This window comes from Hylobates moloch, unplaced genomic scaffold (assembly GCF_009828535.3).
Source record: "Hylobates moloch isolate HMO894 unplaced genomic scaffold, HMol_V3 SCAFFOLD_12, whole genome shotgun sequence".
Taxonomy (NCBI): Eukaryota; Metazoa; Chordata; class Mammalia; order Primates; family Hylobatidae; genus Hylobates; species Hylobates moloch.
This window is the reverse complement of record NW_026652287.1, coordinates 34,240,265-34,308,021: the sequence shown is the minus strand read 5'-3', so window position 1 is coordinate 34,308,021 and position 67,757 is coordinate 34,240,265. Positions and strand designations below refer to the sequence as shown.

The 67,757-nt window shown below is 50.5% G+C and overlaps 6 protein-coding genes and 1 pseudogene across 8 annotated transcripts in view; all 7 read right to left on the bottom strand.

Annotated features, from left to right (window-relative positions):
- Positions 1-817: 817 nt before the first annotated feature.
- On the bottom strand, positions 818-18,487 carry ETFB (electron transfer flavoprotein subunit beta). Its single transcript, XM_032169080.2, has 6 exons — positions 18,367-18,487; positions 8,964-9,122; positions 8,505-8,663; positions 5,698-5,760; positions 2,296-2,454; positions 818-1,030 (listed from the first exon to the last, which is right to left on the bottom strand). Exons 1-6 carry the CDS (start codon positions 18,421-18,423, stop codon positions 860-862), a joined length of 768 nt encoding a protein of 255 aa, XP_032024971.1. The 5' UTR covers positions 18,424-18,487; the 3' UTR covers positions 818-859.
- A 586-nt stretch (positions 18,488-19,073) lies between these two features.
- CLDND2 (claudin domain containing 2) lies at positions 19,074-21,110 on the bottom strand. Its single transcript, XM_032169111.2, has 4 exons — positions 20,492-21,110; positions 19,989-20,129; positions 19,561-19,680; positions 19,074-19,318 (listed from the first exon to the last, which is right to left on the bottom strand). Exons 1-4 carry the CDS (start codon positions 20,658-20,660, stop codon positions 19,245-19,247), a joined length of 504 nt encoding a protein of 167 aa, XP_032025002.1. The 5' UTR covers positions 20,661-21,110; the 3' UTR covers positions 19,074-19,244.
- Positions 21,111-23,959: 2,849 nt separating this feature from the next.
- NKG7 (natural killer cell granule protein 7) lies at positions 23,960-25,127 on the bottom strand. 2 transcript variants are annotated; one of them, XM_032169102.2, is made up of 4 exons: positions 24,719-25,127; positions 24,501-24,647; positions 24,280-24,414; positions 23,960-24,176 (listed from the first exon to the last, which is right to left on the bottom strand). In XM_032169102.2, the coding sequence occupies exons 1-4, from the start codon at positions 24,873-24,875 to the stop codon at positions 24,118-24,120; spliced, it is 498 nt and encodes a 165-aa protein (XP_032024993.1). In that variant the 5' UTR covers positions 24,876-25,127; the 3' UTR covers positions 23,960-24,117. The 2 variants fall into 2 exon arrangements, with proteins under 2 accessions (XP_032024993.1, XP_032024994.1); XM_032169103.2 differs by lacking the exon at positions 23,960-24,176 and having other exon boundaries at positions 24,184-24,542.
- A 7,006-nt stretch (positions 25,128-32,133) lies between these two features.
- LIM2 (lens intrinsic membrane protein 2) lies at positions 32,134-40,151 on the bottom strand. 2 transcript variants are annotated; one of them, XM_032169095.2, is made up of 5 exons: positions 40,096-40,151; positions 39,360-39,666; positions 34,632-34,781; positions 32,727-32,861; positions 32,134-32,484 (listed from the first exon to the last, which is right to left on the bottom strand). In XM_032169095.2, exons 2-5 carry the CDS (start codon positions 39,658-39,660, stop codon positions 32,423-32,425), a joined length of 648 nt encoding a protein of 215 aa, XP_032024986.1. In that variant the 5' UTR covers positions 39,661-39,666; positions 40,096-40,151; the 3' UTR covers positions 32,134-32,422. The 2 variants fall into 2 exon arrangements, with proteins under 2 accessions (XP_032024986.1, XP_032024987.1); XM_032169096.2 differs by having other exon boundaries at positions 39,486-39,666.
- Positions 40,152-40,448: 297 nt separating this feature from the next.
- On the bottom strand, positions 40,449-42,742 carry CUNH19orf84 (chromosome unknown C19orf84 homolog). Its single transcript, XM_032169099.1, has 2 exons — positions 42,629-42,742; positions 40,449-41,666 (listed from the first exon to the last, which is right to left on the bottom strand). The coding sequence occupies exons 1-2, from the start codon at positions 42,661-42,663 to the stop codon at positions 41,141-41,143; spliced, it is 561 nt and encodes a 186-aa protein (XP_032024990.1). The 5' UTR covers positions 42,664-42,742; the 3' UTR covers positions 40,449-41,140.
- Positions 42,743-49,033: 6,291 nt separating this feature from the next.
- On the bottom strand, positions 49,034-56,392 carry LOC116478127 (MKI67 FHA domain-interacting nucleolar phosphoprotein-like; annotated as a pseudogene).
- A 6,545-nt stretch (positions 56,393-62,937) lies between these two features.
- The window catches only part of SIGLEC10 (sialic acid binding Ig like lectin 10), a 7,401-nt gene continuing 2,581 nt past the window's right edge, over positions 62,938-67,757 (bottom strand). Inside the window, 4 exon segments of the mRNA XM_032169110.2 lie at positions 62,938-64,237; positions 66,583-66,694; positions 67,293-67,386; positions 67,695-67,757. The exon segment at positions 67,695-67,757 is cut by the window's right edge and continues 222 nt beyond it. Coding sequence (XP_032025001.1) covers positions 63,962-64,237; positions 66,583-66,694; positions 67,293-67,386; positions 67,695-67,757 — 545 coding nt within the window. The 3' untranslated portion in view covers positions 62,938-63,961.

The following is a 67,757-nucleotide window of genomic DNA, read 5'->3' as shown; positions in this document are numbered from 1 at the left end:
AATCTCAAAACAGGAAGGAACTCACTCAAGATCTAGCTGGCAAAGGTGAGAGTGAGCATATGAAATCAATATATCTGACTCTATCAGAAGGCCAGAGGAATGGAACACAACTTTTTAAATAAAAAATTTGTCCAGGCGCTGTGGCTCACGCTTGTAATCCCAGCACTTTGGGAGGCTGAGGTGGGCAGATCACTTGAGGTCAGGAGTTCAAGACCAGCCTGGGTAACACGGTGAAACCCCGTCTCTACTAAAAATACAAAAATTAGCCGGGCATGGTGGTGCAAGCCTGGGCAACAGAGCGAGACTCTGTCTCAGAAAATATAACTAAAAAAAAATTAATCTGACTCTAGACCCAGGCTGTTCATTGCCACACTAAGTTTTGATTCTCTATGGCTTGTCTGTCTCACACCAGAACCACAGCTTCTGGCCTCATTCTCTCCTGTGTCCCTGCTGAGACTGGGGACACAAGAGACAATGAGTGTCCTGCAAACATCGTGGATAAAAGCCCTTCTTCTCACCTACCTCACTGATATTTGTGTTCCAACACTCAACTTGGAAGTCATCTCCTCGGGAAATCTCTGACCCCACGGGCTGGGCCAGGCCAGGTCCCCCAGTTGGGTTCCCACGGGCCCAGTGTGCCTCCACTTCTAGCATACTTCACCCCGAATTACAGCTGCCTTTGTCCTCATTGTCCCCCGCATCAATACAGAGGCTCCTCATGGGCAGGGACTGGATCCACAGGGCCTGGCACACAAAAGACTCAAGTAAATGTTGAATGAACCAAATAATGGGTCTCTAGGAAATAAGTTAACAGAGATAGATGTTGAGAGTCAGTTTTATTGCCATCTCTGGGAGGGGCTCAAATCCGCCCGATCTCCTTCAGCTTGGCCACCAGGTCCTCAGTGGTCTCCACCTTGACGCCGGCTGTGCGCTGGGGCGGGTCCTCCACACTGATCACAGAGAGCTTGGAGGTCAGGTCCACACCCAGATCCCCAGGCTTGATCACCTCGATCTTCTTCTTCTTGGCTTTCTGCACATGGGAAGCCATTGTTCACAGGGCTGTGGAACTCCTGCCACCCTCCTGCCACCTCCTTCCCATGGGTGCCAGGCCTGCAGACCAGTCCCATGGGCTGAACCCTCTGGACCCACCCACTGGCCAGGACACACGAAACTTCTCACAGGGCCACACCTGGTGTGGACAACTCCTGCTGGCTAGGAGGCCCTGGGAGGCCCAACTACTGCAGCAGTCCTCCTTTAGGTAACCAAATCAGGAAGCCCTTCACTGGCTGCAACAGACTGGCAAACCCATCCTTTTGGTAGTAATGACTCAGTGGACTTTTGGTTGAGATGGCATGCTGAAGGCTCCCAATAGGCTGAGATGATGCACTGAACCCTCCCTATAGGCTGAGATGATGCACTGAACCCTCCCTATAGGCTGAGATGATGCACTGAACCCTCCCTATAGGCTGAGATGATGCCCTGAACCCTCCCTATAGGCTGAGATGATGCGCTGAACCCTCCCTATAGGCTGAGATGATGCACTGAACCCTCCCTATAGGCTGAGATGATGCACTGAACCCTCCCTATAGGCTGAGATGATGCCCTGAACCCTCCCTATAGGCTGAGATGATGCGCTGAACCCTCCCTATAGGCTGAGATGATGCACTGAACTCTCCCTATAGGCTGAGATGATGTAGTGAACACTCTGTAATGGCTGAAATGACTCACTGAACCCTCCCCATTAGTTTAGATGATCCAATGAACCCTCCCTGTTGGCTGAGATGAATATTCTCTATTGGCTGAGATGACCCACTAAACCGTTAATATTGGCCAAGATGACCCAGTGACCCATCCTACTGGCCATGATGATTAGTGAACTCTACCTGTTAGCCAACAGACCCCATGCACCCTTCCTAGTTAGCCAAGATGATCTACACGGTAACTTCACATTGGCAAAAATTACCAAGGGGACCCTCCCTAATGAACCAAGATGACCCAGTGAACTTGTTCCACTGGCTGGAATGACAAGGGGAACACTTTCTGCTGCCCAGCGAAGCCTTTCTACTGGCCTAGATACCAGCAAGCCCTCCCTGCTAGCCAAAGCAGCCCCCATGAACTCTCGGTATTGGCAGAGATGACCCAGCAAACTCTATCAGCCAAACTCCAGGTGACGGCTTCCTGTGCACGAGACCTCCTTTGGATCCTTCCCTCCCCATGTGCGACCACGGGGGGGCACTGGGCTGGCAACGTGCTTGCCACCCCCAGGCTCTCAGTGCCCGCTGGCCAGGGGCTCACCATGATGTTGGGCAGCGTGGCGTAGCGGGGCTCGTTGAGCCTCAGGTCAGCTGTCACCACAGCTGGCAGCTTCAGGCGCAGGGTCTCCAGGCCCCCATCGATCTCCCGCTCCACTTTCAACTTGTCCCCCTCCAGCGTCACCTGGGAGGCGAATGTGCCCTGAGGAGGGACAGTGGAGGAGGAGAGTGGGTGAGGCTAATTCAGCTCCAACCCGAGCAAGTACACTTATGCCACTACTGAGTACACGCACGGACAAGTGAATGAATGAGGGAGCGAACAATGCAGGGTCCCATGAGGTTCAGAATCGACCTTGTACACCTGGGAGAGGGTCTCTTTCCTTTCCCTGAGAGCCACGGTGTATGTCCTGATGTCCTATGTCCCGATGCTGCCAGTGAGGCCTCCCTGCCTTCCTGATAGTGAACATGTACTGCGTGCTGGGCCCTGTGCTAAGCAACTGATGTGTCAAATCATCGAATCCTCGCAGGAACTTTATGAGGTAAATGTTATTATCCCCACTTTACAGATGAGAGAAACTGAGGCAGCAAGATTCTGAGTTACATGCCACTGCCACCCACAGCTGGTAAATGCAAATGCTGACAATCTGGCTCCCAACAGTCCCCCGTGAGGCCCCTCCACTGGGCAGACAACAAAACTGTGTGTGTCCACACCAGTCCTTAAACCACCTTCTGGGACCCCATCCTCTAGCCAGCTCCCTCAGTCCTGAATCGACATTTCCTCCCCTGGTAACTGATGCCACCTACACTCCTCTTTGTCTAATGAATTTTCTCCCTGTCCACTTATTAACTGGACACATTTTTCAGGTCTTAGTGTGAACATCACATCCTTTCATTCACAACCTCCTCCTAGTGCCCTTATGAGCCTGCCCCTGGAGACACACTGTGAACATGACCAGTGAAGCACCAGCTTGGGTGGGCTCATATTCTGCCAGAGAAGACAACCAGTCACCAGGGAAAAACACACACACACAAATGAGATCATTTCCAATCAGAAGGAATAAGAAGAAAATAAGACACATGATATGAGAGCAAGAAGGGCACAGTGTTGGAGAAGCTAGTCAGACAGTGATAAATGCTTTGAAGATAAAACAGGATAATGGTTTTGAATGTGTTGTCCCATCCAGTAGCCACTGGCCGCGTGTGGCTGCCCAGCCAGTGCAGCTGAGGAATGAATTTTTAAACTTTATTTAAATTTAAATACTGATAATTTGGCCAGGTGCAGTGGCTCATGCCTGTAATCCCAGAACTTTGAGGGGCCAAGGCGGGTGGATCACTTGAGGTCAGGAGTTCGAGATCAGCCTGGCCAACATGGCGAAACCCTGTCTCTACTAAAAATACAAAAATTTTCCAGGCATGGTGATGCGTGCTTGTAATCCGATCTACTCGGGAGGCTGAGGCAGGAGAATCACTTAAATTCGGGAGGCGGAGGCTGCAGTGAGCCAAGATCATGCCACTGCACTCCAGCCTGGGGACAGAACAAGACTCTACCTCAAAAAAATAAAAATAAATAAATACTGAGAATTCAAGATACATTATCATGATTGTGGTGATGATTTCATGGATGTAACACATATCAAAACTTATCAAATTTTGGAGGGCTGAGGTGAGCAGATTGCTTGAGCCCAGAAGTTAAAGACCAGCTTGGGCAACATAGTGAGACCCCCATCTCTATCTAAATGAAAGTGTTTAAGAAAAGCAAACTTAACAAATTGTGCAACTTAGACATGTGCAGTTTATTGTAGGTAAATAACTCAATGAAGCTGTTTTAAAAAAAAAAAACACAGATACCCAATGCAGTTACTGGAAATGCAGTTACTAGAAAACTTTTAAGTTTGTTTTGAACAACTTGGGTGTGTAAATCTATTTCCACTGTCATCTTTAGGAACGTGTTTCTCATAGAAATTTAGCACCTGAATTGAGATGTGCTGTAAATATAAAATACATGCTGAATTTTGAAGATTTAGTACAAAGAAAATCCAAAAAACGTAAAATACAGATGGTTCCTGACTTATGACAGTTTGAATTAAGATTTTTCAGTTTTCCGATGGTGTGACAGTGGTAAACATTCAGTAGAAACCACACTGCCAGTGTCTGTACAACCATTCCGTTTTTTTAGTTCCAGTACAGTATTTGATAAATTACATGGGATATTTAGCACTTCATTATAAAATAGGCTTTATGTTAGATTATTTTACCCCACTGTAGGCTAACGTTAAGTGTTATGACATGTTTAAGGTAGGCTGGGCTCAGCTATGATATTTGGTAGATTTAGCATATTAAATGCATTCTTTCAGTTACAATATTTTCAGTTTATGATGGGTTTATCAGGACGTAATCCCATTGCTTGTAGAGCATATGTATCTTAATATTTTTTATGTTGATTACATGCTAAAATAATATTTTAGACATAACGGAGTGAAATAAAATATAATTTTGTCTGTTTCTTTTTACTTTTTTATGTAGCTGTGAAAATTTTTTAATTTGCCTATATGCCTTGCTTCTTTTTTTTTTTTTTTTTTTTTTTTGAGACAGGGTTTCCCTCTTTCACCCAGGCTGGAGTGCAGTGGTATGATCACAACTCACTGCAGTCTCGGCCTCCTGAGCTCAAGGGATCCTCCCACCTCAGCCTCCTGAGGCTGGGACTACAGGCATGTGCCACCACACCCAGCTAACTTTTCTTTTTTGGTAGAGATGGGGTCCAACTATGTTGCCAAGGCTGGTCTCGAACTCCTGGGCTCAAGTAATCCTCCCACCTTGGCCTCCCAAAGTGCTAGGACTATAGGTGTGAGCCACTGTGCCAAGCCTGCATTTCTTTTTTCTGAGACGGAGCCTCCCTCTGTTGCCAGGCTGGAGTGCAGTGGGGTGCGATCTTGCCTCACTGTAACCTCTGCCTCCCGAGTTCAAGCAATTCTCCTCCCTCAGCCCCCCGAGTAGCTGAGACTATAGGCGCACGCCACCACACCCAGCTAATTTTTAAATTTTTAGTAGAGATGGGCTTTCAACATGTTGACCAGGCTGGTCTCAAACTCCTCCTGACCTCAAGTGATCCGCCTGCCTCGGCCTCCCAAAGTGCTGGGATTACAGGCACGAGTCACCATCCCTGGCTCCAGTCTGCATTTCTATTGGACTGGCAGAGACGGGGATTGGGAAACCTGGAATTGAGGGGGTGGGCCTGAGTATTTCACGTAGGATGGCAAGAAAGGCCCCTTTGAAGAGGTGATACCTCAGCAGAGACCTCAAGGAGGGGAACAAGAAAGCCATGAGGCAATCTGAGGGAACAGTGTTCCAGGAGGAGAGAACAGCAAATGCAAAGGCCTTGAGGCAGAAATGAAGTTTGAAGGATGAGGGCCTGGCCCTCAGCAGGTGCTCCCCACTCCAGTCTCACCTGTGGCCAGTCGAGAAATCCAGCTGTCATCTGCCCTGTCTGGTTACAGTCATCATCGATGGCCTGAATGGGGAGAGAGAGAAGACTGTATGACAATCAGTGGAGCTCATGGACCATTCGGGCCTCTGTCTAGAACAGGGGTTGGCAAACTTTTTCTTTCTTTTTTTTCTCTTTGAGACAGAGTCTTGCTCTGTCACCCAGGCTGGAGTGCAATGGTACGATCTTGGCTCACTGCAACCTCCGCCTCTTGGGTTCAAGCAATTCTCCTGCCTCAGCCTCCTGAGTAGCTGGGATTACAGGCACCCAACACCACGCCCAGCTAATTTTTGTATTTCTAGTAGAGACAGGGTTTCAACATGTTGGCCAGGCTGGTCTTGAACTCCTGACCTCAGATGATCCCCCAAAGCTCTGGGATTACAGGCATGAGTCACCGCACCCAGTCGGGCTGGCAAACTTTTTCTATAGTGGAACAGATGTAGTAAATATTTTAGGCTTTGCAGGTCATACGGTCTCTGTCACAGTGACTCAGGTCTGCTGTTGTAGTGCACAGGCAGCCGTAAATAATATGTAAATGAATGTATGTGGTGATGTTCCAATAAAGCTTTATTTACAAATCAGAGGTCGCTGTGGGCCATAGATCACTGACTTTTGGTCTAGAACGATCCCCTCACTTGGGCCCAGAGATAAGCAGCCACTTGTCCAGGGACATGTGGGGCCATCTGGAATCCCTGTCGCCAAGTCTCTGCCCTCTGTATAAAGCCTCTCAGGAGTCCTGCCCTATGTGGCCCCTGGGCAGCTGCATGAACAGGATCTGGGCCAGCGAGGACATTCTAGCCCCAACCCAGTGATTGGTTCAGGGAGGGGCACATGACTCAAGCTGCACCAAAGAAGTGTCAGCCCTGGGAGTTTCCTGGAGCCCTTGGGAAAGAAGCTCCTTTCTTTCTGCTGGGGTCACTGGGCTGGTGGGATCTGAGCCTGGAGATGCAGACAGTGAAGCCAAGGTAGAGGGGGCCCTACAGCTCATAGGTGACCCTGGATCAAGCTGTGCCTGAAGCCCCTGATTTACGTGAGATAATAAATTCGCTTTCTGGCTTAAGCCAGTTTGAGTTGTGAATCTGCTTCCTAGAACAAACAGCATCCTGACCAGTTCATCCGGCATTTCCCCAGCTGGAGGCCCTGGCCCCAGGAACTGTCCCTGGCCCGGGACAGGTAGGACATCGGAGTCTGAGAACCACCAGCAAATGCAGGGGGCTGCAAAGGCCACGCTTCCAACACCTCGGCCTCTGCAGCCCCACCCAGGCCCTGCCTTTTTGGCCTGTTCTCCGGGTAGGCCCTTCGGCTGCAGTTGACTGTCTGTACTGTGATGCCCCTGCTGTTGGTAATCTCTTTCTGTTTTCTTCTGACTTTCTCAGGGCTGGGCAGGATACCCAGTGACCTACCTGGACCCACCAGCCTCCACTTTGTCCCAGAACTGACCTGGCCCTGGGATCCCCATCTCTCTCCGGGGGCCCCAGCTCTACCTGAGCCTGCTGTGCTCTGCTGTCTCCACACTCTGCTTAACATACCTTGCAGTCTTTGGCCTTCCTTCTCAGCCTCCATCCCTAATTCCCTGCCTCTTCTCACTCCCGTCTGCCTGTGGCTCTTCTGACATCCCTCTTCTGCCCCTTCCCTGGTTGAGGCCATGAGGTTTGTCCTCAAATGAGATGAGCTACCCCTGAGGAGAGGTGGTGCCTCAGGGTCTCCTGGGGCAGATGAGCCCCATGTACCTCTGTCTCAGTGGGGAGCACCAGTGTGGCAGGGAGGGTTCTGGTCGGGTCCTCACCCAGCCCTAACCTCCTTCCCTAACTCCTGGCCTCCAATCTCCCCTTCCAGTCCATTCTCAAAGTCCAGGGGGACTCTTTCTGCACCTAGTGCTGATCCTGCCTGTCTTCTGCTCATAGACCTCCCATAGCTCCCCAGTGCCCTCCAAAATTCTTAAGTCTCTGTTTCAAGCCCAGGCCTGTCTTCTGAACCTGCATCGATGTCTCCTGGGTTCTTCACACACCCCATGTAGGATCCTCCTCTAACCTCCTGTTCTTCCTGGGTTTCCCACCTGTGTTACCACGGCAGACCCAGGCACTGTCCTTGCCTCCTCCCTGCCCTCCCTCCCCATGCTAAGCCCAGTCTCTCCTGCCACATCATGTCTCTGCTCTGTCCTGTCACCTTTGGCCGAGGCCTCATTCTCCCCACGTGACCATCACCTCAGCCTCCCAGCCTCTAAACTCACCTAAAAGGATCTTTCTTCTTTTTTTTTCTTTTTTTTTTGAGACAGAGTCTCGCTCTGCTCCCAGGCAGGAGTGCAGTGGTGCCTGATGTGCAGTGGTGCGATCTTGTATCACTGCAACCTCCGCCTCCCAGGTTCCAGTGATTCTCCTGCCTCAGCCTCCCAAGTAGCTGGGATTACAGGCAGGTGCCACCACACCTGGCTAATTTTTGTATTTTTAGAAGAGATGGGGTTTCACCATGTTGGCCACGCTAATCTCTAACTCCCAACCTCAAGTGATCCGCCCGCCTCAGCCTCCCAAAGTGCTGAGATTACAGGCATGAGCCACTGTGCCTGGCCCAAGAGGATCTTTGTAACCCCCAGAGGGACTCTGTCCTCCCTGTTCAAACTCTCTGTCAGGAGGGTCAGCAAAGTCCCAAGCTGCTCAGCCTGGAGTGGCTGAATGCCCTGGTCCTGGCCACCTGCTGTCTCACCCCGTATCTCCACCACCCTCCTCCCAAGCAGGGATGAGCAAGGGGGCACAGGGAGGGCTGACCACAGCTACCTGTTTGCCCAGCAGCACTAGGTCCACCTTCTCCTTCTCTGCCAGCTTGGCCAGGACCCGAGCCACCTGCAGGGGACCCAAGCGTTCTGCTTCTGCTGGGGGCACCTCCACGTGGATACCTCGGTCTGCACCCATGGCCAGGGCAGTACGAATGGTCTCCTGCCAAGGACAGAGGGGCTTGACTTGGCTGCTATCCTCAGGGGGACCTAGGAGTCTGGCCCCCAGCCCCTTCTCCCTCAGACCCAAGAGTCCAGGCCCCCATCCCCTCCTCCCTCAGACCCAGGAGTCCAGGCCCCCATCCCCTCCTTCCTCAGACCCAGGAATCCAGGCTATCAGCCCATCCTTGCTCAGACCCAGGAGTCCAGGACAAGCCCCTCCTCCCTCAGACCCAGGAGTCCAGGTCCAGCCCCTCCTCCCTCAGACCCAGGAGTCCAGCCCCGTCCCCGAGACCCCGAGCACCTGGCACTGTGCAGGCCCACAGCTGACGGCGATGACCTCCTTCACCAGCTTCTTCTCCTTGAGCCGCACAGCCTCCTCCACTGCGATCTCACAGAAGGGGTTCATGGAGTGCTTCACGCCATCCGTGACCACACCGGTTCTGTCAGGCTTCACTCGGATCTACTCAGCAGGAGGGGAGGGGGCGGGGTCAAGAGGAAACAGGCAAGAAGGTGGGGGCCTCAGCGCCAACCCTCTCCCAGGCTGGATGAGGACAACAACAGCCTGGAAAGGGGCAGGGCCTTGTCCAGGGTCACACAGCTCCAGGGACAGAACTGGGTTAGAGTTTGTAGGCAGGGGCAGGTCACCCTGTCTCCTTCTCTCATCCAGCCATTCCTGGGTACCAGGGACATCTGACTTGATCATCCCTACTGTGTCACTGCTCCTCTCAGGCCTGAAAGACTGTTTCTCAAATTTACAGCATTTATGGTAACCCACAGTGAGAGGTGCATTTTACCATATCTCCAAGTGTATATAAATACATAACACACTGATACATAAATACAAATGAGGAGAAGAAAAGGAAAAATCAGTTAGGTAGACAGTTAAGGCTGGTCCTCAGAGAAGCAGCCTGCCTGAAAAATCACAGCTACAGGCAACAATAGAGCAGCCTGGGGAAAACTCAGGCTGCACCTGCACAGACAAGCAGGCAGGTCCAGCACAGAAGCCTTTTGTTCTTTGTGTGATTGACAGGCTCCCAGGAAAAGTTCCCTCCCCTTTTCAGGCAAGTATATGGTGGTCTCTGTAGGAACTTGCACAGGGAGGGGTGGAGCTTACCTAAAACAAACCCACGGTTACACAAACAAGAGAAGCGGAGCTTTGTGCTTGCCTAAAGATGTACCCACAACTACATAGATAACGGGGAGTTATGCAGATAGCTTTACAGATAAGATACTCAAACAGCTACAGAGATGAGAGGAGTTTTTTATAAAAGCTTTTGGAATCAACTGTAAAAATGGCAACCTGCGGCCGGGCGCGGTGGCTCACGCTTGTAATCCCAGCACTTTGGGAGGCCGAGGCGGGCGGATCATGAGGTCAGGAGATCGAGACTACGCTGAAACCCCGTCTCTACTAAAAATACAAAAAATTAGCCGGGCGAGGTGGCGGGCGCCTGTAGTCCCAGCTACTCGGGAGGCTGAGGCAGAAGAATGGCGTGAACCCGGGAGGCGGAGCTTGCAGCCTGGGCGGCAGAGCGAGACTCTGTCCCAAAAAAAAAAAAAAAAAAAATGGGGCAACCTGCTTGGGCTCCTCTGTCCTCTGCAGAGAGCTTTCTTCTTTTGCTTATTAAACTTTCACTCCAACCTCACCCTTTGGGTGGTCTATGCTCTTTAATTCTCTTGGTTGTGAAACAAGCTCGGATAACACCTTAGACAACATGTGACCCTGACCTGTTTCACAAATGCCACTGCAGTGTAAGGGTCAGTGACCAATACTTACCCTGGCTACACACACACCATACCCTGACATTTTCTACCCTTTTTCAGAAAAATGCCAGCCCTCTGCCTGGATGTCATGATCACACATGGTCACAACCTAATTTGGAAAACATCAGCACCAAAGACCTCTTTGCTAAACAGACAAGGGAGGTAAGGGAGGTGGGTGGCAAACCCCACCCATTTGCTTCTGCACATCGTTTTTGTCTCTCCTGGGCCCCACTGTGCGCCTGGCTCTGAGTTGGATCCTGGGGACACCATCGTGTGCCAGGGAGAGAGGTTTCCAGTGTAGACCAGGGTGTAGCGTGAACCACTAACCACTCTCCTATTAGTTTCTCTCAGCTGCCACAACAAATCACCACATACTTGGTGGCTTAGAATCTTACAGCTCTGGAGGCCAGAAGTCCAAAGTCAGTGTCACCAGGGTGAGACCAAGGGGTCTGCAGGCCCCGGGGGCAACATGTTTCTTGCCTCCTCTAGCTTCTGCTGACACTCCCTGGCTTGTGGCTCCATCGCTTTATCTTCAATGCCAGCACCCTCAGCTCTGTCTTCACGTGGCCTTCTCCTCTCTCTGTGTCTAGTCTCCCTCTGTCTCTCTCTTATAAGGACTCTTGAGATGGCATTTAGGGCCCACCTGAATAATCCAGGATAATGCCCCCATCTCAAGATGCTTAACTTAATCACATCTGCAAAGACCGTGTTTCTATATATATATATATATATATATTTTTTTTTTTTTTCTTTTTTTAGATGGGCTCTCACTCTATCGCCGAGGCTGGAGTACAGTGGTGAAATCTCAGCTCACTGCAACCTCTGCCTCCTGGGTTCAAGCAATTTGCCTGCCTCAGCCTCCCAAGTAGCTGGGATTACAGGCATGCATCACCACGCCCAGCTAATTTTTGTATTTTTAGTAGAGACAGGGTTTCACCATGTTGGCCAGGCTGGTCTCGAACTCCTGACCTCAGGTGATCTGCCCTCCTCGGCCTCCCAAAGTGCTGGGATTACAGGCGTGAGCCACCATGGCCAGCCTGCAAAGACCCTGTTTCTAAGTGATTTCCCCTTCTCAGGTGCCAGGGATTGAAACCTGGCTGTTTTGGAGGGCTATTTCTTGGCCCACCACAATCCTCTTTGTTTTCTTTCTTTTTTTTTTTTTTTTTTTGAGACGGAGTCTTGCTCTGTCGCCCAGGCTGGAGTGCAGTGGCACAGTCTCGGCTCACTGCAAGCTCCGCCTCCCGGGTTCATGCCATTCTCCTGCCTCAGCCTCTCCGAGTAGCTGGGACTACAGGCGCCCGCCACCGCGCCCGGCTAATTTTTTGTATTTTTAGTAGAGACGGGGTTTCACCATGGTCTCGATCTCCTGACCTCGTGATCCGCCCGCCTCGGCCTCCCAAAGTGCTGGGATTACAGGCGTGAGCCACCACGCCCGGCCCTTTCTTTTTTTTTTTTGAGATGGAGTCTTGCTCTGTCGTCCAGGCTGGAGAGCAGTGGCATGATCTCGGCTCACTGCAACCTCTGCCTCCCCAGTTCAAGCGATTCTCCTGCCTCAGCCTCCCGAGTAGCTGGGATTACAGGCGCCTACCATCACGCCCAGCTAATTTTTTGTATTTTTAATAGAGACAGGGTTTCACTATGTTGGCCAGGCTGGTCTCGAACTCCCGACCTCCAGTGATCCACCCACCTCGGCCTCCCAAAGGCAGGGGATTACAGGTGTGAGCCACCGCACCCAGCCCAACCTGAGTTTTTATAAGGTCATTCTGGATTCTTGGTGGAGAAAATTGGAAAAGGATGAGAGGAAGTGGGGAGACAGCTGGGTGGCTGTTTGTCACCAAAGTGAGAGGTGACAGTGGCTCAGACAGCCGTGACAGCAGAGACAGATGCAAGAGGTCTCTGGAGGTGCAACTGACAGGCCATGGTGTGCGATGGGAAGATGACACCAAAGAGTGGCTTCTAGTCAGTACATCAGCCTGAGCCGGGAAGATGGCGAGTTTGGTTTGGGGCACAAATGTTTAAAAAGCCTCCAAGGACATCCAGAGAAGGCTTGCTAGGGAGCTGCCCCATTCGGCCCGGGGCCTGCCCTCTTTCTCTTCTCCCGTGTGGCCGCCACCCAGGGCTTGGCCAGAGCAGATCTTGGGTGGCAGCTGGGCCCGGTGAGGACACTGGCACACTCTTGCTATTTCCCTGCCCCTTTTTCTCTGGGGCTGTGGGTCTAACTGTTCCTCCCACAGGCAGGACAGAATCCGAGATGAGAAGGTGGGACCCATAAGGGGCTTCCCACTCTGGCTGTGCCTCATGGAGAGGGTAACATTAAAAGATGGAGGATGGAGACAGGGCGCAGTGGCTCATGTCTGTAATCCCAGAACTTTGGGAGGCCAAGGTGGGAGGATCGCTTGTGCCCAAGAGTTCGATACTAGCCTGGGCAACAGGTTCTACAAACAACAACAAAAACAAAAACAAAAACAGCTGGGCGTGGTGGCTCATGCCTGTAATCCCAGCACTTTGCGGGGCTGAGGTGGGTGGATGGATCACTTGTGGTCAGGAGTTCGAGACCAGCCTGGCCAACACTGTAAAACCCCGTCTTTACTAAAAATACAAAAATTTGTCAAGCGTGGTAGCATGTGCCTGTAATTCCAGCTACTTGGAAGGCTGAAGCAGGAGAATCGCTTGAACCCAGGAGGTGGAGGTTGCAGTGAGCAGGATCACACCAATGCACTCCGGCCTGGGTGACAGACCAGATTCTGTCTCAAAAAAAAAAAAAAAAAAACAAAAAATTTTTAAAAAGCAGCCCTGACCCATGCAGACGAGTCAAGGGTTTTATATGCATTAACTCATTTGACCAGCCTAATAGCCTGTGAGGTTGGTTACTGCCATTACCAGTCTCATTTTACAGATGAGGCAACTGAGGCACAGAGAGGCCAAGTGCCTTGGCCAGGGTCACACAGCACAGAAGTGGCAGGACCAGGGGTCTAACCCCAAATCTGTCTTGGGAATTGTGAGACTCTGAAAGAGGCTACGTGTGCCCACGGCGTTAGGAGAGCCAGTCTTCCTATTTGTTGTCCACTGTAGGCAAGAGGGATTTTCTTCTCTTCTTGAATTCTCTTTTCTTTTCTCTCTCTCTTTCTCTCTTTTTGATATGGAGTCTTGCTCTGTCACCCAGGCTGGGGTGCAGTAGTATGATCTCGGCTCACTGCAAACTCCGCTTCTGGGTTCAAGCGATTCTCCTGCCTCAGCCTCCCCAGTAGCTGGGACTACAGGCGCCCGCCACCACGCCCAGCTAATTTTTGTATTTTTAGTAGAGACAGGGTTTGACTATGTTGGCCAGGATGGTCTTGAACTCCTGACCTCGTGATCCGCCCACCTCAGCCTCCCAAAGTGTGCGTTTACAGGCGTGAGCCACCAGGCCCAGCCTTTCTCCTGGGGTCTTGAAAGAGGCCCTGAAGGTTAAGCTTCATCAGCTTCCTGGAAAATGTAACCCTGGACAGGACAGGGTGTTACTGAGTTGCCAAATACCTATTAAAATGCTAGATACACGCACATACCCAGAAACATGCACACAGCCAGACACACATACACACTCACACACACACACACACGAATACACTCTGAGCACAGCATTTGTTATGTTTTGAATAAATGACTAACTAAACTTCCTTACTACTACTCCCAATAAAAACACTTATTGCAGCTGGTCACAGTGGCTCACACCTGTAATCCCAGCACTTTGGGAGGCTGAGGCAGGCGGATTACCTGAGGTCAGTAGGTCTAGACCAGCCTGGCCAACATAGCAAAACCTCATTTCTACTAAAAATACAAAAATTAGCCAGGCGTGGTGGCTCACACGTGTAATCCCAGCTACTCAGGAGGCTGAGGCAGAATTGCTTACACCCGGGAGGTGGAGGTTCCGGTGAGCTGAGATCCTGCCACTGCACTCCAGCGTAGGCAACAGAGATAGACTCCATCTCAAAAAATAAAACAAAACAAACCCTGTGTGCCAGGCACTGTTCCAAGGGCTTATTTGATTTTCATTACAACTCAATAAAGTAGATAGTACCATTATCCCCATTGCACAGAGGAGAAAAATGAGGCTCAGAGTGGTGAAGTAATTTCCTCAAGGTCACACAGCAGGAAGTGGACGTAGGCGCTGGGCTCGGAGTCTGAGGTCTGCACTATTCTAGTAGTGCACCCACTGTCTCAGGAAGCAGTGACCGTATCTAACTGTCTTCCCCACACCTGGAGCTCAAATTCCAGAAGGGGTGACAGACACCAGAGCAATCAATATGTAAACGACACTGTGGATTACAAAGTGTCCACACCAGCTTCCCTCTGGGGACAAGCTGGGCTCTCAGAGGGTGCCCCTGCTCCCACCTCTTTCATGGAGAATGTGAGCCACTCCCTCCACTCAGGTTGGCTCCTTGAACTTTCATCTCCAGCAAACAGACTTTCCTCTCCATTCCTAGTTGCAAAGCACAGGGGAAAACACAGCAAAACACAGGGACTCTGGGGCCTATGATTTTAAGGAGGCAAACAGGGAAGTCCTCCCAGAGAAGGTGATGTTTGAGCAACGAGGTGAAAGAGGTCACGGAGTGAGCATGTGATTCTGGGAACAGAGGTGGATCAGACATGGCCCCTCTCTGCAGGGAGCTACCAGCCTGGGGATGATGGAGTAGGGCAGTGGGGAACATGGGGTAAACAGAGGATCCCAATCCAGTCTGGCGAGGGCTGATAGAAGCAAACCTAGGGACTGCAGAAGCCCCCAGGGATATACCAAGGCAGCCTGAGGGTGTAGGGTCAGGGGCTTCCTGGAGAAGGCCATGCCAGAGAGAATCACTAAATTGTTTGCTTTTTTTTTTTTTTTTTTTTTTTGAGACTGAGTCTAGCTCTGTCACCCAGGCTGGAGTGCAGGGACACAATCCCGGCTCACTGCAACCTCTGCCTCCCAGGTTCAAGCGATTCTCCTGCTTCAGCCTCCCGAATAGCTGGGACTACAGATAATGTGCCACCATGCCTGGCTAAATTTTTTATTTTTAGTAGAGATGGGGTTTCACCATGTTGGCCTGGTCTCAACTGATCCACTCGCCTCGGCCTCGCAAAGTGCAGGGATTAGAGGTGTGAGCCACCGTGCCTGGCCAAGAATCACTAGATTTTGATATAATCCATGAGTTGGAGTTGGGCAGGACAAAGGACAGAAAGCAGAGGTAGGAGGGTGGTGCTGGAAGAAGGCATGGAACAGGTGAGCCACGGCCTGGTCTGTCAGGACAGGAGGAGCAGGTCACAGTGGCGGAAGCACAAAGGGTAAGGGAGGGTCCAAGGAGGGAAGTGGACGGCTGAAGCAGACCATGAAGAGGAGGCTGGACCACAAAGCATCCTAAATGCCAGGCAGAGGGGCTGCGACTCTGTCCTGAGGGTGCAGGGGAGCCACAGGCAGGCTGGGAGCAGGGGAGAGCAGGGTCAGCTGTGGGTGCAGAAAGGCCCCTAAGGCTGGGTACAGGTGGGCTGAGAGGGAGAGACTGGGAGTGAGGGAGGACCAGGGTGAGGGTCCAGGTGAGACAATGAGACTAAGAGACAATAGGGCAAGAAGGGCGGGGGGTGGAGAACTGACAGCTTTGGGAGAAAGGAAAGGGGGTGGGACAGTACCCAGGTCTAATCTGGTGTTGAGGAAGCTGGCAGGGTCTGAATCATTTATTTGTTCTGAAAAGGACAGACACATCCAGTAAGACAGGATGTAATGCAGCTCCCTGCGGCACTGCGGGAGGGGAAGGCAGCACCCTCTGGAAAGGACAGTAGCCGATTCAACGCAGCCTTCACACTTCCCCTCTGTTCTCTCCCTGAGCACACCAGAGACATCCACGTGCCAGGCTCTGTGCTGAGTGATGCTGGGACCAGAGCTGAGTCAAACGTGGGCCTGCACTGTGGGGGAGACGGATCCAACCCCAGACATGCCAGGCGGGGAAGGCCAGGGCTGGGATAGAGAGAGGAGGCCCAGGGAGCTGTAGGAGTCCAAAGACGTGAAGGTAATGAACAGTCAGAGCCTGGAGGAAACCAAGTGTTGGGTCCCAGGACCCCAAGAGGAATGTGTCTCAAAGGGGCTGGAGGCGACATCCCTGTCATGTGCTGCCAGAAGTGTCATTAGGACAGGGGGCATTAAGGGAGATGGGAGAGCAGAGTCTAGAGCCAGACTTGCCTGGGGTTTTGATTGTAACTCTGCCACTTACTGGCTGGGAGATCTGACAGGCCTCAGTTTCCTCATCTATCCAATGGAATTAATAATACAAAGGGTCGGCCAGGCACGGTGGCTCACGCCTGTAATCCCAGCACTTTGGGAGGCCGAGGCAGGCGGGTGGATCACCTGAAGTCTGGAGTTTGAGACCAACCTGACCAACATGGTGAAACCCCATCTCTACTAAAAATACAAAAAATTAGCCAGGCGTAGTGGCGCATGCCTGTAATCCCAGCTACCTGGGAGGCTGAGGTAGTAGAATTGCTTGAACTCAAGAGGCGGAGGTTGCAGTGAGCCAAGATTGCGCCACTGCACTCCAGCCTGGGCAAAAAGAGCAAAACTCCGTCTCAAAAAATAAAAATAAATAATAAATAGGCTGGGCCTGTAATCCCAGCACTTTGGGAGGCCGAGGCGGGTGGATCATGAGGTCAGGAGATCGAGACCATTCTGGCTAACACAGTGAAATCCCTGTCTCTACTAAAAATACAAAAAAATTAGCCGGGCGAGGTGGCGGATGCCTGTAGTCCCAGCTACTGGGGAGGCTGAGGCAGGAGAATGGCATGAACCCCGGGGGGCGGAGCCTGCAGTGAGCCGAGATCGCGCCACTGCACTCCAGCCTGGGCGACAGTGAGACTCTGTCTCAAAAAAAATAAAATAAAATAAATAATACAGAGGGTACTGAAAGGACTGAATGGGTTAATCTCTGCAAAGGACTTGGAACGATGCCTGGCACATAAGTACCCACTAAATGCTGGCTGCTATCATCACTGACACTTTCATGCTCAAGTCTGGCTCCTGTACCCTCTTCCCCAGCCCACTCCCTAAGCAGGCAGGGGCAGTATCAGTGTCAACTTTGTGACCCTGGTTTTGCCCACCCTGAGGTCTCCAGGGTGCCAGGCCCCGCACTAGGTAATGCTGGGGACACGGAGGTAAGTCCCCAGGCTGATGGGAAGGACAGACATGGACAGACAGTCACCATCTTCAGTCCAGTTCAGGCCAAGCATTGAGAGAAACGGGCCTGAGAGACCGTGTCTGATTCACCTCTGTCCACACCAGCTTCCCTCTGGGGACAACAAGCCAGGCGCTCAGAGAGGGCCCTCCCCCACCTCTTTCATGGAGAATGTGAGCTACCCCCAGCTCAGTCAGGTTGGCTCCTTGAACTTTCATCTCTAGCAAACACACTTCTCTCTCCCTAGCTAGAGCCTCCTGGCTCACCCTGTGGCTATGGAGGGTGGAAAGCAGCTTCTGGGGCCCCACGGGACCCTGTCTGACTCCCTCTATAGCACATTTCGGGTAATATAATAGAACAACGGTAAGCAATGCAGCCCAGTGGGTGAAAGCAGTCAGAGGAACCTGGATAGAACTCTCGGCTCTGCCCTCCTCTAGCTGGGCGACCTCTCTGTGCCTCAGTTTCTCCGTGCGTTAAACAGGGATCATGACTTCTTCCAGTGGGTAAGAAATGGAGAAAGCAACTCACTCTGAACAGTTATCAAGAGAGTGAATCCAGAACGAGGGAAAAGAGAACATGGCCGTGACCCCGGAGGGATCGGATGTTAGAACTTCACTCTTGGATTTTTGCCCTCAGGTGTGACTTTGACGTTTGGGGATTAAAGCGGCAGAGGTCGGGGGTTACGAGAAGACCCCCACCCAGTGTGCGCTCGTGGCCCCGGAAGCACACGGCTGCGGGACTCAGGGATGTGGGAGAGGGGAGCCCGGTCACCTTCACGGCGTAGTCGATGACCCTCTTGACAGCTACGAGCGCGCGCAGCTCCGCCATCTTCCCGCCGCAGCCACCTACAGGGTCAGCCCGCACCCTCAGCCGCTCGGTCCAGACGTCCCACCACTACTCCCCCCACGCCCCCGCGCCCCTCTCTGCGCCTGTGCGCAGCAAGGTCAGCCAGTCAACCGCTGCAGAGACCGCCTCCCCGACAGAGGACCAATCGAGAGACCGGAGGGAAGGGAGGTGGGGCAAGCAACGCAAACCAATGGGAAGTGGATCTCGGGGAGCAAGCGGGACCCGGAGAGGGAAGGAAAGGCCTGGCGGAGAGGGCAGGGCAGAGAACTAGGGGAAAGGTCGTGCACTGGAGGGAAGCGCGCCCGGAGTTTATAGATCCTCCCAGTCCTATAAACGCTTCCCGGTATCCCCGGATCTGGTCTCCCTCTCCAGATCCCCACTTCTTCCCGGCCTCTCCAAGTCGCGGTACTGGTATTCCCACGCCTCTGAATCCTCGCGCGTCGGTCTCTCCACTCTCTCCATTCCCGTGTTCCCTGTCCCTTCTATATCCGTATCCTCCCCTGTCCGTGTCTCTGCTTCACCTCCATGTCGTCCCCACAGCCTCTTCATACCCTCTCCAAAAGCCCACGTCCCCTCCTGGCCCCGCCCCTCCCACATGTCCCTGTTCCCATTCCAATCCATGGATACTTGTGTCTCCACGTCTGTGTCTCCCCGTCTCCACGTTCCCTATAGGTTCATGTCCTTATGTCCTCCCTGAGCCTCTATGCAACCCCGTGCCTGCGTCCGCACGACCCCCCAGAAAAGCACGCGGAGCCGCAGCGCTAAAAAAGCCGTTCCTTTATTCTGCCCCAGGCAGGCTGCAGTCACAGACACACGGGGAATCCACTGATGGCGTCGGTGCTCTGCATGATCATGTCTGCCAGCAGAAAGCAGAAGCCTGGGGGGACGGGGGGCGCGGGGCGGGGAGAGGAAGGTGGGCCCTGGGGCGGATGGCCGGGAGGGCCCCGGGGACTGGGGTTTGGGGCTCCAAGGGGGTCTCTGCCGGGTCTGCGGGCGTCGTTAGTGTGTTGGGGAGTCCCTGAGAGGTCCCCGGGGTTTCCTGGGAGGGCAGCTGGGGAGCCTCTAGGGTGAGGGTCTTCTGGGCAGTCTCCTCCACCCTCTTCCCGCTGTCCAGGTTACCCGCGAGAATTGAGAAGGGTAAGGCCAGCCACCCAGAAAAATAGGACCAAGACAAGAAGACGTTGTTCTTCCACGCATTCTTCACCGTGTAGCCTATCAAGGCGGTCAGCAGCAGCAGTCCTGGGCCCCGCCCAGCCGCAAGATGAGCTAGCTGGGCCTAGTCGGGCTGCACCCAGGCCACGCCCCTTCAGACCCGCCCCTTCCATCAGACCACGCCTATCGCCTCTCAGCCCGCCTCTGGCCCAGGCCCCTTCCTGCGCCTCCCGCGCTGAACTCTGTCTCGAGCCCCGCCCACCTCTCTCGGCTTCTTCCAGCCCCGCCCCTCGGATCCCGGCCAAGTACCTCAAGCCCCTCCTCTGGTGACCAGACCCCCTCCATCACCCAGGGCCCGCCCCTGCCTGCCGGCCTGGGGCGGGCTGCAGTCTCACCGCCGAGGAAGAGGAAGGCGCTCGTGGTCTGGCCCCGCAGCGACTCGCCCTCGTGGCACCGAATCCGCAGTCCCATCACCATGCCCACCACGCCGACACCCACCGCCAGCACCATGCACGCCCCAGTCACCGCCAGCGTGGCTGGGGAGAGCGGGCACCGCCCCAGTCGCTACGGGTTCGGCCGCAACCGGAAGCTCTCCTGTCTCCTGCCCCCAACCCGGTGTGTGGCCAGGAGCCGAGCTCCCCACGACCAGGACTCAGGCGTTTGGACGGAGACTTGGAGGTCACATCAGGACCTGCGGTTACTGCCGCTACCGGGACGGGGAGGGGGTCGGGGACAAGCCCACAAGTCGAGGGGCGGGGTTCGTGGCGGCCTCGGCCGACCAGGGACAGCTGCAACTGAGCCCGGAGTGGAAGGGGTGGCGTCTCGCCATGGGCCCAGCTGTGTCCCGAGCCCTGGGGGTCTGAAATGCCCTCTGACATCTAGGCGGGCGGAGCCTCACTCTGGCAGGGGATGCTGGAGCAGATGCCATGGTTGCATTCCTGCCACAGGCCACTGTGGCCCTCTTGTTGGCGGGTCCAGTAGTTGGTGGCCGTGGAGAGCACCATGAGGACGTTGGCCACGAGGCTGAGCAGAATGCCCCCACTCTGGAGCCTCCGTTTCACCCCCATGCCACTGAGGCTGCAGCCGGGGGCCACAAGGGCAGGATGGGCCCAGACCCTTCCTACCCGGAGGCCCCCAGCTTAGGAGCCCGCTTCCTCCACACTCTTCCCCTAGTACTCCTGCCTGAGGTCCTTGCTTCTGGGGACCTGAAGACCCCCCTCCCTCAACAACCCTGCCTGAGGACCCACAACCTCCTCCCTCCAGACCTCGTTTCCCTTACTGGGGACCTTGAGACTTCCCCTGAGAGGCCTCTGAGACCTTCACAGGCTTTGCTTTGAAGAACCTGTCTTCCCAGAGACCTCCCCCAACAGCGGAACACCCCTTCAGCCTGTTCAATGTCCTCCCCAGACACCCCTCCACACGCCCACCTAAGTGACTCACACCCAGCACCCCAGGGCTCCTTAGACACAGAGACCAGAGAGATGGGGGGAGGGAGGCTGGGTCTCTGTGAGGCTGGGGATTCCAGAACCCCCTCCCCCAGTGGCTGTTTAAAGGGATAATCACTCTCCCCAGCACCATACACATACACCCCCTCAGCTCTCAACTGAGTGACTGCTTAGATTCAGACCGCAGCTTTGGGGGCCATTACATGGTAGGCCAAGTCCTTCTTTTATCATTATTTTTTGAGACAGAGTCTTGCTCTGTCGCCCAGGCTGGAGTGCAGTGGTGCGATCTCGGCTCACTGCAACCTCCACCTCCTGGGTTCAAGCAATTCTTCTGCCTCAGCCTCACAAGTAGCTGGAACTGCAGGCACGCACCACCACATCTGGCTAATTTTTGTATTTTTAGTAGAGACGGGGTTTCACCATATTGACTAGGCTGGTCTCAGACTCCTGACCTCGTCATCTGCCTGCCTTAGCCTCCCAAAGTGCTGGGATTACGGGCGTGAGCCATCTCTCTCTCCCAGGCTGGAGTGCAGTGGCACCATCACAGCTCACTGCAGCCTTGAACTCCTGGGCTGAAGGAAACCTCCTGCCTCAGCCTCCCGAGTAGCTGGGACTACAGGCATGTGCCACCACACCTGGCTAGTTTTCTTAAGATTTTTTATAGAGATGGGGTCTTGCTATGTTGCCCAAGCTGATCTCAAATTCCTGGGCTCAAACGATCCTCCTACCTCCGCCTCCTAAAATGCTGACATTATGGGTGTGAGCCACCACTCCTAGCCCTTTCTTAGAAACTTCTCTTTCCCTTGGCCGGGCGCGCAGTGGCTCACACCTGTAATCCCAGCACTTTAGGAGGCCGAGACAGGCAGATCACCTGAAGTCAGGGGTTTGAGACAAGCCTGACCAACATGGCAAAACCCCGTCTCTACTAAAAATACAAAAATTAGCCAGGCTAGCCGGGGGTGATGGCGGGTGCCTATAATCCCAGCTACTTGGGATGTGAGGCAGGAGAATCACTTGAACCCGGGAGGTGGAGGTTGCAGTTAGCTGAGATCGTGCCACTGCATTCTAGCCTGGGCAACAGAGCAAGCCTCCATCTCAAAAAAAAAAAAAAAAAAGACAAAATTAGCCAGGTGCGGTGGCGCACGCCTGTAATCCCAGCTACTCGGGAGGCTGAGGGAGGAGAATTGCTTGAACCTGGGATGCGGAGGTTGCAGTGAGCCAAGATCACACCACTGCACTCCAGCCTGGGTGACAGAATCAGACTCTGCCTCGGCCAGGCACGGTGGCTCACGCCTGTAATCCCAGCACTTTGGGAGGCCAAGGCGGGTGGATCATGAGGTCAGGAGATCGAGACCATCCTGGCTAACATGGTGAAACCCCGACTCTACTAAAAATACAAAAAAGTTAGCCAGGCATGGTGGCAGGTGCCTGTAGTCCCAGCTACTTGGGAGGCTGAGGCAGGAGACTGGCGTGAAGCTGGGAGGTGGAACTTGCAGTGAGCCGAGATCACACCACTGCACTCCAGCCTGGGCAACAGAGCGAGACTCCATTTCAAAAAAATACATAAATAAACTTCTCTTCCCTTGACATTCTAGGCACCCCAGAAGCTCTCCAGGTCCCCAGCTGTCTGGCTGCAGACTTCTTCTCCTCTGCCTTCTCCCCTTCACTTGTAAATCTGGGTATCCCTTGAAGCTCCACCCTGCACTCCCTTGCCAGGCAAGCCTCCTCACTGCCAAAGTTTCAGTGCTCCTTAATGCTCCATCCAAAACTCCGTCTCCAGCCCAAGGTCTCTCCCCTGAGCCCAACTCAAGTTCTCACCTGCTCCTGGCTGCCCCTCAGGGCCTTAATAGTCAACCATATTCCAACTGAGCTTAGTGTCTTCCACCATATTAGGGATGGCCCTGCCATCCCCTCCAGTTCATCGAGCCAGACCCTTGGGTGCTGTCCTCGCCTTCTTCTTGCCCCTCACCCTGAAAAGCCTTGGGTCCCCAAGTCCTGCTCCTCCTGCCCCTGAATCTGTCTGGCTCATTCCCTCCTTTACTGGTCCCAGGTCAGGCCTCATCATGTCCCACCTGTTGCATTGCCAAGTTCCTCCCTGACCTTCTGGCCTCCCCTCCATGTCTACAGGGGGGTCTTTCTGGCACCCAGAGCTGACACTGTCCCTCCCCTGCCCACAGTTTTCTCCCAACTCCCCATCATGCTCAAGAGAAAGTCCAGCATGACATTAGAGGCCACAGCCCCCACCTGCCTCTCCCTCTTCATTTTCCATCCCCCGCCACCCACATTCTATATCCTGGCCATAAATTACCGTTCTTCATCCCCACAAGACTCCTGACTTTTCTGCACACTCATCTTTGGGCCCCTCTGCCTGGATATTACCTTTCACTGGCCCTTAAGAAGGGCTAAATGTTCTCTCTCCAGAAAAGTCATCTCCATCCCTCCACAATATGGTCAGTCTTTTTCCGGCATTCTCCCTGCACTGGGACTGCTGTCTGGCCTGTATTAACTGCTTCTGGTCTGTAAGTGCCTCCTTCCCACCACCCCACAGACTGAGCCCCTGGTGGGCAGGGCCTGGGTCTGACCTGTGCCAGTGTCCCCAGCATGGGGAAATGTGCAAAGAGAACTGACTGAGTGCAAGGAAGGGCCGAGTTCTGGCAGGGGGGACAACATCAGAGAGGGAGAGAGAAGGAAAGAGAGCCAGCTAAAGGGAGAAAGACACAGGGAGAAAGAAAAGTGCTGGAGAAGGGGAGACATAGACACGGGTTGGAGCCTGTGTCCACACGGGCCAGGCACTCGCACTGGGCAGGAGCGCCCTGCAGGCTGGTTGGCCTGGTGGGCCCTCACCTTCCCTTGGTGATCTACCATGGAGCTGGCAGATAGTTGGCTTATGCCTTGGCAGAATTAATCTCAGAATAACCAGATTCCAGCCAAATTTTGTTGAATGAATGAAGAAACAAGAGGAGGGGCTGGGGAAGGGCTGGAAGGGCGGGGCGGATGTAGGACCAGACTTTCCTGAGGCTCCAGATAAGGCCTTTGGAATACAATGCTCAAAACTCATCTTGCCACTCTTGCCTTCTGCTCACAAGGTTTCATAGCCAGGACGGGGACCGCCACAGTGAGCACCCAGGCTCAGGGCACCTGGGGGGCCAGAAAGAGTTTAAGCACTTGCCCCTGCCCTCTGTCCTCAGGGCCCCCAACTGCACCATCCCAAGCTCCCCAGGGCAGTGGGCAGGATAGTCACCTGTGCAGAGTAAGAGGATAGCTGAGACCCAGCCCAGGTAGAAGGACCAGGAGAAGAACGTCTGGGTCTGGGGGTCTGGAAGCTGGTCCCACCGCTCGCTGGTGTACACCGCCATGGCCACTGCCATGGAGAGGGCTGGGGACAAGGACAAGAGAGATGGCTCAGCCCCTCGGCAGGAATTCGCTGGCTGCCGATGCCCCAGTCCAGTCCAGAGTCCTTACCTGCAGCAAAGGCTGCGGTGGTTGAGACAAGGTGGCCGTGGCCTGGGGCGGACAGTGAGGGGATGCAGGACAGGACCAGGAAGCTCACGCACACCAGGCCCCACAGAACAGCCATAATGCTGAAGGTCTGCGTCACGTGGATGTAGCCTGATCGGGAGAAGACCACTGAGCGCCCATCCCTGCTGGCAACCCCTCTGTAGGACACCCATTCCCCTTACCTGCTATTATGTCCCCATGCTCTGTTGGCCAGAGGCCCGAGTGAGCTGAGTGGGTGGGACCCACAGCCTCAAACCAGAAATCGGTGCTCAAAGCAATCAGGCAGAACATCAGGCCCAGGAAGCCCACAAGCAGGGCCAGGGACCGGCAGGGCTCCATGGGGGTAAGCTCAGGGCTTCTGGGTCCTGGCGGAAGAAGAGGCTGCTGATCAGACCCTTGAATCTCAGAGAGAAGGAGGCTGTGCACCCAGACTCCTGGGTCCTCAGAGCTCAAGAAAGAGAGACCAGCAAGCAGTCGGGGCAGTGAGGGGTCCTGCGCTTTGTCAGATGAGGCTGGTTTGGTTTCACACAGTTCCCGGTAGCTTTTCACATACCCTCCCTTCCTGGATTGCACAGGCAACGTCCTCCCTCCCCTCCCCGGGGTCCGGCTCCCCGCTTAGTGTGTGGTGGGGGAGGGCACTGAGGGTGCCAGATCATCAGTGGTTTGGGCAGTGGTTTAGAACTTGCCTCTGTCACAGGTTCTACAGCTCCCACCCGTGGAGCCTTCAACACCAAGTCAGGGCTTCCTGGAAGAGGTGAGAGAGAGAGAGGCTTGGGGGCCCTGAGGTGGGAGGAAGCCAATCAGGCTAGAGTGTGCGTTAAGGGGGAGGGCAGATGTGGCTGGAGGGGACAGCTGGGGATGTGTCATGCTTTCCTGTGGGTTCTGCAGTCTTCCATTCTGGGAGAGGAAGGCCCCAAGTCTAGGGTCTCTACTAAAGGAGGGGGCTTGGGAGTTAGAACTCCTGGGGCTTAAGGAGGAAGGAGCTGGGGGCCTGAACTCCAGGTCCTGAGGGAGGAAGGGGCAGGCAGGAGCTCAGAATCCTGGGCCCCAGTTTGGAGCATATGCCAAGGGCAGGCAAACAGGAGAGAATCACAATTCTGAAAGGTTTGCAGAGAGTCAGACATACCCGCATCCTCATCTGATTAATGAGTTCTGTGGCATCCCTGCTTGGGTGGGGGCTCCAGCCTGGTGGCCTTTGTCACCAGGATCGGGGGGCCTAGGGGGTTTTGGGGAACATAAGGATTTTGGTCCAGGGTTCTCCAGCCCCACAAACGCTAGCCTCTTCCATCCACACCAACATCAGGTCCTGGCAACACCTCATCTATGAGCAGGTATAAGGTGAAGGTACCACAGCCCAGGTAGAAGGCCCAGGAAAACTTGACCTCCGTGAAACAGGGTGATATGGTCAGGGTTTGTGTCCCTACCCAAATCTCATCTTGAATTGTGTCCCCATAGTCCCCACGTGTCTAGGTAGAGACCAGGTGGAGGTAATTGAATCATGGGGCCGGCTTCCCCCATGCTGTTCTCGTGATAGTGAGTGAGTTTTCACAAGATATGGTGTTTTCTTAAGGGGCTCTTCCTGCCTTCGCTTGGCACTTCTTCCTGCCACCCTGTGAAGACAGTGGCTTGCTTCCCCTTCACCTTCCGCCATGATTGTAAGTTTCCTGAGGCCTCCCCAGCCATGCTGAACTGTGAATCAAATAAACCTCTTTCCTTTATAAATTACCCAGTCTCAGGCATGTGTTGTTGTTGTCTTTGCTGTTGTTTGAGACAGAGTTTCACTCTTGTCACCCAGGCTGGAGGGCAGTGGCGAAATCTCGGCTCACTGCAATCTCCACCTCCCGGGTTCAAGCAGTTCTCCTGCTTCAGCCTCCCGAGTAGCTGGGATTATAGAAGCCCACCACTACACCCAGCTAATTTTTGTATTTTTAGTAGATTTCAGGTTTAGTAGATTTTTGGGTTTTCACCATGTTAGCAGGCTGGTCTTGAACTCCTGACCTCAGGTGATCTGCCCGCCTTGGCCTCCCAAAGTGTTGGGATTACAGGCGTGAGCCACCATGCCCAGCCAGGCAGCTATTTATAGCAGTGTGAGAATAGACTAATACACAGGGAATAGTCTGGAAGAGGACCTCTGTCTTGAAGATGAACAGTCGCAGGACAGCTGGCAAATGTGAAGAATGGGAAATGACCTGGGAGACTGGTTCCTCTCCTTTATTGGAGAGACTCAGATTGGCAGCCCCCATCCTTCACTCAGATCCGCACCACTCTGAGAACACATTCATGAGCACAGGCTCCCAGAGGTGGCAGAGGCCATGAGCAGGCCAGGTCTCCGGATAATCTGCTGTGGTGTGCAGTGAGTAGCGGGTCAGAGCACACAGCCTATCTGTGACCCTGACCCCCTCCCAAACCCAAAGCCATCCTTAACCCCAAACCCAACTCCATCCCCAAACTCAATATCAAGCCCAGTTCCAACCACAAATTCAACCCATCCCTATCCCCAAAGTTAACCCCTATTCCCATTCCTGAACACAACTCCAAACCCAATCCCATCCCTATTCGTAATCTCCACCCCAGCTCCAACCCCTAATTTAAGCCCGTCCCCATCCTCAAATAGAACTCCATTCTCAGTCCCAACTACACACTCAACCCCATCCCCCAATTCGACCCCATCCCCAAACCTAACGTCATTCTAATTCCCAAACTCAACACCATCCTTATTCCCAGTTCCAACCCTTAACCCCTTCCCACCCTCAAATCTAACTCCATTATCATTCCCAAACCCCACCCCATCTCCAAACCCAACCCCTCTCCATTGTTAACCCCAGTCCCTACTCCAAGCCCAACCCCATCCTCTTCCTGAAACTTGACCCTATTCTCATTCCCATCCCAACCCTTTTTTTTTTTTTTTTTGAGATGGAGTCTCACTCTGTCGCCCAGGCTGGAGTACAGTGGCATGATCTTGGCTCACTGCAACTTCTGCCTCCTGGGTTTAAGTGATTCCTGTGCCTCAGCCTCCTGAGTAGCTGGGGTTGTGGGTTGTATGCCACCACATCAGGCTATTTTTTTTTGTATTTTTAGTAGAGATGGAGTTTTGCCATGTTGGCCAGGATGGTCTTGAACTCCTGACCTCAGGGGATCCACCTGCCTCAGCCTCCCACAGTGCTGGGATTACAGGAGTGAGCCACTGCGCCCAGCCACTGTCTTTTCATTCTTCTCTGCAACCTCTATAATTCATATCTAACTCCACCCATTTTCATCGTCCTTTCACCTCCAGGTCCAAGCCTGTAATCTTGTTTCTCATCTCCCCAAGTGGGTCCCACTACCACCACCATCACACCCATGCATGCATTCACACACACAGGTGACCTGTACCTGGCTCCAGTGAGTCTCTGCACACGTAGGTATCACAGGCTGATCACAGGCCCAGGCCCTCTGACACAGACACCACAAGCCAGTAAGAGCGGGTGAAGGTCATCTCTCTTTTTTTTTTTTTGAGACAGAGTTTCACTTTTGTTGCTCAGGCTGGAGTGCAATGGCATGATCTGGGCTCACAGCAACCTCTGCCTCCCAGGTTCAAGCGATTCTCCTGCCTCAGCCTCCTAAGTAACTAGGATTACAAGTATGTGCCACCATGCCCGGCTAATTTTGTATTTTTGGTAGAGACGGGGTTGCTCCATGTTGGTCAGGCTGGTCTCAAACTCCCGACCTCAGGTGATCCACCTGCTTCAGCCTCCCAAAGTGCTGGAATTACAGGCGTGAGCCACCGCGCCCAGCCAGCCAAGACCATCTCTTAAGAGCACAAAGGCAAGGCAGCTGGGGCCTTGAAGACAGAATTGCTCACAGGATCTCCAGCAGCTTTCTCAACCAGATGTGGTCTGTGGTTGCCAGAGGAAAACCCCAGGCCTCCTTCTGAAGCTTTTCCTGAGAGCTCTGTGAAAGGAAAATCTTGGGGCCCCAAAATTACTGAGCTAAAGGGGAAAGTCAGGCTGGGAACAGCTCAGGGCAAACCTGCCTCTAATTCTATTCAAAGTCATCCCTCTGCTCACTGAGATAGATGCATATCTGATTGCCTCCTTTGGAAAGTCTTATCAGAAACTCAAAAGAGGCCGTGCCTGTAATCCCAGCACTTTAGGAGGCCTAAGCAGGTGGATCACCTGAGGTCACGAGTTCGAGACCAGCCTGGCCAACATAGCGAAACCCTATCTCTACTAAAAATACAAAAATTAGCCGGGCGTGGTGGTGCACGCCTGTAATCCCAGACTCAGGAGACTGAGGTAGGAGAATCACTTGAACCCAGGAGGTGGAGGTTGCAGTAAGCCAAGATTGTGCCACTGTACTCTAGCCCGGGCAACAGAGTTAGACTCCATCTAGGAAAAAAGAAACTCAAAGAATGCCATGATTTGTCTCTCACCTGCCTGTAACCTGGAAGCCCCTGCCTGCTTTGAGTTGTCCCCACCTTTCTGGATGAACCAATGTACTTCTTACATATATTGATTGATGTGTCATGTCTCCCTAAAATGTATAGAACCAAGTTGTGCCCCAACCACCTTGGGCACATGTCGTCAGGACATCCTGAGGCCGTGTCACGGGCGCACATCCTCAACTTTGGCAAAATAAACTTTCTATTGTTCTTTTTTTTTTTTTTTTTTTGAGATGGAGTCTCACTCTGTCGCCCAGGCTGGAGTACAGTGGCACGATCTCGGCTCACTGCAAGCTCCACCTCCCGGGTTCACACCATTCTCCTCCCTCAGCCTCCTGAGTAGCTGGGACTACAAGGCAAAATAAACTTTCTAAATTAACTGAGACCTGTCTCAGATTTTCGGGGTTCACAGCTCATGTCGCCTGCTTGGCCACTTGGTTTTCTTAGGTCTCTGTCAGTCTTGTCTAAGCACTGTCAGTTTTTTTGAATCACCCCAGGTCTCTTCCAACTTTCTCCAGCCCCTTCCAACCTCTCCAGGGCTTGAAAGCTCCTCAGTAGCCCCCATCTGCCACAGAAGACCCCCCAAAATTAGCTGGGAGTGGTGGCGGGCACCTGTAATTCCAGCTACTCGGGAGGCTGAGGCAGGAGAATTGCTTGAACCTGGGAATCGGAGGTTGCAGTGAGCCAAGATCGCACCACTGCCCTCCAGCCTAGGTGACAGAGCGAGACTCCATCTCAAAAAATAAAATAAAATAAAATAAAAAAAGACCAATCCTCAATTAACCTACGTTCTATTAAAGAAACGAATGCTAATGGTAAACAGTTATTATGGAAGGCATCATCATTTCTATTGAGGTGCACTCTAGTCATAATATTTAATGGCTATTATAATGATAAAAAGATATTAAATCTCAGTATCATTAGAGTATATCTCAATAAATAATACTTTATGTAAGTCAATAAACAGCACCATCAATTGGCCTGAATAAAGATTTATTATTCAACAAATGTTCTTTTGAGTGATTACCATGTGCCAGGTGCTGTCTTGAGGATTTACAGGAAACCAAAAGCAGACACACGCCAGCTGGGGTGGCTCATGCCTGTGATCCCAGCACTTTGGGAGGCCGAGGTGGGAGGATCACTTGAGACCAGTAGACACAGACCAGTCTGTGCAACATAAGGAGACCCCATCTCTACAAAAAATTAAAAAATTACCCAGGCATAGTGGGTGGTGCATGCCTGTAGTCTTAGCTGCTCAGGAGGCTGAGGTGGGAGGCTCACTCCAAAAAAAAAAAGCCAACATTGAATCCCAAAGTTGTTGGCTTGAGTAGCTGGATAAAAATGGGGTTGTTGGCCGGGCGTGGTGGCTCACGCCTGTAATCCCAGCACTTTGGGAGGCTGAGGTGGGCGGATCACGAGGTCAGGAGTTCGAGACTAGCCTGGCCAACATGGTGAAACCCTGTCTCTACTAAAAATACAAAAATTAGCTGGGCATGGTGACAGATGCCTGTAATCCCAGCCACTTGGGAGGCTGAGGCAAGAGAATCACTTGAACCCCAGAAGGGAGGCAGAGGTTGCAGTGAGCCGAGATTGCACCACTGCACTCCAGCCTGGGCAACAGGGCGAGATTCCATCTCAAAAAAACAAATAAATAAAATAAAAAATGGGTTTGCCATTTCCTAAGATGGGGAAGACCATGGGAGGAACACATAGGGTGTGTGTGAGATCAGGAACTTATTTTTGGATATGTGAGGTTGGAGATGCCTCTTCTTTTCAAGTGGAAATGTTGAGTAGGTAAGTTGGAGTCCTGAGTCTGGAGTCATAATTATATCATTATTATTGCTAGAGTAAGCCCCTATAAATATGATTACTAGAATAAGTCTCGACAAATATTTCTATTTAAATAGGCCTCAATAAATTATTAGAGAAATCTTCAATTGTCATTATTATTAGAGAAAACCTGTATAAATACAGTATTTTTATTTGAGAAGGCCCCGTAAATATTATTTTAGGGAATAAGCCTCTATAAACATAACATTTATTAGCATAGCTGTAGTAAATAGTCTCATCAGAATCAGCCTTGTGAAATAGTTTTATTATTTTATGATAGACATCAGTAAATCTCATGGCAGTTAACAACCGTTTATTTTCTTTTTCTTTTTCTTTTTTATTTTGAGACAGTCTTATTCTCGCTCAGGCTGGAGTGCAGTGGTGCTGTCACAGCTCACTGCAACCTCCGTCTCCTGGGACTCCAGCGACCCTCCCACCTCAGCCTCCTGAGTAGCTGGGACAGGCACACACCAACATGCCCAGATAATTTTTTTTTTTTTTTGTAGAGATGGGTTTTCTCATGTTGCCTGGGGAACTCCTGGGCTTGAGCAATCCACCTGCCTTGGTTTTCCAAAGTGCTGGGATTACAGGTGTGAGACACCACACCCAGCCAGCCTCAATTAATAGAATGAATTACTAATGAGTGAATGAAGAGAAGATCACGGTCATGAATAGTGTGTGAAGAGCAGGTGCCAGAGGTGAAGGCTCAGGGTTCTGGTGTTTCCTTTGAAGGGACGCATCAGGGGAGGAGAGAGGAGGCTGGGGAGAGCCAACTGGAGGTGGGGTGGGCAGGGGGCTTTTTCAGAGATCTTTTCATTTGTCCCATTATCCTACACACCCATATCCAAGAAGTTGAACTGTGGTGAGCTTCTGGACAGGGACTGTTGATTTATCTCTGTTCCCCTCCCTGCAGAAACTGAGAAGGTCAGGCCTCCATAATACAGCACCCCTGGGCCGGGTGCAGTGGCTCACGCCTGTAATCCCAGCACTTTGGGAGGCAGAGGTGAGTGGATCACCTGAAGTAAGGAATTCGAAACCAGCCTGGCCAACAAGGTGAAACCCCGTCTCTATTAAAAATACAAAAATTAGCCAGGCTTGGTAGTGGGCCCCTGTAATCCCAGCTACTCGGGAAGCTGAGGCAGGAAAATCACTTGAACCCAGGAGGCAGAGGTTGCTGTGAGCTGAGATTGCGCCATTGCACTCCAGCCTGGGCAACAAGAGCAAAACTCCGTCTCAAAACAATGAGGACAACAACAAGAAAACACACAAAAAAAGCACCCCTGCCCACACCCACCACCCTTACAGCTGCTTCCCCCCATCCCAGTCCCTCAAGGATTAACACTTTAGTAGTTTCACATCAGTTTTATTAGACCCCAGAAAGTTGCTGTAATGGATATTCCATTTTTCTAACAACCTGCCAGGCAGATGGGGACTTGAGTCTTCTCAGCTCCCTCCCACAGGCCCCATTCTTCCTCCTTCCAGCCTAGGACCAGCAGTCAGCCTCCCCCCACAAACCCACAGTCCAGAACTGAGCCCCCTCATTCCCCTAGGAACCAGGATTTCAGGCCTCTAGACCCTCCTCCTCTTCAGTGGCCTCACTTTAACTTCCAGATGAAGTTGGGGGACACATTTGGGTTCAGCGGGGTGTAGACAGGCGCCGACATTCTTGCACCCGGTAGGCGCATATGTAGAAAATCCCTGCATGAGAAGAAGTTCAAATTGACCCCCCCAAACCTCCCCCAGCTCCGTTTCCACCCCAAGAGAGCCCAACACTCTACTCTCTTTCTCCCTGGGTATCCCCAACCCCAGACTTCATAGGGCTGGAGTCTTCCTCCTGACCCAGTGCTGTGGGACTCATGTGGGACACCCTGTCATCTTCCACCCTATCTGCTGCCCACTCTGCCCCAGACACTGACCTTCCCACCCCTTGCCCCCAGTACCTGCGAAGAACGTCATGAGCACTGCCACCCAGCCCAGGATGTAGGACCAGGAAAAGCGCCAGTCCCCAAAGCGGCGGCCCAGGAAGCTGACGGTGACTCCAGTGTAGATGGCCAAGGCCAACAAGACGAAAAGAGCTGGGGAGAGAGGGCGGAGGATGCAGGTGGGACTAAGAATGGGTGTGATTTTGGAGATGGGCAGACAGCTGACGATGGGGGTGGGAACTAAGATTGGGGAAAGGGGTGGAAATGGGTTGGGGGTGGGGATAAGAGTGAGGATGGGGGTTGAGTTGAAATTAGGGTTAAAGATGATTGGGGGATAGGTTTGGGATGGAGTTGGACACGCTTGTGTTTTATAATGTAACTGGCCATTGTCTCTGGTTCCTGGGAGGGAGAATCAATATTTGGAACTTCCTGAGTAATAGGAGGGTCTTTGTTATTCTTGAGCCTCTTGGGCCCAACCTGAGTTTATGGTAATGAGGTGAGATGACTCAGGGTTGGGTGTGGCTGTCAGAAAGACCAACCAGGCCAGGCACAGTGACTCATGCCTGTCATCCCAACACTTCCGGAGGCTGAGTCGGGTGGATCACTTGAGGTCAGGAGTTCAAGACCAGCCTGGCCAACATGGTGAAACCCTGTCTCTACTAAAAATACAATTAAAAAAAAAAATTAGCTGGGTGTGGTGGTGGGTGCCTGTAATCCCAGCTACTCAGGAGGCTGAGGCAGGAGAATCACTTGAACCTGGGAGGGGAGGTGGAGGTTGCAGTGAGCTGAGATCAAGCCACTACACTCCAGCCTGGGTGACAGAGTGAGACTCCATCTCAAAAAAGGAAAACAAAAAAGAAAGAAAGAAAGACCAACCATGATATTAGATGGTTGGGGCTCTGAACCACTTGATATCAGGGAAGAAAGGAAGCTGGAAACTGCATTCCATCAATGGCCAGCGATTCAATCAGTCACGCTTATTTTACAACCTCTGGACACTGAAGCTCAGTGGCGCTCCCTATTGGTGAAAACATCTGTGTGCTGGGAGGGTGATCCCTGGCTCCACAGGAAGAGGGCTTGGAAGCTCTGCATTTTGGGCTCTCCTAGACTCTGCCCTCTGTGTCTCTTCATTTGCTTGGACCTGAGTTGTGTCCTCTATAATGAAGCTATAACTGTAAGTATAGCACTTTCCTGCATTCTATGAGTTATTCCAGCAATTTTTGTTGTTGTTATTGTTGTTGTTGTTTTTGTTGAGACAGAGTCTCGCTCTGCTGCCCAGGCTGGAGTGCAGTGGCACAATCCCGGCTCACTGCAAGCTCCACCTCCCGGGTTCATGCTATTCTCCTGCCTCAGCCTCCCAAGTAGCTGGGATCACAGGTGCCTGACACCACGCCCGGCTAATTTTGTTTTGTATTTTTAGTAGAGATGGGGTTTCACCATGTTGGCCGGGCTAGTCTCAAACTCCTGACCTAGTGATCCACCCACCTCGGCCTCCCAAAGTGCTGGGATTACAGGCATGAGCCATCGTGCCCAGCCTCCAGCAAATTTTTGAATCTGAGTGGGTCTTGGGAACCTCCTAGTTTGTAGCCAATGGATCCAAAGCATGGGTGGCCCAGGCACCCTGCTTGCAGCTTGTAGCTGAGGTGGACGCAGTCTTGCTAGGGACTGTGGTCTTAACCTGTGGAGTCAAACACAAATTTTAGGTGATTCGTGCCAGAACTGAATTGTAGTACACCAGCTAGTGTCAGAATAGACTGGAACTAGAAATAGTCATGAGGTTGGTTTTGGGTGTGGGGATGGGATTAGGGTGGGGTGGGGTTGAGTGTGAGGAGTAAGGGGTGAGAATGGTGTTGAGGGGTGGGGACAGATTGGGGTTTGAGTTGAGAGCGAGGAGAGGGGTAGGGAGAGGGTGGGCTTACTCACTTGAGGAAAAAAACATGATGCCAGCAGAGAAGGGCCGGGAGATGCGGGAGAAGGTAGGCTGATGAGCGAAGGCCATGATGCCCATGATGATGCCGGAGGTGGCGCATAGGGCAGACAGGATCATGAAGGCCCGGGTGGCATTCCAGTATGCTGTGGGAGCACCCCATGGTCATTCCCACACCTCCCCTGCTCTAAGTGAGAGATGCTGCTACCTCTGAGATGAAAATGCCTTGCCCCTTTCCATATCCCTGACGCAGCTCATCCTTCCTTCTTTGCAAATGCCCTCTTCTTCACCTGGCAAACTCCTACTCATCCTCCAAAGCCAAGCTCCTCTGACCCATCCTCTAGGAAGCATCTCCCCACCCCTCAGTCATCATCTTCACCCACGGCTAAGGGTTGTGACTCTCTTTGTCTGTCTCCCCCTCCAGCCTGATTGCTCCTTGAAGACAGGCAGTGGGTTGGTTCTGTATCATAAACACCCCCACCACACATTTGGTTTGCATTCTGGCTTCGGGAAATGTTTGTTGAATGAATGAATGAATGAATGAATGAATGAATGATGATTCCCTATATTTTCCTGCTAATTACTATTCTCTCTCACATTTCTTTTTTTTTCTTTTTTTTTTTGAGACCGAGTCTTCCTCTGTCACCCAGGCTGAAGTGCTGTGGCACAATCTCAGCTCACTGCAGCCTCCGCCTCTGGGGTTCAAACGATTCTCCTCCCTCAGGGTCCTGAGTGGCTGGGACTACAGGTGCGCACCACCACGCCCGGATAATTTTTGTATTTTTAGTAGAGATGGCATTTTGCCATGTTGGCCAGGCTGGTCTCAAACTCCTGGCCCCAAGTGATCCACCTGCCTTGGCCTCCCAAAGTGCTGAGATTATAGTTGCAAGCCACTGCGCCCAACTTACTCTTTCATTTATTTTATACCACTTGCTTATATCTGAAAATGTCCTATTTACTTGTTTTTAACTTATTTATAATGTCTGTCTCTCCTCAGTAAATCCTTAGCTCTGCAAGGGCAAGAGCCTTGCTGTCTCATTCACCACTGTGTCCCCAGCACCTAGCACCTGGTACATAATAGGTGCCCAATAAATGCGTGAAATGAATTCATGTTGAGCACTGGGGCCATTCTTCTCTTGTGCTTTGCCCAGGGATGGCCTCTCAGGAAAGATAATAATAATCTCTTCCTCCTTTAGCAATGGCTAACTATATGCCATGCTCACTACCCAGGTGAGACGTTATTCATTCCTCCAGAGCCCTATTCTGTAAGTACCATTTTTATGCTTATTTTTCAAGTGAAGAAATGGAGGCCCAGAGAGGTAAAGTGACTTGCCCGAGGTCTCATAATTAGAAACAGGGCTGGAGTTGGAATCCAAGCTCCAAGGCCCACGCTCCTAACTGCTTGGCTATTCTGTCTGCTGGAGCCCCCCGGGAAATGGTACCCCTCAGACCTTGCATCTTGCCATTGCAAAGTAAAAAGTCTAGGATCTTTGGAAAACCCAGTCTTTTGCCTTGTAGAAGCCTCGGTGAGAGAAATTCCTGGCTGTTTCTCCATGGATATTTTTATGGGTTGAGTTATGTCTTTCTGTCCCCCGCCCCAAATTTTTATGTTGAAATTGTAACTAGTGCCTTAGAATGGTAACTTATTTGGCAATAGAGTCTTTGCAAATATAATTAGTTAAGACAAGATCACGCTAGAGTAGGGTGGAGCTCTCATCCAAAAACTGGGCTGGGTGTGGTGGCTCCTGCCCAGTGTAATCCCAGCATTTTGGGAGGCCAAGGCAGGTGGATCACCTGAGGTCAGGAGTTTGAGACCAGCCTAGCCAAAATGGAGAAACCCTCTCTACTAAAAATACAAAAATTAGCCAGGCTTGGTGGCAGGCACCTGTAATCCCAGCTACTCAGGAGGCTGAGGCAGGAGAATCACTTGAACCTGGGAGGCAGAGGTTGCAGTGAGCCGAGATTGTGCCACTGCACTCCAGCCTGGGCAACAGAGCAAGACTCCATCTCAAAAACAAAACAAAACATAAAACAAAGACTGCCATTCTTATAAAAAGAGGAATCTGGACACAAACACGCTTTTAGGAAAAATACCATGTGTGAGGAAGGCAGAAATTGGGGTGATGCATCTCCAAACCAAGGAAACACCAAAGATTCCCAGAAAATCACCAGAAGCCAGGGAGGGAGGGACATGGAACAGATTCTCCCTCACAGCCCTCAGAAGGAACTGATTTTGCCCACATCTTCATCTTGGCCTCCAGAACTGTGAGACAACACGTTTCTGTTGTTCAAGCCACCCGGTTTGTGGGGCTTTGTTACGGCACCCCTAGCACACTAATTCAGGCTGGTCACAGCAGCTCAGGCCTGGAATCCCAACACTTTGGGAGGCTGAGGCAGGAGGATTGCTTGAGGCCAGGAGGGTTTAAGTATTTATTTTATCTTATTATTATTTTTTGAGACAGGGTCTTGCTCTGTCACCCGGGCTGGAGTGCAGTGGCTCTATCTTAGCTCACTGTAGCCTTAAACTTCTCGGCTCAAGTGAGCCTCCCACTTCAGCCTTCTGAGCAGCTGGGGCCACGGGAGCACGCCACCATGCCCAGCTAATTTTTTATTTTTTGTTGAGATGGGGTCTCCTTACGTTGCACAGTCTGGTCTCAAACACCTAGGCTCAAGTGATCCTCCTACCTCAGCCTCCAAAGGTGCTGGGATTACAGGCTGAGCCACCATGTCTATCTGAAGCCGGGGGTTTGAAACAAGCCTGGGCAATACAGTGAGAAGCTGTCTCTACAAAAATCAAATCAAATAAAATAATGAGGCCAAGTTCGGTGGCTCACGCCTATAATCCCAGCACTTTGGGAGGCCGAGGCGGGTGGATCAACTGAGGTCAGGAGTTCGAGACCAGCCTGGCCAACATGGTCAAATCCTGTCTCTACTAAAAATACAAAAATTAGCCAGGCATGGTTGTGGGCGCCTGTAATCCCAGCTACTCAGGAGGCTGAGGCAAGGAGAATTGCTTGAACTCAGGAGGCAGAGGTTACAGTGAGCCGAGATAGCACCACTGCACTCTAGCAGGGGTGACAGAGTGAGACTCTGTCTCAAACAAAACAAAACAAAACAAAAACAAACAAAAAAAGAAAGACCTTCACCAAGCCTCCCTGTCTCCTGCATCCCTGGCAGAGATAAGACAGAGAGGTGGCTCAGGGCTGTCCCTTGGGGAATTCCTAGCCTGCAGCAGGAGAAATGTAGAAGTGTCACAAATGAGACAGCCAGAAATGAGAAGGATGTGTGGAGTCAGGCAGACTGGACTCTGAAGCTGGTGGCCCAAGGCAAGTCTTTTCACTTCTCCCTGCCTCAGTCTACCCCTCCAGCAAACAGGCATCGTCCTGCCTCTCTCTCAGGGCTGGCTCGGGGAGAGATGAGTGGGTGAAGTCTCCCATGCCTGTCACATCCGGCACTCAGTGAGGCTTAGCTCTTCTTCTCAACTACTCAAGAGGATGTTTGAATTTTGAGGTCAAAGCTCATGTCTCACTCTTACATACAATTGAACTGCCCTTAGTGGTGTTAGGGGTGGAAGCGAGTTTATCCATGTAAAGCACTTAGAATAGCACATAGGGCATAGTAAGCACTCAATCAATGCCAGTTATTATTATTACTATTACTAGTAATAATACACAATATATTATATATTATTAATTAATTTTTATTTATTTTTTAGACAGCGTCTTCGTCTGTTGTCCAGGCTGGAGTGCAGTGGTGCCATCTGGGCCCACTGCAGTCTCCACCTCCCGAGTTCAAGTGATTCTCTTGCCTCAGCCTCCTGAGTAGCTGGGATTACAGGTGCACACCACCATGCCTGGCTAATTTTTGTATTTTTAGTAGAGACCGAGTTTCACCTTTTTTGCCAGGCTAATCTCGAACTCCTGACCTCAAGTGATCCGCCCACCTCGGCCTCCCAAAGTGCTGGGATTACAGACGTGAGCCACCACGCCTGGCCAAATTTATTAATACGTTATATAATAAGTGTGCAATATAATATACTCTACATTATATATTAATTTATTATATAATATTTTGTATAATATATATTATTAATTTACTATATAATATGTGGCATGATATATACTATTTATTAGATAATGTGTAATATAATGGATTCTACATCATATATATGTGCATTACTTATATATGTAGCATATTATATACAATATATTATGTATTAGTAATTTATTATGTAATAGAGGTGCATGTATAATACACTATACTGTATATTAATTTATTAATGTATATATGTAGTTCCATATATTATACATCATAAATTATATGTAATAATATAAATTGCATATATTACACATAATGTAGTATACATTAACTTATTATAGATGCTATGCAGCAAGCAATATACTATATATTTCTATGTATCTCTCTATCTATGGCCTGGCACATTATAAGTAAGCAAAAATACTCTGTGCTACTTTATACAGTATTTAGCAAATTCAGGGCCCGTATTTCTTCTGTATCCCCCAGTACCTAACATAGTTCTTGGTCCATAGAAGATATTTAGAAAATGCTGTTTCGTGACACTAGCCCCAATTGCTGTGCATGACACCTTTGAGGCGTCAGGAAATGCCACCTCTCCCAACTTAACCCGCAAACCAGCACCCCGTGAAACTGCAGCTAGAAAACAACCCTGTAGTCCCAGTTCTGCCCCCTCCATGCTGAGTGACCTTGGGTTGCTCCCTTTCCCTCTTTGAGCCGCAGAGTTCTCCATCTGGAATACAGGTGTCCTTGGGCCCTGAGGTCCGCCCTGCTCTTTCCCCAGGCGCGGCCCGGACTCTGGCCGGGGGGCTCACCGATGCTGTCTGTCTGCAGGTAGCACTTGTTGCCCAGGCAGTACCGCCACAGGCCCTGGTGGGCGAAGGACCCTGACAGCCGGTACTGCATCCAGTGGTCTGTTGCCGTGGCCACCACCAAGAGGATGGTCCCCACCCAGGCACAGAACAGGCCACCACCCATGAAGCTGTACATGGTGATCTGTAGGGAAGGGGAGAGATGGGGTTGGGAGCTGGATTCCTGGGACTTGATGGAGGAAGGAACTGGGGGAAGAGAGGGCTCGGGAGTGGGATGCCAAGTGCTTGAGAGAAGGAGATGGAGACCTAGAAGCCTGGGTCCTGGGGGAGGAGGGGACTGGAGCCCGGACTCCTGGGTCTGAGGGAGGAGGATGGTAGGGATCCTGGAAAGACGACAGGGAGCGGGGGGTTGGGTTCTTGGAGTCTTGCGTTCTGGGGAAGAGAAGTCCGGGGGCGAGAAGGGGCCCAGGAGCCTGGATTCCTGGGTGGTGGGTAAGGAAGGGGCTAAGGGCTAGGTGGTGGGACATCAGGTCCTGGGAGAAGAAGGAGCTGGGACCCTAGACTCCTGGGACTTGGGGAAGAGGGGGCTACAGGTCCCATGCCTGGTGCCTACCTGAGTGGCAGAGCCTGCCCGAGCCCTCCTTCTGCCACGGCCCCTCTGTGCAGACTGAGCTGAGCCTGGTCACTGGCCTCTTTGCCCCCTTAGGTTCCCCAAATCCCTTAAGCCTCCCTACACAATGATCCCACGAACCAGCAGCTTCCAGCAGGCAGAAATGCAGCGGTGGCAGAGGCCTCAAATGGAATTTGCTGAAGCAGGCATCCAGGGGGCTCCCCCGACCCAGCCCCTGCTCTCTGACCTCTGTGACCCTCCCCAGAACCCAATACCTCGTCGCCAGCCTTGCTCACAGCAACCCTGGCTTTGTCCGAGCTGTGTAAGCACGCACACACGCACACACACACGCAAGATTCAGGGAGAGTCACGCGTTTATTGTTCAACCAGGGCTTCCTACCTGAAGAGCAGGCAGTGGGGTGGGGAGTCGCAGGTGTCTGGATACGTGGGGCCAATGTGGTTCTTTGTGGGGATGGACACAGGGCTGTGGCTGAGGTTGAGGATGGGGCTCTTTGGGGCTGTAGATTCAGAGAACATTAAAGATGGACTGAGGTACATAGGGAAGGAGGAGAAAGGGGTTGGTAAAGAGGGTGGGTTAGGGTTGAGGCACAGAAGTGGAGCTGGGACTGGTGACAGGGATGGGAATGAATGGGTTTGGGAATAGGGTATTAGTGGGGAAGAGAGAGGCAGGTAGGAGTGGCTTTGGGATTAGAGAGAGGGTAGGGAATGGGGTTGGAGGAGCCCTGGGGGTTGGGAATGAGGTAAGGATTGTGGTTGTGGCTGGGGATGGCGCTGGGAATGGGGTTGAGGCCATCAAGGAGACAGGCCTGGGTATGGGGTTTAGGGTTTTCTTCTCATTTGGGACTCAGGTGACTTAGGTCAGGTTCACCAAGTGCCGCACAGGAGCTACTCCTGGGACCGTGGTTTTGGAGAGAGGGGAGGATGGAAGATGTTTCTTGAGGTTCTTCTGACAGGGCTGAGATCACTCTGGGCCCCAGGAAAACCCTCCTGGGTGACTGCAATCTCAGGTGCTGGACCCTCCAAGGTCCTAATACTCTGTCTCCCAGTCCTCAGCAGCTGGTGGTGTTTCCAGGGGTGGCTGTGGGCCTCGAGCTTCCTTCTTCCCATCCTGGGCAGGCAGTGTTGGTGGTGATGGCAGCGTCATTGGTGGGGTCCTGGGGCCAGCCCCAGGGCCCCCCGCCCGGCCCCTCTCTGGCTGCTCAGCTCTCCCGAGGCCCCGTCTATGCGGGCCCCGGCCCCAGCCTGGCCTGTGCCTGACTTCCCAGCCTCCGCGTCCCCTGGGAGGCCTCCTGACTGCGCCCGGCTGGGAGTGGCCTGCCTGGGGGCAGCAGGGGCAAGAGGGCAAGGCCTGTTGGAAGGTGTAGGTCCCCAGCAGGGCGCTGTGCAGGAGGCAGGAGAGGGTGTCCAGGCGTATGGGCACGGTGACAGAGGCCACGCTCTCCGGGAGCCCCAGGTGGGCGGGGTCTGTGGAGCTCAGAAGCCAGGGTGGAGGGGCTGGGAGAGGCGCAGGGGTCCATGGCTCAGTCCCAGATGACGGCAGGGACAGGTTGTTCCTAGAACAACAAAAAGACAGGTCAGTGGGGCTCAGCATCTCCGTATTTCCTTGTTTCTCGCTGCCAGGCTGTCTCTGCACCTCTGAGGAAGGCAGCCATCTCTCCATCCTCAGTGCCCACCTGTGACTTCCTCCCCCTCTTCTCTCTCTTTGTTTCTATCCCGGGTCTCTCTAAAGAAACAGACAGCTCTGCCATGAACTTCGGCATCAGACAGAACTCAGCTCCAATTCCTGGCCGCCTCCCTTTTGGTGGTGTATCTTTGGACAAATCATTTTCCTATTTCGAACCTTAATTTGTTTATAGTCACAGATGGCTTTGGATGGTATCACAGGTGAGTATGACAGGGCTGGGTCTGGTAAGTGCTAAAACAGTGGACAGCTACGATTTCTCCAGCCTTCTGGGGATCCCTGGAGTCTTCACAATTTTTGGTTTATTCTTGGAAATTTCTGTTCGATGAGTATCTGTTTCTAGTTCTTTTTTATTTTTTGAGACTGGGTTTCACTCTTGTTGCCCAGACTGGAGTGCAATGGCGCTATCTTGGCTCACTGCAACCTCTGCCTCTCGGGTTCAAGCGATTCTCCTGCCTCAGCCTCCCGAGTACCTGGGATTACAGGCACGCACCACCACGCCCATCTAATTTTGTATTTTTAAGAGAGACAGATTTCTCCATGTTGGTCAGGCTGGCCTCGAACTCCCGACCTCATGTGATCCACCCGCCTCGGCCTCCCAAAGTGCTGGGATTACAGGCATGAGCCACTGCACCCGGCCTCCGCCTGTTTCTAAGTATCTCGCTCAACTCTCACCAAGATCTTCTAAGATTCTGTACCTATGTGATACCTGAGCCTTTTTTGTTTTTCCTGATTCTCTATGCAGGTCTGTTCAGCGCACCCTTTCTCTCTCGTTTTCTCTGTCCCCTCCTCTCTCTGGGTCTCTGTCCCCCTCTCAGGAGGTCTTTGTCTCACCCTTCAGGCCCAGCCCCGTCCTTTTGTTGTTCCATCTCCACTGGGGCCCTCTTAAGTATCTTCTAGCAACTTCGCCTCCGAGATCCTTCGAGGGCCCAGGAAGGTTGGGGAGGGGCCGAGGCCGAGAGAGGCGGGGCTTGGCCAGGTCAGAAATGGGGCGTGGCTCGCGGAGTGATCCGCGCTCCCAAAAGAAAGAGCGCAGGCCCGGACCTGGATCTAGTTCCTCAAGACCGCTTACCTAAGGCTTCCAGCACCCCCTAGCACCTCCTCCTTCAGACCCAGGAGTCCAGATCCCCAGCCCCTCCTCCCTCAGACCCAGGAGTCCAGATCCCCAGCTCCTCCCTAAGACCCAAGAGTCTAGATCCCCAGCCCCCTCCTCCCTCAGACCCGGAGGTCTAGGGCCCCAGCCCCCTCCTCCCTCAGACCCGGAGGTCTAGGGCCCCAGCCCCTCCTCCCTCAGACCCGGGAGTCCAGATCCCCAGCTCTTCCTCCCTCAGACCTGGGAGTTCAGATCCCCAGTTCCTCCTCCCTAAGACCTAGGAGTCCAGATCCCCAGCCCCCTCCTCCCTCAGGCCCGGAAGTCTAGGGCCCCAGCCCCTCCTCCCTCAGACCCGGGAGTCCAGGCCCCAGCCCCTCCTCCCTCAGACCCGGGAGTCCAGGCCCCAGCCCCTCCTCCCTCAGACCCGGGAGTCCAGGCCCCAGCCCCTCCTTCTTCAGACCCCGGACTCTGGGTGGCCAGCCCCCTTCCTCTCTCAGATCCAATAGTCCGGGGACCCCTGCCCCCATCTCTCTCTCTCTTTCTTTATTCCTGCCATATCCTCAGGACAGATTCTTTAGGACTCAAGGGACGTTTTAGGTAGAGAAATCTGGACATGTGGACACTCCCCAGGGCAGAGGGCGTGGTAGATGGTCTGGGGGTCTTAGCCGTTCTAGGCACTGGGTTCTACTAGGTGCCGTGTCTCTAACTTGCTTTGTAACTCGGTCCTTCTAGTCTCTATGCCCTAGTTTCTCCATCTGAGAAATGGGGCTAATATTACCGTCCAGGTTCCTGTGATATTACTTGTGTATTAGTAAACACAGAATCTGGACCACAATTAGGCTGAACAAATGAGATTTACTTATTGTTATTGCTGGTAGTTGTGACAGTGTTTTGCTGAGAAGCAATCGTCATTATTACATGCATTCATTTAAGAAATATTCAATGCCTGCTATGCTTTGGGCTCCAGGCTGCACACAGGACAGAGTAGACGTGGCCCCTACTCTCAGGAAACTTGCATGCTTGTAAGGGAGACAGACGAGACATACATACATATATTCTGTAAGAATAAGTACATGAAGATGTCAAATCAGGGCAAGGGGATATAGAGGCACCGAGGTAGGGAGATACAGTAGATAACGTGGTTAGGGGCCTGGCCTGGTGGCTCACGCCTGTAATCCCAGCATTTTGGGAGGCCAAGGTGGACAGATCACTTGAGGTCAGGAGTTTGAGACCAGCCTGGCCAAGATGGTGAAACCCCATCTGTATTAAAAATATAAAAAGTAGCTGGGCGTGGTGGCAAGCACCTGTAATCCCAGCTATTTGGGAGGCTGAGGCAGGAGAATCGCTTGAACCTGGGAGGCAGAGGTTACAGTGAGCTGAGATCGTGCCACTGCACTCCAGCCTGGGCAACAGAGTGAGACCCTGTCTCAAAAATAAATAAATAAATAAATAAATAAATAAATAAATAAATAAATAAATAAAATAAAAATACAAAAATTAGCCAGGCATGGTGGGGCATGCCCGTAGTCCCAGCTACTTGGGAGGCTGAGGCAGGAGAATCACTTGAGCCTGGGAGGCGGAGGTTGCAGTGAGCTGAGATGGCACCATTGCACTCTAGTCTGGGCTACAGAGTGAAACTTCATCTCAAAAAAAAAAAAAAAGAATAAAAAATTAAGTAGATAAGATGGTTAGAAAAGGCTGCTATGGGAAGGTAACATACTGGAAGACTGGAAGTTGAATATTCCTAGGGAGGGAACAGCTTCTGAAAGTAAAACAAATATAGTGATTCAGGGACTGGAAAATAATCAGCTAAGAGGAGTGGCATAGGTCTTTATATTTTTAAATAAATGCTTTATTTTGCAATACTTTCTTGTGTGTTTTTTTTTTTGAGACAGGGTCCCCCTCTGTCACCCAGGCTGGAGTGCAGTGGTGTGATCATGGCTCACTGCAGCCTCAACCTCCTGGGCCCAAACCATCCTCCTACCTCAGCCTCCCAAGTAGCTAGGACCACAGGCACACACCACCACACAGGGTGCCTTATTTTGTAGAGACAGGATCTCAGCATGTTGTCCAGGCTGGTCTCAAACTCCTGGGTTCAAGAGATCCTCCTGCTTTGGCCTCCCAAAGTACCAAGGGATTACAGTCATGAGCCACCATGCTTGTCCTGGAATACTTCTATACTTACAGAAAAGTTACAAAGATAATACAGAGAGTTCTCATTTACTCCAGATTGGAGTTCCCCTAATGTTGCCATCTTACATTGTCATGTAATGTACATGGTACGTTAGTCACAACTAAGAAACTGACAGGACTATTAGGTAAACTGCAGGCTTTATTTGGATTTTACCAGTTTTTACACTGATGTCCTTTGTTTCTGGTCCTGGATCCAATCTGGACTACCACATTGGATTTAGTCATCCTCTCTCCTTAGTCTCCTTTAATCTGCAGCCATCTCTAAGTCTTTCCTTGTTTTTCACAACCTTAAGAGTTGGGGGAGTACTAAATTATTTCGTAAAATGAGGGTCTTTTTACTTTTTTTTGAGACAGGGTCTCCCTCTGTCACCTAGGCTGGAGTGCAGTGGTGCTATCTCAGCGAACTGCAACCTCCACCTCCCGGGTTCAAGCGATTCTCCTGCCTCAGCCCTCTGAGTAGCTGGGATTACAGGCGCCCGCCACCACGCCCCGCTAATTTTTGTATTTTTAGTAAAGACGTGGCTTCACTATGTTGGCCAGACTGGAGATATATTTTAGTGAATAATATGAACTCATTTAATCCACATTTAAAAAAATTATGTAATTGTTTTAATAGAGGAGAGGTCTATGTTGGCCAGGTTGGTGTTAAACTCCTGACCTCAAGCAATCTTCCCACCTCGGCCTTCCAGAGTGCTAGGATTACAGGGTATTTTAAAATTTTTATTTATTTATTTATTTATTTATTTATTTAAGACAGTCTTGTTCTGTCGCCCAGGCTGGAGTGCAATGGTGCGATCTCAGCTCACTGCAACCTCTGCCTCCCGGGTTCAAACGATTCTCCTGCCTCAGCCTCCCAAGTAGCTGGGATTACAGGCATGTGCCACCATGTCCATGTCCAGCTAATTTTTGTATTTTTAGTAGAGATGGGGGTTTCCCCATGTTGGCTAGGCTGGTCTCGAACACCTGGCCCCATGTAATCCTCCCACCTTCAGTGCTGGGATTACTGGGGTAGGCCCCCGTGCCTGGCCCACAACATTGCATTTTAAGGAGGAGAAGTCCCAGGCAACAGGATCGCCCTATGCTGTACGAGGTTAGTGGCACTGACTGGCCGGAATAGGATTTTTGCCAAGAGATCTGGCTTGCTTTTCTTTCCTGGAGACTGATGAGAACTTGGATCTTCAGATTTCAAGTCTGGGTCTATCCATTCGGTTACTTTAAATCCCAGAGGAAGATGGCGCTCACTGCTCAAGTCTAGCGTCATAGGATTGTTCTAGCTTGTTCTTTTATTGCTTCTCCGATTACTAAGATCAGGATCTGACGCCATTTGGAAACCAGGGTCTGTCCGCTTACCACGTACCTCGCCCTTTAAGGCTTTTTCTGCCCCGCCCCCCGTGCCCCCGCGGCGCTAGGAGACTGGAGGCGGGACCTTGTGTCGCTAAGGAAATGCCCTTTACTCAGCTTCCAAAATTGACAGGCTAGTTCTGAAAACCGGCCAACCAACTTCTGCTTAAGGGGAAGCGAGACTTCCGATTTGCAGGGGAACGCAGCGGCGATTGGTTAGAGTTCCGCCCACTTGTTAGGCGACGCGAGCCACTATTCTCAGCTCTGATTGGCCAGAGAACTCGCGCCGCTTTTGAATCCCCACCCTGCGGACCCCGCCCGCCGCCTCGCCTTCTCCCTCTGGTTGGCGAGCGCCTTTCTGCGGCTTCAGGCATTTTTGTTGAGGCTTTTGTCTGCGCTTCTGCGGGTAGGTTCCGGTAGCGTCCGGGAGACCCGACCCAGGCCTGGAGATGCGGAGCGGAGCTTGGAGGGAGAAAGGGGACTGAGTTGTTAAGGGGAGAATCTCTCTCGGCATCTCCTTGGCCCATGGGGAGCCCCATTGCCCCATCCACCGCTTAGAACCAGACCCTTCCTTTTACTCTCCACTCCCTATCCCTACTGGCTTTAGACCTTCAGAGTTCTGAGATTCGACCTTTGGGGTTTCCCCATTTCGTAGGGGCTTACAGATTTCCTAAAATCCCCCTCCTCCCCCAACCCCCTTCCGTCCCTGGAGATCCTGGGGTCCCTGCTCTTTCCCATGCATTCCACCCCATCTACTTGGGACCCTTACAAGGGCAAGGTGGGCACCTCTCAGTGCCTCTCCTACCCTCATGTCCTCTCTCTTCTTTTAGGTCCAGGAGGTCATCTTTGCTTCCCTTCCTTGAAATCTCCCCAGATTTAGAGGCCCTCACCCAGCTTCTCCCCTCTCAGCCCTGTCGAGGTGTCAAGGTTCGGGGGTCACCTTTGTTGTTGTTGTTGTCGGGGCGTCAAGGTTCGGGTGTCACCTTTGTTGTTGTGTGTGTGTGTTTTTTTTTTTTTTTGAGACTGAGTCTCGCTCTGTCACCCAGGCTGGAGTGCAGTGATGCCATCTTGGCTCACTGCAACCTCCGCCTCCCAAGTTCAAGCGAGTCTCCTGCCTCAGCCTCCCGAGTAGCTGGGATTACAGGTGCCTGCCACCAGGACTGGCTAATTATTGTATTTTTAGTAGAGATGGGGTTTCACCATGTTGACCAGGCTGGTCTCAAACTCCTGACCTCAAGTGATCCACCCGCCTTGGCCTCCCAAAGTGCTGGGATTACAGGCGTGAGCCACAGCGCCTGGCCTAAGCCCTAGTTCTTCATTGCCACAATGAGAGGAAGTACAGGAAAGTGTTGAGATCATGAGCGTGGAGTCCAACTGACATGCTTGACTGGTGTCACATACTGGCTCTGCCCCTGAAAATCTGAGTCACCTTGGGTAACTTGCTTAGCCTCTCTGAGCTTCAGTTTCACTTGGGAGCTGGCCAAGAACACTTGTCTCAGAGTTGCTATGACATTCAAACATGCTGGTGTATGTAAAGGGCTCAGCATGGAGCTTGTTCTCATTAAGCCCCATGGCACGTGGGCATCTATGCTTTTTTTTTTTTTTTGTAGAAAAAAGTTTATTTGCTGGTTATTGTTTGAACCTTGAAATACAATTCCTCACTGGTGATACTAGTATAAAATGGTGGTTATGAATCCATGCTAGCCCAACGAAAACTAATTTAACAAATTGGTAAAAAAAAAAAAAAAAAAAAAGTCGATTTTGAATCTATTAAAATTTGAACTAATGCATAAGCAAATCTGTGCTAAAACTGGAACTGCTGGGCCGGGCGCGGTGGCTCACGCCTGTAATCCCAGCACTTTGGGAGGCCAAGGCGGGCGGATCATGAGGTCAGGAGTTCGAGACCAGCCTCACCAACATGGTGAAACCCTGTCTCTACTAAAAATACAAAAATGAGCCGGGTGTGGTGGTGCATGCGCCTGTAATCCCAGCCTCTGGGGAGGCTGAGGCAGGATAATCACTTGAACCCAAGAGGTGGAGGTTGCAGTGAGCCGAGATCGCACCATTGCACTCCACCCGGGGCGACAGAGCAAGACTCCATCTCAAAACAAAACAAAACAAAAAACTGGAACTGCCTTCTCACACTACATATAATTTACCTTCCAGCTTCAACCATCTGATGTTGAAATCTAAAGCACTCTCATGAGTTAAATGTCCCTGACAAACCATGTAGATGGACAAACCAGATTGGTGGTCTTTAACTACTGGTGATAAGAGAAAGGCTGCAGTTTAGTACTTAAACCTGCAGTTAGTGGTCAACTTTCTATCTAGGTAGAGTAATTAAGGAAAGCTATGACATACCAAAAGAAAACTGGAGGCCAGGACAAAGAGACAATGTCAGTCAAGCCACTGCAAGCTGGTATGCACCCCTGTATTTCAGCCAAGGGCAGGCAATCCAAAATTACAGATTGCTTTCCTTAACTTGACCAAACTGTATTTTACCTCTGAAAATCTTGTCAAGGGTTGCATTTCATTGTACCTAGTAAAACACAAAGTCCGCTCTCATGAAAATATTGTATTTTTCAGAAGAAATATATGTAATACATTGAAAATCACTGATTGCTTTTGCTTCGTCTTTTTTTCCGTGAATATGTAGGTGTTTGAGTCTCTGGTGTTTCTTATTTTACATAGGATATGAGCTGTTTAAAAACTGTTTCATTAGCTTCATCATGATCATTGATTTCAGCCACTTCAGATTTTCGTCTCTCCAAAAATGGTGGTGTACAAACTGGTGTGAGGCCCTGGATATCCACAGTCTTCTCAGGAGTGTCAAGAGTGCCTAAAACCTTTTTCTTCTTCTTATGTAAAACATGGCCTTTTGTAGACGTCTGACAATTAGTTTTTGAAATACTTTCTGTTTTCTGGAAAATCAAAGAAGGAAGAAGGAAAATCATAATTCCTTTTTTAGCTAATTCCTTTTTTTTTTTTTTTTTTTTTGAGATTGAGTCTCGATCTATCGCCCAGGCTGGAGTGCAGTGGCCCAATCTCGGCTTACTGCAACCTCTGCCTCCCAGGTTCAAGCAGTTATCCTGCCTTAGTCTCCCAAGTAGCTGGGATTACAGGTGCCTGCCACCATGCCTGGCTAATTTTTGTATTTTTAGTAGAGATGGGGTTTCACCACGTTGGCCAGGCTGGTCTCGAACTCCTGACTGTTGGGGTGATCAGACGCAACACTAGACTGTGGGGGCTATGAAGTCCGGCGGAATCAAAGGAATGAGAAAAGACAAGAGTGCATAAGGTGGGTCCAGGGGGCCAATGCTAGTATGGAGGCTGAGAAGGCCCCAAGCTCTAGAAGCCTGCACTATTTATTGCTGATCAAACAAAGAAGCAGGTAGTGAGGATGTGGGGGTTGAAAGAAAGTGGTGCATGAAGCACATGATTTACAGCTGTGACAGTTTAGCATTTTCTTTGAAGCATATGGAACATGTTCTGCTACTTGAGATAATGGGAAACATGTTCTTCTAGTTTAAGATACAATTGATCTATGAGCCTGGGAATGCTAGAAGCAAGGAGCCAGCAAGTCTAGACACATTCCAGAGGCCACGAGGGGTTTCATGCTCTGAGCCCTGGATTCCATCCAAGCCACGAGGGGTTTTATGTCCTAGGCTTAGATTATGGTGCAGCAGGGCAGCCTTCCACCCTTTAGCACAGAGCTTGGTGTTCCAAAGGTCTAAAACAAGGGGTTTTAAACCCTGGACCCAGACATGTTCCAAGACTCTTTTTATATTATGTCAGACTAGCAAGCCCTGCCTCAGCTTTTTTCCCAACACTCAGCTTTTCTCCAACATGCCCCCCTTTTCTTTTTTGTAAAACCACCACAGCTATCATTGCTTGTTCTCAATGGTGGCTTTCTCTCCAGAGGTGGCTTCCACATCTGCAGACTAAAAGGAGACAGCACAAGCACATAATTATTAGAACAGAATTTCCAAGTGTAGAGTTTTCAATGGCCTTAATCCATTTAAGAGGATTGACTGCAGACAACCCATTGGCTGTCTTGTTCAAAATATCAGTTCTAGGGAGCAAGGCTAAGTGAGTCTGAGAGGCTTCAAAATCCCACTCTTAGTTTTACAATATCAAGGGTGAGATTTTCCTCTCTACCCTCTAGATGGCATTTAACCTCCTTCCATCAGTGTTCTGCCTCATTGTAACTATGAGGAGTAATACAAAAGTCAGGTGTATTCCAGTCACATTGCATTTGAATTCTACTTTCTAAATTCATAATACGATCTCCCATCCAAATCACTGTCTGACAGCGATCATTAATTTGGTTAACTATTTTTTGATCTGTTTGAGCTTGGGAGTTCCATAATTTTATGGAATTCTTTTGTCACTTATTGACAAATTCAGCAGTTTGCACAGATGAATGTACAGCCACACCAGCTACTGCAGTGGTAGTAGTAACAGCAATGAGGCCAATTACAGCAAATGTAAGAGCAACTATAAATCTTTGGGATAATAGTTTTTTAAGGATTTAGTTACAATATCAATGGATGATGATGCCTCCCGTGGTCTATTTAGAGACACATAGGGATCCAAACTCCTTCTCTGGCTTTAATTATCAGGATAGTCTGATTTTTTTTTTTTTTTTTTTGAGACGGAGTCTTGCTCTATCGCCCAGGCTGGAGTGCAGTGGCGCAATCTCGGCTCACTGCAAGCTCCGCCTCCCGGGTTCACGCCATTCTCCTGCCTCAGCCTCTCCGAGTAGCTGGGACTACAGGCGCCTGCCACCACGCCCGGCTAATTTTTTGTATTTTTAGTAGAGACGGGGTTTCACCGTGGTCTCGATCTTTTGACCTCGTGATCCGCCCGCTTCGGCCTCCCAAAGTGCTGGGATTACAAGCGTGAGCCACCGCGCCCGGCATAGTCTGATTTTTGTAACATTTCCTGTTGCTAGCATAAAAGGTGGCCGAACACAACTTTGAATCCAAAAGGTCCTGTTGGAAAGAAAAGAGAGAGCATATTTATTTTTACCTCCTTCCCCTCTATACCTTTTATATGTACCCTCCCAAATTTTGATTGAACTTTGAGCCATAGCTAATTTCCATAATTCAGAATATTCCTGTCTTATGGCAGGAGATATCATTTTTGGACTAGGGGCAACAATGCCAGCAGGACTCCATATGATAGGGGCATTAGCTTCCGTCCGAACATACTGTGTATGATTCTTTTGCCAGCAATTCCTCTGGTTTACTACATTTGTTCTACAAGAAGGCCTTCCAGTGCAATTTTCTTTAAAGATCCCCTTAGGGGACTAATCAATGATGATTCCAAAGGAATTATTTTGTAGCACCTCAGCCTTACTTGCTATACAATCTTCCCAAGTTCAAGCATCCACACCTTCAAACCAAACTTTGTTTCACTCACATTCGAGCTTATTCGGACAGAACTTCAGAGTTTTAGGATTGGAATAGTTATGTTTTAAACTATGCCCCCAAATCATATGCAAAGCAGCCTGTGATTTATTTTTTCCGGGGACTACTGCCAACCAGGCTTGTGTGTCAATCTGTAAGCATCCAACAACAGGTCCCAGGCATATGGGGGATATTTATATCCTATAGATATATTCATTTTTTCATCCCTTCCTCATTAGGATGCGTTGGCCCTTATTCAAAATGGAGTCGTTCTGGTTTGAATGCTTCTTACATATTTCCCCTTTCCCTTTTACAAGAGGACGCTTAATCCTAAGGGTTGCAGAAGGATGAAGGTCCGTCTTCTGCAACTTCTTCATGCTGAATAGGGGCGATGATATTCCTGCCTAACTATTAGGGTCTCTTGTATTCAGGTAGAGAGGAGCTCAGTCAGAAAGCATTGGTCCGTTAAGCATCTATTGTACCTCTGAATCCCAGCAAAAGGTAACACCCTGGTGTTCCAGCAGTTTCTCAGCTTCCTGTGTGGTTTTCTTGATCTGTCCCCATGTTACGGGGGTTGATGTCAGCATGACTCCGGTTGGTCCTCGTTCCATCTTGGCATTCAGACTCAACTGGCTCATGGCTTGTACTGTGGGAACCAGGTCCACGGTTGGGATCCATGGGTCCCTCCACTCTCCCATTCCATGGTTGTACACATCTTGAGGGCATCTGCACGGTTTGTTCATCTCCTGCAAAAACACAAGCATACCCTCAAACCCACATTAGTAAATCTAGCAAAACAGAAGCAAAAACTTTTGTGGCTGTAGCCGGGAGGCATGCCATTGCTGAAGCATTTGTTCTACAAGCTGTAACTCAGCTTCTGCCTCTTTGTTTAATTACCATGGGGTAAACGTTCCACTGATAATGAGAAACAGGCCCCTTCTAACAGAAGGCACAGAAAAAGCAAATGGAGCCTTATCCTTCTTGTGCAACAGTGTAGCAAAAAAGCAATCCTTAAGCCTTCAATTTGCACTGTACAGGTGGGTCCACTAGATGCTGTAACTCATGATAGATCTTCGGATGTTTGGTGGGCACCACACAGGCACCTGATTGTCACCTGGAGAGACACAAGCAAATCCTCTTCCCCTTTCTCAGCTCTTTGTATGTGCATCTCTCCACCATATATCTGGTCCAGACTTTTTATTTTCCTTTTCTACATTCCTTTTTTGTGTGTCCAAATTGCCCACAATTAAAGCAAGAACTGAGAAATGGGGCGCATTCCTTCTTACTTTCAATCCAGCCATACGCTGAGCTAAAAGAGTAGCCCTATGCAAGTTACCTCCAATGCCATCGCAAGCCCCAGTATATTCAGCCAAATGAGCCTTCCCTCTCATAGGTCTGATAGCAGTTTGACACTCTGCATCAGCATTTTCTTTCTTTTTTTTTTTTTTTTTTGAGACGAAATCTCGCTCTGTCACCCAGGCTGGAGTGCAGTGGCGCGATCTCGGCTCACTGCAAGCTCCGCCTCCCGGGTTCACGCCATTCTCCTGCCTCAGCCTCTCCGAGTAGCTGGGACTACAGGCGCCCGCCACCACGCCCGGCTAATTTTTTGTATTTTTTAGTAGAGACGGGGTTTCACCGTGGTCTCGATCTCCTGACCTCGTGATCTGCCCGCCTCAGCCTCCCAAAGTGCTGGGATTACAAGCGCGAGCCACCGTGCCCGGCCTGCATCAGCATTTTCATATGCAGGAAGCTGTATTACAACATCCTGAGCTGTTTTATCAGTTATGGCTTTATACACAGCCTCTTGGAGCCAAGCGATAAAATCAATATATGGTTCTTTAGGTCCTTGTCGGGCGAGCTGAAAGAAGGATATTTTTCCCCTGTAACATTTATCCTTTCCCATGCCCGTAAGCATACAGAGCGCAGCTGAACAATGGCAACATCCTCCATTACTGCTTGATTTTCTAATCTACCCCAATTAGGGCCAACTCCCATTAACTGTTCAAAGGAAACAGGCACAGGTGGCTGTGCCTGTGTTTTCCCTTGCCTGAGTTTGAGCTTCATCAGCCCACCAAGTTTTAAACTGTAAATACTGAGACGGAGTGAGAACAGATTTTGTTAAAGTATCCCAATTATACGATATTAACCTATTATCAAGAGCCACATTTTTTAACAAAGTTTGCACAAAAGGAGAGTTCGGTCTGTATTGACTAATGGCTTACTTAAATTCCTTTAATAACTTAAAAGGAAAAGTGGCCCAATTAGTTATATTCTGTCCTCCTTGCTGGATTATAGTAACTGGAAATTGCCATGCTTCAAGGTCTCCCTCAGTTCTAGCTTTTTTTTTTTTTTGACGGAGTCTCACTCTGTTGCTCAGGCTAGAGTGCAGTGGTGCGATCTCGGCTCATTGCAACCTCTGCCTCCCAGGTTCAAGCAGTTCTGCCTCAGCCTCCCGAGTAGCTGGGACTACAGGCGCACGCCGCCACGCCTGGCTAATTTTTTTGTATCTTTAGTAGAGACGGGGGTTTCACCATGTTAGCCAGGATGGTCTCGATCTCCTGACCTTGTGATCCGCCCGCCTCGGCCTCCCAAAGTGCTGGGATTACAGGCGTGAGCCACCGTCCCCTGCTTGCTCTAGCTTTTTGAATAGAATTTTGCATAGCACCACCAATTGCTCCAGGTTTTAATGTTTAAGTTTCTCGCCCATTAAGGGGAAAGGGAGGAGGTGGCCATTCACTTAATTCAGCAGATGGAGCCAATGGGCTAGTAAAATATACCTTTTTCAGTTTCCCCTTCTTTAACCTCTTCTCTTTTTTGCTCCTTGCATTCAGAATCTGAAGTTAGTTTTTTACACTCGTCCTCGTCTCCCTCAGCTGAATCTGCCTCATCATCTGTTTGAAATGGCTCAAGAGCTGCCTTTATTAGTGCCCACATTGACCAAACGGAAACTGGAATTTTTGCTCCCTCTTTATATGCCTTTTTAAAATCTCTGCCAGTTCTCTCCCATTCATCCAACTCCATAGTCCCTTGTTCTGGAAACCATGGGCAAAACTGCTTTACTGTACTAAAGAGTGATAACAAATTTTGAGTACTAACTTTCACTGCCCCTTTTCGTAATAAATGCCTTAAGAAATTCAAATAAGCAGAATGTTTGCTTTCACCTTGTCCAATTGTTACCCTGGTTCTTCTGAGCACTCAGCTTTCCTACCGAGCTTCTTTCAGTCGTCCTTGGGTGTCCTCTGATGATACTTTCTCCACTTTCACGTGCTCTAGCGTTCCTTCACTGGGGTCTTCATTGTCCCACGTTGGGTGCCAGGAATGCTGGGGTGATCAGACCCAGCACCAGGCCATGGGGGCTACAAAGTCCGGCAGAGTCAAAGGAAAGAGAAAAGACAAGATAAAAGTGCATAAGGTGGGTCCAGGGGGCCAATGCTAGTATGGAGGCTGTGAAGTCCCCGAGCTCTGGAAGCCTGCACTGTTTATTGGTGATCAAACAAAGAGGCAGGTGGTGAGGATGTGGGGGTTGAAAGAAAGTGGTGCTTCAAGCGCATGATTTACAGCTGTGACAGTTTAGCATTTTCTTTGAAGCATATAGAACATGTTCTGCTACTTGAGATAATGGGAAACATGTTCTTCTAGTTTAAGATACAATTGATCTATGAGCCTGGGAATGCTAGAAGCAAGGAGCCGGCAAGTCTAGACACATTCCAGAGGCCGTGGGGGGTTTTGTGCTCTGAGCCCTGGATTCCATCCAAGCCACGAGGGGTTTTATGCCCTGGGCTTAGATTATGGTGCAGCAGGGCAACCTTCCACCCTTTAGCACAGAGCTTGGTGTTCCAAAGGCCACGAGAGGTTTTAGACCCTGGACCCCAGACACGTTCCAAGACTCTTTTACATTATGTCAGACATGCAAGCCCTGCCTCAGCCTTTTTCCCAACACTCAGCTTTTTCCCCAACACCTGACCTCAGGTGATCCACCCGCCTTGGCCTCCCAAAGTGTTGGGATTACAGGCGTGAGCCACCATGCCCAGCCAGCTAATTTCTTCCTGAGTAATCTTTCTTTCTTTTTAAATTGCTCCTCGTCCGTAGCTTTTGTGTTAGTGTCCGATTCTGATTATACCATTTTGCTGACGGATTTGATGGCTGCTTAAATGGAATATTCCAGTCTTTAAAGAGTTCTTTATGTATTTTCCAGGAGGCATAAAATGACACTCCAAGAGTCTTTCACCAAACAGGTAGTTGTTCATTGTTTCAGCATCTATCTTGGCAACATCCTCAGACTCAAACTCCACAAATGCATAGCCTTCGCTATTTCCAGTTGTTTTACTTCTGGACAGTCTGAACTGTGTCACAGTGCCAAACTGGGAGAAATATGAAAAGATCTGGGTTTCGTTAAGTAGTTTAGGTAGGTGGCACATGTAGACTACTCCAGGAGTAAGTTGTTCTTGTTTTTTTTTGCTGGGTTATGTGCTTGTGAACCTGCACCACCTCCTTTTGAAACTGGACATCTTCCTGTGGGTTAAGCAATGAGATCCCAGTCAGGCCAGAAAAAGCCGCCATGCGAAAAGCAGCTGAAACTAAGTCCATGCAGTGCTCCCGGAAACGTCAGGCTCCCAGCTCCCCTGAGGCAGAAAACGGGCATCTATTCTTTTAACATACGTATGTATACACAGTCCAAGTGATAGAACATCAGGATCAGTGGCAGCTGGGAGGGTGGAGGAGGCAGCACCACCTGATATTTAGGAGGGAGAATGGCTGGGAGTTGCCGATACGTGGAATGAGGGACAAGTCAGAGTTGTTCCTAAGATTTTGAGTTTGGGCAATGGTGGCATGGTAAGCTAAGATCAAGGATATAAGGGGAAGAAGGGCTTTCAGGCTGGGAGCATTTAGGAGAGCATGGGAGGATAATGCATGGTTTTGGACATGAGGTGCTTGCAGGGTGTCCACATACAGATGTCTGGGAAACAATAGATGTAGGCTGGGTGTGGTGGCTCATGCCTGTCATCCTAGTCGCCTGGATAGCTGAGGCAGGAGGACTGCTTGAGGCCAGGAATTTGAGATCGGCATGGGCAACAATGCAAGACCCCATATCTACCGAAAAAATTTAAGGTCGGGCATGGTGGCTCATGCCTGTAGTCCCAGCACTTTGGGAGGCTGAGGTGGATGGATCACGAGGTCAGGAGTTTGAGACCACCCTGGCCAACATGGTGAAACCCTGTCTCTACTAAGAAAAAATACAAAAATTAGTCAGGCGTGGTGGTGCATGCCTGTAATCCTAGCTACCTGGGAGGCTGAGGCAGGAGAATCTCTTGAACCTGGGAGGCAGAGGTTGCAGTGAGCTGAGATCGTGCCGGTGCACTCCAGCCTGGAAAACTGAGGGAGATTCCATCTCAAAAAAAAGAAAAAATCAAGAAGAAATAAGCGTGGTGCTCTCTGGAGCTGGAGGCTGTTGATGTAGGTGTGGGAATTACCACTTGGGAGAGTTCATCTCTGCCTGTTTCAAAATCCATCGTGAGCATTGCCAGTGCTTTCTTGAAGAGCTCTCCTGAGTGTGGGGCAGGAGTGGTGCCATCTTCATATTACAGGCTGTCTTAGTTCATTTGTGTGGCTATAACAGAATACCACAAACTGGGTAATATTTAAATAATAAAAAAGTATTTCTCATGGCTCTGGAGGCTGTGAAGTCCAAGATCAAGGCACCAGCAGGTTCAGTATCTGGTGAGGGCCTGATCTCTGCTTCCAAGATGTGCCTCTCTTATGGAAGGTGGAAGGGCAAAAAAGGGCCAACACTGTGTGAAGCCTCTTTTATAGTCTTTAATCCCATTCATGAGAGAGGAGCCCTCGTGACATAATTACCTCCTAAAGGCCCTGTCTCTTCATATTATTGCATTGGTGATTAAATTTCAACATGAATTTTGGAGGGACACAAACATTCAATCCATGGCAGAAACTCTTTGCAGAGCCATTTTGCTGCAAAAACTTGAGGGTGGGGGTATGACTTATTTAATAAAGATGACATTTTCTGTATAAATGATACCTAAGTCCTCCTCATTAGCAGATGTTGAATAGGACATTTTCTTTTTTTTTATTATTAAACTTTAAGTTCTAGGGTACATGTGCACAACGTGCAGGTTTGTTACATATGTATACATGTGCCATGTTGGTTTGCTGCATCCATTAACTCATCATTTACGTTAGGTATTTCTCCTAATGCTATCCCTCCCCCATCCCCCAACCCCACAACAGGCCCCGGTGTGTGATGTTCCCCACCCTGTGTCCAAGTGTTCTCATTGTTCAGTTGCCACCTATGAGTGAGAACATGTGGTGTTTGGTTTTCTGTCCTGGCGATAGTTTGCTCAGAATGATGGTTTCCAGGAATAGGACATTTTCTTTCTTTTCTTTTCTTTTTTTTTTTTTTTTGAGTTGCAGTCTCGCTCTGTTGCCCAGGCTGGAGTGCAGTGGTGTGATCTTGGCTCACTGCAACACCCACCTGCCAGGTTTAAGCGATTCTCCTGCCTCAGCCTCCCAAGTAGCTGGGATTACAGGCACCCGCCACAACATCTGGCTAATTTTTGTATTTTTAGTAGAGACAGGGTTTTGCCATGTTAGCCAGGCTGGTCTCGAACTCCTGACCTCAAGCGATCCACCCGCCTTGGCCTCCCAAAGTCCTGGGATTACAGCCGTGAGCCAATGTGCCCCGCCCTGAATAGGACTTTTTCTGTTGCCTCTTAAATGGTTTAAAGAGGGCAGCCAATAATGGGGTCAGAAAGCTTCTCTCTGCCTAGCTTCCCAAAAAAATAAAGCTGCCAGCTGGCTGTTGGACAGGTGAGAAGTCTCTGGTGAGATGCTTCATCATCCTCTCTTTCCTGAACTCTTCACGTATACCAGGGCTCTGGGTAGGAGGGGGTGCTCCAAGAAAATGTTTAGGAAAGACTAGGGTTTCCTGATAGAATGGGAGGAATCAACACACTATCTCCCCATTGGGTGTCTGTGTGGGCAACCAACTTCTTGCTGTGCCCTGCATCTCCCTGTGCAGGGGAGAGGAGCATTAGAGAGGAAAAGCTGGGGGCAATGAGGGGCTTGGGGCAGTGTAGCCTGTACTCCACAGTCCAGCATGGTTAGGATGTGTGGGCTTCTGAGTCCTTTCTGGCTACTATAACAAAAGTAGGCTGGGTGGGTTGTAAACAATGAAAATTTATTTCTTATAGTTCTAGAGGCTGGGAAGTCCAAGATCAAGATGTCAGCAGATTCAGTGTCTGATGTGGACTCACTTCCTGGCTTACAGATGGTGCCTTCTGGTTGTGTCCTCACGTGGTAGGTGGGACAGCTCTCTGGGGTCTCTTATTAAGGGCACTAATCCCATTTATGAGGGCTCCACCCTCATGATGTAATCACCTTCCAAAGGTCTTGACTTCAAATATCATTACATTGGGGGTTAGGAATTGAACCTAGACTTTGGAAGGACACATACATTTTGTCTATAGCAGGGGGTGGATGGACACGAAGGAGGGTAGCTGGGCTTCTGCAATCTAGGTGATATGTCACCCAAGAAAGCAGTAAGAGGCTGCATGGTGTCTGCCAATGGTGGAATTGGAGAAGGTATGGGAGAAGCAGGGGACCCAACTCTGATATCAAGAAACAGAGGAGGCTGGGCACGGTGACTCACATCTGTAATCCCAGCACTTTGGGAGGCTGAGGCGAGCAAAGCAGTTGCAGTCAGGAGTTGGAGACCAGCCTGGTGAACATAGCGAAACCCCGTCTCTAGTAGTAAAAATATAAAAATTAGCTGGGTGTGGTGGTGCGCACACCTGTAGTCCCAGCTACTCGGAAGGCTGAGGCATAAGAATCGCTTGAACCCAGGAGGCAGAGTTTGCAGGGAGCCGAGCTTGCAGCATTGCACTCCAGCCTGGGCAACAGAGCAAGACTCTTGTCTCAAAAACGAAAAACAAACAAACAAAAAAATTGATTGAATCAGTGATCAGAAAAAATAGAACTATTTTATATTCATACTTCCTGGAGTTAATGTCCCAGTTGACTGGTTAAAAAGAATATTTGGGGGCCGGGCGCGGTGGCTCATGCCTGTAATCCCAGCACTTTGGGAGGCTGAGGCAGGCTGATAACAAGGTCAGGAGATCAAGACCATCCTGGCTAACACGGTGAAACCCTGTCTCTACTAAAAATACAAAAAATTAGCTGGGCGCAGTGGCGGGCACCTGTAATCCCAGCTACTCAGGAGGCTGAGGCAGGAGAATGACGTGAACCCAGGAGGCGAAGCTTGCAGTGAGCCAAGATTGCACCACTGCACTCCAGCCTGGGCGACAGAGCGAGACTCCGTCTCAAAAAAAAAAAAAAAAAATTTGGCAATACGGAAAGTTCCCCTTGGGTTTTCTGACTCCAAGCCTGGTGTTTTTTTTGTTTGTTTGTTTGTTTTCATTTGCACAACATTGCCTTTCCCCAAGAGTACTGGATAACAATGCCCTCCCTCCAAATCCCAAGTCACTATTGAAGAAGTCAGGACCTTAACATACACATTTCAAAGTTACTGACACCTGGTCAAACCTGGTGCCTTAGCAATGCAATCTTGTAATTTCCCAGGTCAAACAGATCTTCAAGGGTTGCTCTCATGGCAGAATTTGGTGGTAGAAGGAAGGAAGCAGAGTCTCAATCTTTGTGCAGCTTGTAGGGAGTTCCCTTTTTCTCAAGCCCTTGCAGCATCCGTCCCACTCTAAGCTTAGTTAAAGGAGACTGTGTAACCAGCAGTGCTCATCCGTCCTGGGCCTGAGTTTGAATCCCAGCTCTGCAGTTAAGCTGTGTGACATGCAAGACCTCGTCCCTCTCTGAAGTCCTTCTGTAAAATGAGGTGGCTGCATTGGGTGATCCCATTCCATACCATGAGTCTGTAGTGCTATCATCCTGGGTATATGGATGTCTGGTGGCCAACTTTGGTCCTTGCAGCTAATTCAGATTTTTTGTTTGTTTGTTTTGTTTTTGAGACATAGTCTCGCTCTGTTGCCCAGGCTAGAGTGCAGTGACACGATCTCAGCTCACTGCAGCCTCTGCCTCCCAGGTTCAAGCGATTCGCATGCCTCAGGATCCTGAATAGCTGAGGAATACAGGCACCTGCCGTCATACCTGGCTAATTTTTGTATTTTTAGTAGAGACAGGCTCTCGCTCTGTTGCTCAGACTGGTCTCGGACTCCTGAGCTCAAGTGATCCACCTGCCTCGGCCTCACAAAGTGCTGGATTACAGGCGTGAGCCACCATGTCCAGCTCAGTTTTTAATTTTTTTATTTTTCAGTATCTGGAGTGTTTAGCACAGCCAGGAAACAAAACACACCAGAGAGGGCCACCTTGCCATGTGACCAACTATGCAATAACTACCAAAGAAAGGCCCCTTGGGTGGCTAAGGAGGAGCAGAGGTCAGCAGAGGAGATGAGGTCAGCAGAGGAGATGGCCAGCAAAGTGCTCGCCTTTGCTCTATTTCTTTTCTTCTTTTTTTACATTTTTTTTTCTTTTTTTTTGAGACGGAGTCTCACTCTATTGCCCAGGCTGGAATGCAGTGGCGTGATCTCAGCTACTGCAACCTCCACCTCCCAGGTCCAAGCAATTCTCCTGCCTCAGCCTCCCGAGGAGCTGGGATTACAGGTGCCCGCCACCACACCTGGCTAATTTTTGTATTTTTTTAGGTGAGACAGAGTTTCACCATGTTGGCCAGGCTGGTCTTGAACTCCTGACCTCAGGTGATCTGCCCACCTCAGCCTCCCAAAGTGCTGGGATTACAGGCGTGAGCCACCACGTGATCCTTAGCATGTTGTAAGTTTGTTGTCGTTCCGTTTCCAAAGCATTCCCGCCTCCATCCCCTCATGTGTTTGCACTTCTTTAGATTTGTGGGTCTGAGAGCGCATTAGCACCCCATTCACATGCAGTCTCCTGCCCTTCCAATCCTCACCCTGAAAACCTTCCTCTAGTCACAGACTTAGTCATTTTTGCCACGGCTACTGTTGAACTCTTTATGGACCTCTGCACTCGCTTCCTCTTCTGTGAAAACAAATGAGTTTATGTAGATTAAGATCTAACCGACTTCTGTAAAGGATCAGATGGTAAATATTTTAGGCTTTGCAGGCTAGTGACTCAACTCTGCATGAAAATAACTGCAATGTGTAAAGGAATGAGCATGGTTGGGCACCACACTGAAATTTGAATTTCATCTCCTTCCCAGGGGCCACAGAAGAGTCTTCTTCTTCGGACTTTTCCCCCAAGCATTTAAATGTAAAAACATTTCTAGCTTGCAGGTGGTATGAAAATAGGCAGCAGGCTGGAGGTGACTTAGGAGCCTAAGTCATCTTTTTTTTTTTTTTTAAACAGAGTCTCGCTCTGTTGCCCAGGCTGGAGTGTAGTGGCGCAATCTCGGCTCACTGCAACCTCGGCTTCCTGGGTTCAAGCAAGTCTTCTGCCTCAGCCTCCCGAGTAGTTGGGACTACAGTTGCGCACCACCATGCCTGGCTAATTTTTGTATTTCTAGTAGAGACGGGGTTTTACCATGTTGGCCAGGCTGGTCTCAAACTCCTGGCCTCAAGCGATCCATCAGCCTCAGCCTCCCAAAGTGCTGGGATTACAGGTGTGAGCCACTGCGCCCGGCTGTATCTAGTCATCTTTAAAGGCCCTCCCATCTCTGAGAACCCGTGAGACTGCGCAGTCTTCCAGACTGGAGCTGGAGTGTGTCAAAGGCAAATCTTTGCCTGCCTTCTCAGAACACCATATTTAGAGAAGGCCACTCAGGACAGATTTGTCAGGCTGTTCCGAATGCCCAGGTCTGGGATGAGATGGCCTATCCATGGAGGATTTTTATTTTTTTGAGACAGGGTCTCACTCTGTTGCTCAGGCTGGAGTGCAGTGGCGTGATCTTGGCTCACCACAGCCTCTGCTTCCTGGGTTCAAGTGATCCTCCTGCGTCTGCCTCCCAAGTAGCTGTGTTACAAGAAAGGGGTCCTGACCCAGACCGCCCAAGAGAGGGTTCTTGGATCTCACACAAGAAATAATTCAGGGCGAGGCAGTAAAGTGAAAGCAAGTTTATTAAGAAAGTAAAGGAACAAAAGAATGGCTACTCCAGAGACAAGAGCAGCTCCTAGAACTGCTGGTTGCCCACTTTTATGGTTATTTCTTGATTATTTGCTAAAAAAGGGGTGGATTATTCATTCCTGCCCCTTTTAGGACTTATCGGGTAACTTCCTGACGTTGCCATGGCATTTGTAAACTGTCATGGTGCTGTCCGGAGTGCAGCAGTGAGGACGACCAGCGGTCACTCTCGTGGCCAACTTGGTTTTGGTGGGATTTGATTGGCTTCTTTACTGCAATCTGTTTTATCAGCAAGGTCTCTATGACCTGTATCTTGTGCCGACCTCCTGTCTCATCCTGTGACTTAGAATGCCTTCATTGTCTGAGAATGCAGCCCAGTAGGTCTCAGCCTCATTTTATTCAGCTCCTATTCCAGATGGAGTTGCTCTGGTTCAAATGTCTGACAGCTGGGACTACAGGCACACACCACCAAGCCCAGCTATGTTTTGCATTTTTTGTAGAGACGGGGTTTCACCATGTTGCCGAGGCTGGTCTTGAACTCCTGGGCTCAAGCAATCCACCCACCTCAGCCTCCCAAAGTGCTGGGATTACAGGCACCCAACCCATTCGGAGGATTTTTTTTTTTTTTTTTTGAGATGGAGTCTCGCTTTGTTGCCCAGGCTGGCGTGCAATGGTGTGATCTTGGCTCACTGCAACCTCCGTCTCCCGGGTTCAAGTGATTCTCCTGCCTCAGCTTCCCAAGTAGCTAGGCTTACAGGTGCCTGCCACCATGCCCAGCTAATTTTTGTATTTTTAGTAGAGATGGGGTTTCACCAAGTTGGCCAGGCTGGTCTCGAACTCCCGACGTCAGGCAATCTGCCTGCCTCGGCCTCCCAAAGTGCTGGGATTACAGGTGTGAGCCACTGTGCCTGGCCAGATGTTTTTTTTAAAAAGAGAGAGAGAGAGAGCTAGAGACAGAGAGAGAGAGAAGGAAACTTTGCACTCTGTTATCTTCAACCTCTTACTCTACCTTCCTCCCTAGCTGAAGTCCCAGTCCTAAAGCCTAAGAGACTCTCACTGGAACTTGACTTCTGCATAATCTGCCTGGGTGCCCTTGGGCATCTGGGCCTCAGGCCTGGGTCTGACGCCTGGGAAGTTGAGCGTGGCATAATGGAGCTCCTCTTGGCTCTCCTGGGATTCTGGGGCTTGAGTAGATGATTTGGGTTCTGGGAAACGGGACAACTGGTACTGCTTTTTCTGGTTCTTCTTTGATTCTGGGGAGGGAGCACCTGGTGGAAGAGGGGTCCGAGAAGGACTGCTTGGTGTGGCTTTCTCATTCCGATTCTGAGCCTGAGGGAAGAACCACCATCCTTCATTCATTCACTCAGCAAATATTTGAGCACTTACCACACATTGGGCACTGATTTACAGCACAGAGTGAAACTATGTCCCTGCCCTTGCCTTGCTGAGCTTGCATTCCATCTTGGAAGGAGGAACAGACAATAATTAGCAAAAGTACAATGACTGGTAAGTGACAAATGCCATCAAGAAATTTGAGCACCTTTAGAAGTCAGTGAAAGGGAGGGTGGGATGACTGTTTAATAGGGCATCCAGGGAAGGTCAAGACCAGCCTGGCTAACATAGCAAAACCCTGTCTCTACCACAAATACAAAAATTAGCTGGGCATGGTGACACATGCCTGTGGTCCCAGCTACTCAGGAGGCTGAGGCAGGAAAATCACTTGGACCTGAGAGGTGGAGGTTGTAGTGAGCTGAGATTGCGCCACTGCACTCCAGCCCAGACAAGAGAGAGAAAATCTGTCTCAAAAAAATAATTGATAGCCAGGCACGGTGGCTCACACCTGTAATCCCAGCACTTTGGGAGGCCGAGGCAGGTGGATCACCTGAAGTCAGGAGTTCAAGACCAGCCTGACCAACATGGTGAAACCCTGTCTCTACCAAAAATACAAAAATTAGGGGGGCATGGTGGTGCATGCCTGTAATCCCAGCTACTCGGGAGGCTGAGGCAGGTGAATCGCTTGAACCAGGAGGCAGAGGTTGCAGTGAGCCGAGATCTTGCCACTGCACTCCAGCCTGGACAACAACAGTGAAATCCCATCTCAAAAAATAAAATAAAATGAAAAAAATAAATAAAAAAAAGATAGCATGCATGCACGGAGAGATAGACTGGAGGGGGTCAGAACGGAAACAGAGAAGGCATGCGAAAGGGGCGTGTGGTGCCCAGGTGAGAGGTGTTGGTGCATGGCTAGTGAGAGTGAGGAAAGAGTAGGGAGAACGGGCTTGGTTGTATTTTGAAGGGAATTTGCTGATGGTTTGGTTGTGGGGTGATAGAGAAGAGAGGAGTGAAACACGGTTCTAAAGCTTTAGACTTGGCTGGGCAAATGTGGTGTTATTTGCTAAGATGGGGATAGAGATGGAGCATAAATGGTGGAATTAGTCTTTTTTTTTTTTTTTTAGATGAAGTTTCACTCTTGTTGCCCAGGCTGGAGTGCAGCGGCATGATCTCACTGCAACCTCCACCTCCTGGGTTCAAGCGATTCTCCTGCCTCAGCCTCCTGAGTAGCTTCGATTACAGGTGCCCACCACCATGCCCAACTAATTTTTTTGTATTTTTAGTAGAGATGGGGTTTCACCATGTTGAACACGCTGGTCTCAAACTCCTGACCTCAGGTGATCCACCCACCTCGGCCTCCCAAAGTGCTGGGATTACAGGCGTGAGCCAGCATGCCCAGCCTTTTTTTTTGAGACAGGGTCTCACTCTTGTCACCCAGGCTGGAGTGCATGGCGTAATCATGGCTCACTGTAGCCTCCAACTCCCAGGCTCAAGAGATCCTCCCACCTCAGCCTCCTAAGTAGCTGGAACAATAGGCATGCACCACCACACCCGGCTAATTTTTAATTTTTTTTGTAGAGAAGAGGTCTCACTGTGTTGCTCAGGCTGGGGAATTATCTTAAGTTGGTTTTGGGCAGGCTAAGTTTGAAGTGCTGATTAGACACCCACATGGAGATGTTGCATAGACAGTCTGCAGTTCAGGGAAGGAGCCAGGAGACAAAATTTTGCAGTCATCAGCATAAGATGTTATCTCTTAATAATTTCCAGAATTTCCAGAGTATTACCCAGGGGCCAGGTGATATTCTGAATATTTTATTATGCAAGTACAATATATTTAACACCCAGCATCATCCTAGGAGGTGGCCACTAGTATTATCTCCATGTTACAGCTAAAGAAATTGAGGCACAGAGAAGTTAAGACACTTGTTTCATGACACAGTGATGACAGCAGGATTTGAACCCATGCAGGCTGATTTCAGACCCCCTGTGCTGAATCCCTAGGATGTACAGCCTCCCGATGATACGCATAATTGTTAAGCAGTTAAGTGTAATTCGTCATGTCAGTGGTGGCAGTAATAATGGAATAATGGCTACATATTGAGAAAGTGCATGTATTCAATCCTCAAACCAACTCTCAAAGGAGACAGAGGAAGAAATGAAGGCTCAGAGGGGGTGAGTGACGTGGCTGAGGTCTCATAGCTAGTAAGTGCCAGCCAGGATTTGAATTCAGTACTATGGTTGGGGCTTTTCCCACCTTGATGTCCCTAAGACAAGGGATGCAGAAGTCAGAAAGTGGGGTGTCAGCTTTAGAGAAGAAGCGGAAGCATGGCCCAGACACTCACCAGGGGGTTGGCCTTTGGGACCACATTGACGTAATCCAGGATCGTGCTGTGCCGGGAGAACCTGGGCCTCGGGTTCTCTGCCTGAGTCTGTCTCTTCGGTAGAATCTTCATGCTGAGGAAATGAACCCACCTGTTTGCGCCCTGCTGCACCTCACTGTGACAGACTGCCACGTTTACTACTTGAGACCGTCACTACGACAGTTACTACTGTTACTACTTGAGACCGTCATTATGAGACTGAAAGAAGGAGGACAAACGTAGACATGAAAACTTAAGACAAAAGAAATTATTTTAAAAGAAGGGGTCAGGGGAAGAAGAAGAGGGCTCCCTGCTTCTGGCGAGCAAGGGCAGCTGTCTGAGCCTCTACAGCCCTTCGTATTTATTGGGTAGAAAGAGCAGGGAGCAGGAGGTAACAATTGGTCAGCTGTTTAATTGATCACTGGTTCAGATTATTACTGACAAGCTTCAGATGTGCCTAATTACAAGAAACACTTCTCTTGGGGCGCGACTGCCCTCAGCATTCCTTCTGGGAAGCAGACGCAGTTTGTCAGTTTGACAACATTCTGCATTTATGAGAACAGTTTGCTGTTTACTCATATAGCCTCCAGTGGTATACTGCGTTGATCACCACCCTTGCTCTTTCGGCCCGCAACACCTCCCCTCTTCCTGGGTCCAAGCCCCAGACCCCGCCACGCCTCCTCTTAACCTACATGATCAGGCCCAGGCAGAGAAAAAGAGGAGTCGTGATGCCGATTCCCAGAAATGCTCCGTTGGAGAATGCCGTTGAGATGAGTCCCTTGTTATCTGCACACGGAGAGGGCCAGGTGAGCATTTCCCATCCATGCAGGGCTCACGAAGCCCGCTTATCACCCGGCATTAAGGCTTCCAGTTCCCGTGGCGGACATTGCATCTGCAACCCCTCTGTTTACTTTTAGGAAACCCTGCCACACCCCGGCCCAGGTGTTAGGACTTCCCATTGTGTTTTCCTGTCTACATACAGATGCCACGGGTCTCCTGTGTCCCTCCGAGCTCCTGCTCCAACCACAGGACCCTACTCTTTGCCCTACTCAGCTTCTCCTCCAAGAACTTTGGCATCCAGGCGGCCCCCTAACCTGGCAGCTGCAGGATGGATCCAGTCTGGGCCCCATGGACGTTCCAGGCCTCACAGCTGAGCC

Coding starts and splice junctions, on each gene's coding strand:
- ETFB (XM_032169080.2), bottom strand. CDS start 18,423: ATGGCGGAGCTGCGCGCGCTCGTAGCTGTCAAGAGGGTCATCGACTAC. Junction 8,664..8,963: donor GTGGGCCTGCACAGTGCCAG/GTGCTCGGGGTC, acceptor TGTCCTTGGCAG/GAGACCATTCGTACTGCCCT. Junction 5,761..8,504: donor TAGTGCTGCTGGGCAAACAG/GTAGCTGTGGTC, acceptor CTCCCCATTCAG/GCCATCGATGATGACTGTAA.
- CLDND2 (XM_032169111.2), bottom strand. CDS start 20,660: ATGGGGGTGAAACGGAGGCTCCAGAGTGGGGGCATTCTGCTCAGCCTC. Junction 20,130..20,491: donor CTCCAGCATCCCCTGCCAGA/GTGAGGCTCCGC, acceptor CGCTCTCCCCAG/CCACGCTGGCGGTGACTGGG. Junction 19,319..19,560: donor ACCCTTCTCAATTCTCGCGG/GTAACCTGGACA, acceptor CCGTCCCCCCAG/GCTTCTGCTTTCTGCTGGCA.
- NKG7 (XM_032169102.2), bottom strand. CDS start 24,875: ATGGAGCCCTGCCGGTCCCTGGCCCTGCTTGTGGGCTTCCTGGGCCTG. Junction 24,648..24,718: donor GCATGGGGACATAATAGCAG/GTAAGGGGAATG, acceptor TCTCCCGATCAG/GCTACATCCACGTGACGCAG. Junction 24,415..24,500: donor CACCGCAGCCTTTGCTGCAG/GTAAGGACTCTG, acceptor CCTTGTCCCCAG/CCCTCTCCATGGCAGTGGCC.
- LIM2 (XM_032169095.2), bottom strand. CDS start 39,660: ATGTACAGCTTCATGGGTGGTGGCCTGTTCTGTGCCTGGGTGGGGACC. Junction 32,862..34,631: donor CATCATGTTTTTTTCCTCAA/GTGAGTAAGCCC, acceptor CTCTCTCCCCAG/CTCTTTTCGTCTTGTTGGCC. Junction 32,485..32,726: donor GCTCATGACGTTCTTCGCAG/GTACTGGGGGCA, acceptor CTTCTCATGCAG/GGATTTTCTACATATGCGCC.
- CUNH19orf84 (XM_032169099.1), bottom strand. CDS start 42,663: ATGGAACAACAAAAGGACGGGGCTGGGCCTGAAGG. Junction 41,667..42,628: donor GACGGGGCTGGGCCTGAAGG/GTGAGACAAAGA, acceptor TTGTTGTTCTAG/GAACAACCTGTCCCTGCCGT.